Source organism: Labrus mixtus, chromosome 18, assembly GCF_963584025.1.
Source record: "Labrus mixtus chromosome 18, fLabMix1.1, whole genome shotgun sequence".
Taxonomy (NCBI): domain Eukaryota; kingdom Metazoa; phylum Chordata; class Actinopteri; order Labriformes; family Labridae; genus Labrus; species Labrus mixtus.
The window spans coordinates 23,278,688-23,339,635 of record NC_083629.1 but is presented as its reverse complement, the minus strand read 5'-3'; the positions used below and the strand labels follow the sequence as shown (position 1 = coordinate 23,339,635).

Below are 60,948 nucleotides of genomic sequence, written 5' to 3'. Positions count from 1 at the left end.
CAGCAGAATAAGCTGTTTGGCATTGGCAAGTTTTTCATGGGTGCAACCCACATACTCAGCTCTGCTGCTTATCCTACAAATGCAAGTTCCTTACAAATGTGGCACCATTCAAAAGGGTAAGAAGTTACTAATCCATTCATACACCGCCGATGAAGCAGTGGGAGCAACTTGGGGTTAAGTGTCTTGCCCAAGGACACATCTAATGTAATGTAATTCATGCCTGAAAGGACTAATTATGAACCAGATTTGTTAGTTTCAATTTCAAAATCAAAGGAATTATTGGTTTGAGGTCATCAGACCCAGTGAGGGTATAAACATCATATTGGGAGAAACTGGTGTGGGAACTGTCCCCGTTATTACCCCTCTAAGGGCTGAAACCTCGAAACGCTCCATCAGATGTGGATATTAACACTCACACTGAGTCATGGTGTGTATTATGCAAAAAGAGATGCAACTGATCAACGTGCCTAAGTTGAATTTCACACACATATTTCTGTGCATACCAACACATCACTGAGGAGCGCTTCCCAGTGCAGCAGCACTTCTACTGACACAATTTGCTCTTCTATAAATTTTCTGTTTTTTGAACCTTTGAATTGTTGGTTTATGGCGGCTGTGGCTCAGTTGGTAGAGTCTGTCATCTGGCAACCAGAAAGTCGGGAGTTCGATCCCCAGCTCCTGCAGCCACATGTCCGATGTGTCCTTGGGCGAGACACTCAACCCTGAATTGCTCCAGCTGCTTCTTCAGCAGTGTGTGAATGTGTATAAATGGGACACTGATGGACACTTTACTCAGCAGCCTCTACCATCAGTGTGTGAATGTGTAGGGGTGACCTGCGGTGTAAAAGAGCTTTGAGTAGTCAGAAGACTAAACAAGCTCATGTCCATTTACAGTTTACAATTCAAGGCACAGTCGCTTTCTGCATCCTCAAAACAGAAACACACGATACAAGATACCAACATACCATGGGCGCTACCAGGGGCTCAAGCTCATTTTCTATTTAAACAACAAGTGACACTGGGAGTGAAAATGATGACTGCGTTAGGAAGAAAATAGGAAAGACACCTGCGGTAGTTGGCAAGACGCTTTGCACTGGGCGTAAGCTAGGTCACTTAAAGTTAAAGGACATAAATTGAATCTCCCATCTAACCCTGACCCTAACCCATACTGATGATGACATGAGACCCCTTTATGATCACGTTAGCCCTGACACTTCATCATCCACTGGGTTGGTTTGCAATGCTTTTCTGTGATGTTGTTATTGTTCTAATGCTTTACTGTGTGTCCCCTCCTGCAAAGACAAAGTGCCTTCAGTAAAACAATAACCCTGAAAATGACTCTGCCTTCTTTTGCCATATTCTCTAAATACAAACATGCAGTAATAAATGGGACTTTAGTGACATTTGTAAAGGACACAACAAACCACAGCAGCACAATCGGACTCCCTGCTACTGACGTCCACATTGTTCTCGTTGTGTCTTCTGCTCTTCTCATGTTACAAATTTTAATGTTAATACATCTAGTGTCAGAAAATGCAGCCGTGCAGAATGAAACTCCCCTCCATCCAGACATTGACTTTGGATTGGAGATGTTTTTTTGAACTTTAGCCAAAACTAAATGCTGTGTCACTTTGTCCGCTCATAAAAACCAGAGAGATTAAAAGAGCTGATCTCATTTGTCTGGATTTGTCCTGACTTGAATGCAGAAGCAGAAAAGGAGCGTTTATATAAAAATCCTAAATGGTTATTTAGAAGGAGAAAGAAAGCTGGAGCAGAACATTTGAGCATTAAATTAGTTTAAGTGATGTGTGAGTCATTGCACAATGGGATAAAAAAGCTGTAATTATTCCTTCATATTTGAATAATCGCTCATTTTGTTTCATGTGATTGAACTGCTGCATCTCTGGAAATTGAGTGCATGCTGCAGTGAGCACAGATTGTCAGACACACCCGTCCAGATCACAGGAAGTTTGATTTTCTGCTCTTGTGTTTTCTTTATTGTTCCATTTTTTTGTTATTTATCCCACCGTGTAGAGAAGAAACAAATCTTCAAAGCACGGCCTGGATGATACACGCTACCTGATACCTGCACAGGCTGTCATACCATATTGCTGCCTTGCATTTCTTCACTATTGATCAGCCCAAACATGACTAATGCACTGCCAGCTCTGCTTCAGGTCCAAACATCACTTAGCACTGACGATGAAACTCAGAGCACCCACAGGCGGGGCGAGTGCGGCAATGATTTGCTCCGATTTGCAGGACACTGTCCAGAAGGCAAGAGAAACATCCAAATAGATTTCTAATAAAACATGATACTGACTTAGGTGATGTGTACAACATTTTGAGATATGTCCCCCTGCAGCCCACCCCCCCCTGAATACACACTACATCATTACTAGCCCCTCTCCTATGGGAGGAACAGTTTTTGGCCCACAGCCACGTCTTAATCGCAGCTTTAAGGAGCACTTAACCTGCGTCTGCTCCTTCATGAACTTCCTTGATACACACGGTGAATCTCTGCGGTATCCCTGCCCTCACTTCAAGTCACATGGTCACTCCGCTTAAAGACACAAACAAGCCTCCATGTGATTCTGATGTGTCAGGAGTTTCTGTTAGAGGAAAACTCCATCATGAAACGCGGCAACACTTTAAAGAGGTCATATTCTGCCCTTTTTGGGGTTCATATATTTAATCTATGTACCTACTTTTGTACGTTCACAATAGCTAAAGTTATAAAAAAGTGTCTGTTTTCATGTACTGCTCCTCCTTACTCCCTCTACGCTCTGAGTCCATCAGCTACACTCTGTTGAGCCCACACTGCAGAGCCCCACGTGGGCCAAGTCTGCTCTGATTGGTCTGCCGATCCGCTCTGTCGTTATTGGTCAGTTGCTCAGCACGCTTCTCGGAAATGTCCCGCCTCTTTTACCATATTTGGAATGCAGCCACTGGCTCCGTCCGAGGGGAGCATAAACATTAGCACCTTAGCGCTACTGCGCTACCGCAGGCTACGGCATATCGTGGGCGTGCTACAGAAGTTAACGGGCGTGCAACATGAGCTGCAGGGCAACGAGCCAATGGGCTTAGATCAGTGATCTCACACTGACAATGACGTCGGACTGACACATTTTTATCGAGGGTTGTTGTATAAAATGTCATAAGATGGTAAAAATCAAATAATCAAAGCTGGTGCGCTGATAGCCTAGCGGTTATGACGCATGCCCCATGTACAGAGGCTGTGGGTTTGAATCTGACCCCGGCCCTTTGCTGCACGTTATCCCCCCCAACACTTCCTGTCTCTCTTCAGCTTTCCTATCTAATAAAGGCAAAACTCTGCAAAAAACTATAACTTAAAAAAATAAAATAACCAAAGACTAAAGTGACTGGATAAAATGTTAAACAAGCTGATATGACACAATACGTCATGATGACAAGATATGATTTATGACATGATAAGATACGATGACATGATACTACAGTATATGACATGAAGCGGTATGACATGCTACGATACATTTAGAAACGTTTTGAAATAATTTTAAGTTAAACCAAAGTTCTCTTCAGTTCCATACGCGTAGCAGATTACACTTTTATGACAAAAAGCTTAATTTTTGATCTTGATGAATGTTATTTATCTGATTAAAGTCTTTATATGTGATTTTTTGATCCAGCAGGTGTCGCCCTTGAGCACCAGCATGAAACCAAAACAACTCGCGCTGCATTGTTGTGTTAGCATGCTAATGCTAGCGATCTTTATTATGCTCGTATCTTCACACTGCATGTAAATTTACCTGAAATGAGCGTGATCTAGAAACACAGTTAAGCAGTGAGTACAGTATGTTATTCTTCTTTTCTCTAGTCCCTCAATTAAACAACTTTTATACGTGAGGGGAGGAGTCAGCCGGCCGTCCTGGCGATGTAAACAAACTGAAGATAGGACTCTGAAAACTCTGAAAACATCACAGTGGGACTCGGGTGTTACACCCATTGTAGACAGTCATGACTCACAGAGTTATTTTCAGAGGATATACTTGATTTCTACATTTAAGTGTGAAAAATCGCATATAAAGACTTTAAAGAGCAAATATTCTAGTCTATAAAAAGCTGCAAAATAATGTTATTAATAAGCTCTTTGCAATTGTAGTGACTTTGAATAGCTTGTCAAAAAATGTAAATATGGAAAGCAAATAGAAAATTATCACATTTTGGACTTGGAAGCAGAGATTGTTTGCTCATGAATTACTTATTAGGGATTGAGTTTGAAACTGCTTGAAGTATTTAATTGCCTTGTGATGCTTTTCTTGTCAAACGTCCTTACTTTGCCTGTGTGAATCACTTTGAATCACCTGTATGTTTCAGGTGTGGCATATTAATAAAACTACATAGGCTTGCTCTGACTGTTTTTTAAACATGAGTTATTTGTTATTTCTGTTGTTTGTTCAGTATCGATTCGTACTCTTCTACTGTTAAGAGCGTAACTGAGTGCCTAGCCACTTAGCCACATGCTTATCTTGCCATATCCTGTCTGGACTGAGATTTCCCAGATGCCAGGATGAGGCATGAATTATCACTGCAAAATCTCAAAGTCTTGTCAAAGCCTCACCGACCAACTCTGCCAGGCAACATGTACTGTTTTTTTGTTTGATTCCTCCAGTTTGATCACTCTCCTGATTTCCCATCTTAAATCCTCACCGTCGTTTCCACAACAAGGGCTTTTAAACTAAATGTAAACAGTGTCAAATCGAGTTGTGGCCCGACGCCAATAAAACGTTTCCCCACAGTACTGTCAGTGGTGGAGCCAGAAGCTGACATCGTGATTGTCCTTGTCCCATTAGGTCAATCAATGAGACTGAACAGAGTAGAGAGGAAGACAAGGAAGAAAGGGGGGAGGATTAGAAGGAAAACTGAGGGTTGTGTCTGTGTTGAGAGGGAGGGGGTGGGGGGGTGGGGGGGGCAGCTCCTCCCATAATTAAGTTAGCGTGCTGCACTGGAGGTCCATGTTTACGGGGCAGGCTAGGGAGTTTCCTTCACTCAGTGGACAGATCTGAGCGCGGAGAAGGCAGCAGCGAGCACTCTCACTCTCCTGTCTCTTGATTTTCTGCAACTCATCCCTCTGCTGCGACTGGCGCTCCTAGACACACAGACTAGCAGAGGACGAGACGGGGGAAGCAGCAGAAGCAGCAGCAGCAGCAGCACCTGCTTAACCCTCCTCCACCAACTCCCTCCCTCCCTGCCAGGCCCAGGACCTCATCTCTGCTGCCGTTGCCTCCACCACCGCTGCCATCATGTGCGACTGTTTCCATCTGGCCTTCCCCAACTGGCACGCCGCCTCCTCAGAGACGGGTGGGCAACACTCTCTCTCCGCTCTATTTTCCCTCTCTCTATGACTTTGTCTGTGCTGTTTTCTTCCTGAGTTATTCACTGATTCAGCAGCAGGGTTCAGTAGTGCAGTGTGAGAGGAGAGACTGGGTTTGTGCGTGTGTGTTTTTTCTGATGCAGGGAGAACACAGTGAGTGAGTTTAAGGCGGCTGGTGCTGATGCTGAGTTGTGTTTCTGACCTGCAGTGGGGTGCTGGGTGTGTCTGCAGAGTGCAGGGGAGTGTTTGAAGATGTCATCATTGAGGATGTCAGGCAGCTCCGCACTTTCTCCCGCTTCCCTCCCGCTGTGCGTTTGAAGAAGAGGCCAAAAGAAAACAAGACTCGGTTAATGCGGCACTTCCTAAATGAAAACAGCGATAGAGGATAAATTCCTGAGGGCAAAGATGAAAAGAGCTTCTTCTGAGAGCAAAAACTATTCTCCAAATTTAAAAATACCCTCACAGGCAAAACCCCCAGAGACGAGCGCTTTAAGGCTGCTTCCTTTATATAAAAGAGGGAAGAGTTACTACCTGTAACCTTGCATCACTTTCACTGTAGGAGCCAAAAAAAAAAAAGTAAAACTTCAGAAAGTTTAGGATGTGCAGGTTCTCAAACTTTTGCAGAGAATATTTTTATATTTTTATATTACTGCTCACAGTCTTTCCTTTGATACATCACAGTCAGAACTCTTCAGGACTATAAATGTATCGTTAAAGAGGACACATTGCTGACATGATTTAAAACGTTTACATGCCATGTATGGAGGCGTTAAACATCGTTGTGTAATTTGTGTTAAATCAGTCAAGTTGAGGGACAGTAGACGGGAGATTCGGCTTTCCAAAGATGAAAAGAAAAGGTTATAGAAATACAAATTCATCTGTCGAGGGACGTCCAAACAAAAATACATTCAAAACAAACATCATCGATGAAATATAGTCATGATAAAGAGATTTTAAAGACACCAACACTGAAGTTTAAAACATCTTATAGATAGTTAAAGTGCGTCATCTTGTGTGAGCTTTGTTAAGTGGCTCTGCGTCTGCAGGTTTAAAAGTGTTTCTGAAGCCTTCAGGAGCAACAAGCCGACAGCCAGGGTGTTAACATTCAGGATACATACTTAAAATATGTCATTTATTCTGCTCTACAGGATGATTGAAGTTAAGTTACTTTACAGCTGCGAGTGGCAGGTTGTGTCGATTCAGATTCAGATTCTTTATCGTCCCTTGAGGGGAAATTTGTTTTGCAGCAGGAGCACAAAAAAAGACAACAAACACAAGGACAACATCAACAGTAAAATCAAAATAAACACAAAGATGAAATCAGGACACAACACAACAAAATATAAAACAAAATAAACCATCACACTAAAATCAGTCTCATATCAAAATGGATATTTTTACTTATACACCAGTCGCTGGTCGCCAGAAGAGCAGCGGCTGGTGTTTGTGATTTGAATTGTCAAAAGTATGTCCTTTAAATCTTTCCAAAGGTTGTTGTTTGTAGTATGTTTTTGTCTGGAACATTACGCAGTAGTTTATAGACACTGCCGGTTAAAAGCATCGATTTTAAAATGTACCTCAACGTTTTTTTACGAGGTAGGTGGTCGTGCCAGGGATGAATCAGACAAACCATCAAATAAGGCAAAGAAATCAAAGCATCACCAACATGGCATGGTTATAAATTCATGCTTTTATGCTCCTGTTTTAACACTTTGAGGTTTGTCTATGTAGGTTCTCAGTCATCCTGGTCGTGGTTACTTAGAAATATCTTCAACCAAGTCCAGTTGCTTTTGGATCAAGCTTCGAGCACTTTGAGATTTGCATCAAATATAAATTACTTTATGGATACGATTGATTATTTATTATTATTATTATTATTATTAGATGATAAAATTGCTAAAAAGGTAGAAGAGAATAAAATTGAGCCTTAGTTGAGTTTTCATTGTGCCTCTGATATCGTCCTTGTTCTGTTGAGTTTCATCATATGTGACAGACGTTGACTAAAACTGGTGAAGCGTTGATTTAAAAGTTATTGTTTTGTCTGATGTCGATCACAGGCTTCAGGTTGATGTTTGCTTTAAGGACGTAAATGTCTGCTGTCTGGTAAAATGTTGAATCCAAAACAACACTGGCTGTGTTTCTATGTTTTTCTACGTCAAAGCCCCCCCACCCCCCCGCCCACACTTTACCCATAATTCTTCTCATTTACTCTGCAGCTACTTTAAATTAAATCTGCCTGAAGAGGTGGAGAGTTTTGTGTCGCTCTGAAAGGCTTCAGGGAGCGCTCAAGGTCAGAGAGAGAGAAAGAGCTATTAGGAGAGGGAGAGGAAGAGAAAGAGGGAGAGTGAGATTAGTTTACAGTGAGAAAGGGAGCCAGACAGGAGGGCCAGAGTCTCAGCCTCTGTCTGAAAAATCCTGCTCTGCAATCATTATAACACCACTTGGGTGATTGTCTATATGGCTGCAGCAAAGAGATGATCTTAGCATTTGTTTTTAACCTGTTTGAATCATCAGAGATGTTGACACTGATTTTTTTGAAAGGCATACAACTTTGACGTGAATATTGAACAATAAGTCTCAATGATACTTGTTAGAAATATTAATGAATGCTCTCATATTTTTGGTTAATTTCCAATTTTTTATTATTAAATCTATTTCAACTTAGATTGTCAGACTCGTCAGGAGAGAGAGGACACTCTTAACAAACTTTGAAAAAAGTTAAATTCCAGATCAAATGCAAGAAAAGGCAGGTTATGTGTATTTGTTTACATTGCTGTGGTCGAGATAAATGTTATTTTAGGGTGAACAGCAGTGAGAGTAATCAATTGAACAGATCAAATGTCATTCAAGACAAAAATCAACCTGATGTTTCTGTTACACAACTAAATGATCTGGTTCAAATCACTCGATGCTCAGGGCTTATGAGGAAAACAAAAACACCAGGAATTGTTGGAAACACAGTTCAACCCCATGTGCAGGTAGCTGACCTGCAGTAAGACTGAGTCTCCGTCTTTCTGTTGGAATTGCACGGCGTGGGAAAACATGCGAGTAGGAAAAAAGATTCCAGAGCTGTGATGAAACTCGCTGTAAGTTTGTAGCAGATCAATAGATTGAAAGCATGCGCTTTTACGGTCTCATGTTCATATAATCCATGCAGAAAATCTAATTTAGTTTTTTTTCCCCCCCTTTCACTCAAATCTTATTATAATTTGGATTGAAACAAGCTGCCCTACAGTGAAAGCAGCTTGTGTCTGCCTGTTGCACTGAAAACTGAGCAGGATCCAAATCCAGGAGCACAAATAACGAGCTGCATTACTTTATATTAGTTTCTGAAGAGGGGAGCCTCAGGGAGCCTTCCAGGTGCTCCTCAACAGGAAACACAAACTGGAGCAGAAGGCGGTTATGTAAGAGACGAGCTGAGGACAGGAAACCGATTTCAAGATTTTACATAACATTTAAACCTGCATGTTTGTTTTTGTTGTTTCTTGTGATTTTAATCAAAGCTGATTAAAGTAAGTGGACTGTAAAAGACACACAAAGGGTTAAATGCCTCCCTTACTGCTCTGCAGAGCACACAGTGTCTCTGCATGCTGATGCTGTTTGTGTGCATTTAAATGTGACATTATGCCATCATTTAGGGAATAAATGTGTCATTTTTAAATGCAAATGAGCTTCATTGCAAATGCGTCTAATTCAAAAATAATGCTGCTAACATGCACGGCAGAGGCGTGTCCAGAGGGCTCAAGGGGTGGCATGGCCCCGCCTAGAAATCTGAATGGCCACCCGAAAAAAATCCTAAACTGCGACTGGCTATATCTGCCCTGTCAGAAGCAGGACTTTTGTTAAAACCAACTAGGTCTTTTTTTGGAAACGCTGCTCTATTTCATAAGACAGGAGCACAAGAAAGTAATGCACTCTGTATGACTTGCAATGAAATAACCAGCAAAACATTGCAAGTCAGACTGTGCAGGAGTGTGCATGCAAGTAATTTCAATTCAGACTTTAACTTAAATCTTCTTTTTGTGTCATTAAAACATTAAGATAATGTTGCCATTATCAATCAATCAATCATTATTTGTATAGCGCCAACTCACAACAAGTGTTATTTCGAGACGCTTTACAAAAGAGTATATGGGATAATATGCAGGAAGGATTTCCTGTTGTCCACACTTCCTTGCCGCTGAGGTGGAGGTCGGAGCAGGCCGTGCATGCATATCTTATTTTATAGATTAGGTTTGATTGGTGAAGATAGAAAGGGTAGATAATTGATATTTATGTGTGTGTGTTTGTGCGCACATCCCACTTCAGGCCACCCCTGCATAAGTCAGAGCCACAGTTGGGCCACCTCAGTCAAAAAAATCCAGACACGCCCCTGATGCACGCGCAGTTGGAGTGAAAAAGTTACCGCCTGCTCAGAGTTGGTGGTCACTGCGCCACAGTATTTTTAGAGGATGTCAAACACAAACCTTCATGTGATCATGAGTACAACTCTCTCTTTGTGTGATCAAAAACTGTGAATAAATTATGTAAACATTCATTTGAGTTTTTACTACTATGAACATAATCAGTGGTTTAATCAGTCCGACCCTGTCAGCAGCTCATCACTTCTTCAACATGTGTGGAGACGGTCAGGAGCTGTTACGCATGACGGGGATGCGTGTGCTGTTTGTTTCCTTTAAGGTTGTCCTTGTTTGTTCTATTCAGGGAGGAAGCTTTGTTTTAAACAGTGAAATTCATATCACGTTCAAAGAAAGAAATCAAGAGCAGGGGAAGGTTATGGGGGTGTTTGAGCCTGAATATCATATCATGTGCTTTAGACCTTAAGATGGAGCAGATAGCGGATTAAAATGAATCACAATTGTTGGTGCTTTTAGCGACCACAACCTGTTACATGAGAGGTTCACTGTCACAGCATTGTGTGAGGACAGACGAGTTTAAGCGTCTACATGGGTGTTGTTTGAAAGCCGACAGCCACAACACTAGTTCATAAGCCTCTTTCCTCATCACATCAGCACAAGCACTGAGGGAGGAGCCACACCCAGATCCAGAGCCGCAGTTGATCCCAAATATGATTCATACAGGATCTGCACCACAAAAGACTTCAGCATCTACCGCTCTGTTTTTTTTATGTGCAAATGATACCAATCAAAGTCAAAGCAGAACTCTGAGGAAGCATTTTATACATATTTTGATATATTTCCTCTAATGATAAGTCATAAAAGTGAACAGTACTGAAGGAGCATTCATGTGTATTTTATTTTTCTATTATGTTTTGCTGCTAATAGCGGTTTGACATCATTTCCAGGAACTTGCAGTTAGTGTGTTTTTTTTCCTTATTTACCTGTGCATTTGTGGTGAGAGGCTAGACAAGGAGGGTGAGTGGGTTTGAACATTTTCTGTTGACAGTCATCGTTATCCTTATTGTCATCATCGTAAGAAGATATTACTTTTTTTTGTTTAGAATTACTTTGCACTCTTTTTGTCAACAAACATATCTGGACTTTGAAATGTATTTTTGATACGAACGAGTCACAGGTACAGGCCCACTTAGTCAAAGGCTGCTTTCTCCAATCTAAGACGCCACAATAAGTACTATAATGTGATTTTATTTTGATCATTTCCGTCAGGAGTGAGTGTTGATATGCGCCCACTTGACAAATATTTAAGAAAGGAGAGTCAAAACGTGATCTGTCGGTAGTGAGGGCAGAACAACTGGACATCCGTCTGGTGAATAATACAACAAATACATCATCAAGTCATTCCAGGCAGCATCTGAATGCTTCATAAAGCTCACTGCAAACACTGACGCCATGGTCGAACTACACGGGACACCAGCAGCAGTGTACTTGAGACGTGGCACATGACAGTTTTCAGCCTTGAGGGACTCAGTCTGTTTAATGAATTTATCTGACACTGTCCGGCTTCACTTCTTGAAGACACACTGGACCATCAGTGTAACACAAGTCGCTCAACTTAACTCCACAGCAAGAGCAGAGTGAAACATGAACATATAAATCTACTTTTTAAAATGACGCTTTACTAGTTTACGTCTCGTAAAGGACCATTGATGCAGAAGAAAAGAGAAGAAGAAAATATCCACTAAAGTTGATGGATAACTTCTGAAAGGTGTCAATCAGAGTTTAAATTGAATGCTAATGTCTATTTTAAGACCTCCATACTTTTTCTCTCTAAACGCTTTCCTGTTTGTTGTTCTTCTCCATCTAATCCGTTTCTTGTAACTGAAATATACATCAACTGTTCTCCTGATTTTGTGCGGGTAAAAGTCGTATGATGACGAAATTAAGCCTGATGGACGTCGTTAGTCGTGCAGTGAACACTGAGGTAGGATGGGTTTCTGCCATGTTTGATATTTTGGTAGAGTTTGATTGAGATGTGCATATGAATTGAAAGCACTCCCGACTACAACCTCCACCTGTGGGAGTTTCTATCGACAATTGTGAATGCTCCGTCCTGATTTAACTCGTGCAGTGTGAGCTCTCATGTCATGCAACAATCGGGTCGTACAGTGTGAGCACATACAGTAAATCGGGAGCTTTGGTCGTGAGATTCAGTCCTACAGTGTGAGCTGACATTCGACCACAAATGTATTCAATTGTACAGTGCGGGCCGCTCTTTAGTAGGGCAAGAAGTAAAGTCAAAGGATCAAAGAAAACAGTTGGGTTAAATGTCTGGTGATCATGAAGTCTGTTAGAATTTACATTTCCATGTCAATGGGTCAAGTTGCAGTTAAACCAAATAATTCAAATTAGTCAACAAATGTCACAACCATCACTGTTTATGGATAGGTTAAGTAATGGAAACTCTAGACATTAAAGTTGTTTTTTGTAAGTTAAGGTGTTCCTCCACTTCAGTACTTTATTCAGCTAAATTTACAGGGAGGTGGATTCTTTAATAAGATATTAATGTGAAGGTAGCTTCCAGGGCGTACAAAGAGTTAAGTCTCCAGAACACACTTCATTCAGTTTGGGAGTGACACCCAAAGGTACCTAAAAGTGTCCCGCCCCCTTTGTCCATCTGAGACTGAACTAATCACTTTAGCCACTTTGGCAGTCTCACTCCCGCCTGGAATGCTAAAAGGGCAGTTTGGGTAACTTGTTGTTAACAACTTGGTTTATTTCCCCGGAGTTGAACCAACAAACAGCAGCAGGTAGGTGAACTATTGATTCTGCATTAATTGAAGGTAATGACGGTGATAAGGACTCAAACCATAGTCGATGTAACGGTGCAGCTGCAGAGGATGTTGGGTATTACATTTCACAACATGACTAGACTGTGGTGTGTTCAGAGCTGACACGGTGAATCTGTTGTGTTTGTTAAGATTTCTGATCAGGGTGTTAGAGAACTTTAGGGTCTATGATGACGGTGCACGTTGTGTTTTAGACAAGTTTCCATTTCAGAAAAGGATCCGAGCTGTGGTGTCATTCGATAGCGTCTTTAAATTATCATGAATCATCAACCTTGAAGCAACAACACACCCTGATACAGTAGAAGGTTTTTTCACTCCATCAGTCTCTTAATGCACTCACACAGGCAGTCAGAGCACCTCACATGATATACATTAAGGAAAGAGTGGGGGGGGTGATGGTGTGAGTGGTGAATCGAGATACTATGGTGTAGCAGTATACTGTATGTCTGTGCATTAGTGGGCATATGGCATGTTTGCTACATAACTACAAATTTCAACTTTAGTTTATAATATTAAGCCTCTACTTGCTGAAGCTTTTTTGATACAGAGCAGGAGACAAGTGCTACATCATTTTCATGCACAATAATCTCTTAAACTACTTGTAGAAGAAACTACTGATTATATCAAGTATTGCGTTTTTTTGTGGTTGATATATTTGCAAAGTAAATCACCTCTGCAGAATCTTGTAAATCCCTCTCTAACACTGGCTTCTCTTTATTGAGCGTACACTAACCCAAGGCTTTTTATCACTTTGTATGAGTATTAATTAATTGGTTTTATTACAATTCAGACCCTCATCAACCACCTCTACCTCATCTAGTTTTGCAACTTCTTGAGTTGCTAATTTTTCTGGAAACCTAATCCACGTTGGGTGACATTTTCCTTTAATTTCTTGATTTGAGCTAAGGAGTTTAGTGCGTCAGTGAGGCTTAGAGAGGTCGCAGTCCCAGTTCTACAGCTTATTAGAATAAAAATTAATAAGCTGTGTGAGCACAAATAACTTGATCTGCACTGTGAAATGATTGGATTCCTCTTGTAGGGTTCAATAACAACATTTTAATACTTGTTTCTAGTGTTACAACATCTGCTGATCAGAAGCCTATTGATCATGTGAATTTATTTGCGAATTGATTTCATTGAAAAAGAGTGATAGCTAACTCACAAGCGACACTACTCGTTTGAATATGAAGCCAAGGGGCAGTAAACATTGCCATGGAAACAGCAAGCTCCACCAATCAGAGACGTCGTTGTGACACTCTATGATCGTAGGGAGTGTAGATCCTTTCCCCAAGATTGCTAATAAACAAAGTTTTTCTTAAAATGAGTTTGATATCATACGAACTTGTGGCTCCTACAGGAGCACAAACCATCGTTTCACACTCAGGTCGCTCGTGGTCAGCCTACCTTGGATAGTTATGGCATACATGTTAATAATCAAATCCACAATGGAGAAAATTAATGGGATTTTTACTTCTGGAACCAGCTCGATAGTCAAGCTTTGATTCATGCAAACTTATTAAAAATGACTTTTCTTAATGTATGCTGTAAATCTAAGCTACTAACACCTGGAGCACAGCCCTAAGCACAACTCCTGATACAATGAACCTCACATTCAAATGGCCTGAACAAATAGCTGACTTAAAATGGAATCAAACCAAGTAAACGTTAGTGAGTAATAATCTGACTAACCACGCTCACATGGAGTCAGACTTCCCCTCCTCAGCAGTCTGCAAAGGCCGACCTGAGAGGCCGACCTGAGAGGCTGCAGAGTCTAATCTGTGGATCAATACATTGGATCACTTAACGGACGAAGAAGGCAGCAGGTCCCTGGGGGAATTATTGCCAGGAAGAACTCTAAATAGTCTCATCATCGGCTCCAGTGTCTCTCTGAGCCTCAAAACAAGCGTCAGGAGTCAGACAGGGTGGAAGTCTCCGCTTACAGCTCAAAACACATAAATGCAGAAAAACAAGTGCTCGACTTCTAATTATCTGAACGTACAGGTGTGCATCGTCTTTGTAGCCTCACAGTATTTCACACTTGCATACATTGTGTTCATGGATCCCTTTAATTGGCCGTGGTGTTGAAAGATTTGCAATGCCTTTTTGAGATAAAGGACTTTGCTCAGATCAAGATTGGCGCTGCTAAAAAATTTCCATTGTGCAATTTTCCCTTCAGCTGTTAATCACCATGCAACCTGTTTTTGAGATTAGGTTATTTACATGTGCTGGTGCAGCTTGTTGGAATGAAGTTCTAATATTTCTGACATTATTTAACAATTAGCTGATGTTCTTACAGAAATGTATGGTTTGTTAATCTGTGTGTGTTTTCTACAGGAGGCGGTCGGAGGCTGAGAGGAGCAGAGCCTGTACCAGAGGACAACTCAGTGAGTATCTTATTTTGACTAAAATAGAAATGAAAGGATTTTTAAAATATATTTTTAAAGGTTTCTCTCTTGGGCTCACTCGACAGCAAAACAAAACTGAAAATTTAAGTAAGTCACAGAAACATTTGGGATGTCCTAATCGACTGTTTCAGCCCTGATCTGGAGTCCTAGAAAATTGGGTTCATCTGATGTCGAGTCTGAGCTGATTGACCTAAATTCTGATAAAAAAAATATGTCTGACACATTTAAATAACAGCCTTCTAAATTGAGCATAACTTACTTTCCCTGAGCTACTTACCCAAAGGCCCTTGCTCAACACTTTTTAAGGTGATTAGTCCTGCAAGATTAATCCTCTGGGGACAATCGATGTCTGTAGCAGTTTTTTTTTTTATGGGAATGTTTCAAATTATTTTGTAGATAATTTCCTCTGGAACGTGTTGGACTGTAAGACTGACTAACACTGCCTTCCCTGGAAACACACAACTAGTGTGACAATTGTTATATGCCAAATAGCCAGTGGCAGAGGAAGGTGTGTTCACACTTCATACCTTTGTGGCTCGTTCTTCAAGGAGAGCTACTTTAGATAAGAAAACGTTTTATTTTCAGGGTGCTATGAAGAAGAGATGATGTATAAGTAGATGACTGAGAGTGACTCAGATGTCTCTTTAAAATGAATCACAACAGCTGTTTTGGGAATAGACCAGGTGACTGTTTTGGTGCTCACTGACCCGATGTCCACGCAGATATGTGACGAGCCATCTCAGTTCACTGAGGGAGAGAGACCACGTCCTCAAGGATCGTCGCCCGTCGAGGAGTATCCTGAAATGGACAAATACACAGACAGTGACAAAGAGGTACAAAGCACAGACACATCACCAATCCAGATTACAAACAACTTGTTTTCATGATGTTTAATGACCTGAAAATACAGTGAACACATCAATTAGGCCAAGAAATCAGGTGTTTTCAGCAGTAATCTCTTTATTTTTCATAATCCCTCCCGGCGGAGGAAAGTAGATTTCTTTATAGCCAGACATTTTAGAAACAGGGTTATTACAGAGACCAGACTACAACCTCGTTACCTAAATAGGCAACTTGTAAACACACTGAGTCCATGAACAGTCTGTTCGTGTATAGATGTTCATGGACTCACTCAAATGAAGTTAGAAAAACAGGCTTGTGACCCAGAGAAGGAAGCCTGTGTTTGGCTCATTTAGCCTGACACGGATCTATCTGTGCGCTCAAATCAAAGTATGAGGTGGATTTTTAAAGTCTTTAGGTAAAGATGAGTGAAAATGAAGAAGACTGGACTGTTCCACATGAAGTCACAGATTAAGGTCAAATGTGACAAATATGTAGATAATTTAAAATTTGTATAAAAGCCAAAAGATATTTCACTATGTATTCTTAAACACATAAACTGGGATTTATTTTATGTTCAATTTCGACGTTCAGGTATGATTGCTTTTTGTTCTATGAGGAGGCTTGTTACAATATTTGGAAATGAAATTCAAAGGTAGAAGTCAGAAAAAGATGGAACTCAAACAAGTACATTTAAAGGATTAATAAATAAAGTAACCCACTACTACTAAGTGAAATGCTTTTTTATGGTCGTCCAGGCAACAGGCTGTGGTCTGAGATGGGCTGTGTTTTGCTTACAAATGCATATAGTAATAATGACCATGACTCGGCTGCTCTTTGTATTAATGCAGAGTATTTCATTTTCAGAGCAAATAGTTTCAAATCCTGTTGATGGGGTTTCTCTGCTGCCTTTTCTTTTTGTGTAAGGCCGATGTTCTGACTATAACTGCGTTCTCTTTTCAGTATTATTTTTTGTAAGAATTCTTTTTTTTTCTACTTTTAGTGTGAAGCGGAGCATGACCCACATCGCAAAGGTGGGAGCGGAAAGAAAAGTAAAAAGTCTGGGCTTGGGTCCATGTTTGAAAAGCGCTCGACATCAAAGACACACAAACTGAAGGTGAGACGTTTCCCAGCTTCTTCTCCTCTCTGTTGTGTGTAGATCTGTGAAACCCTTCATGCTGTGCTGCGGCGGAGAATGACACACCTCGAGGTGAAGTGATTCTTACCTGTTCTACTTTGACGTGTCGACAGGAAGCTCACAGCCCTGAGTCTGAGGTGATCGTGAAAACAGCCCAAGATGGATGCGCAGAGGGTCTCATTTACGGTGGAGGGGGGAGAGAAGGGCTCTTTATTAAGGAAGTGGTACCAGAGTCCCCGGCCTCAAGAAGTCTCAAACTGAAAGAAGGTAAACTACTTCAACTTCAACTTCAAAGTCCCCAAAGGGCGATTGGTTTCGCAGCAAGGCATAAATAGGACAGAAAAAGACAAGACATTTAAAAATGGATAAACAGTGATCTTTGACTGATGCTCTTAGCAGCTTCCATTTCAGAAAGAATAAAGTGCTGAATCAGCATGAAATATAAACAGGTCACTGATATTCATCGCTAGTAATAAAAGTCACATTTTAACTCACTGTACAGTAGTGTTGTAGTCAAAACTTTACAAACAGAGACCAAAGACATACCCGAGACCAGAGTGCTCCAAGACTGAGACAAAAACAAGACATTGAGGGATCGAGGCCAAATCAAGACCAAGACCAAGTCAGGGAGAGACCGAAACAAGACCAAGACCATAATAAATATCACAGAAAAATGACCAAGAGAAATGTCCATGAGAATAATTTAACTTCATCCCTTTAAAATTCAGTTTCATAGACTGAAAGCCTTCTCATATAAGTGCTTCTGAATGTTTTTTTCTCGTTCACACAGGTGATCAGGTTCTGAGTGCCACTGTATATTTTGACAACGTTCCATATGAGGACGCCATTCAGATTCTGGAGCACGCTCAAGCGTACAAAGTGAAGCTCTGCTTGAAACGCAAACCAGACGTCCCAGAGACCAAACCCATCATGGAATCTGATGTCATCCCCGTAAATATTTTTCAGTTATCTTATCAGAGTCTTTGTGATAAATGGTCTTAAGACTGAAATGTAATTTGAATAATTCTGTTTTCTCAACAGGAGGATGACACGTATACTCCAGAGATGAGGGAGCATGGAAAAACCAAAAGGCGTAGTGATGCCCGCATTTCATGGCCCAAGTTTCACACCCTAGGAAGGAAGTCCCACTTTACGAGGTCTCACAGTTCCTCAGAGGCCGACGAGCAGAGAAAGCTTGAGCTTAGTCCCCCCACAAGTGACACAGAGTCTCCGATAAAATCCCAGGATGCTGTCAAAGACAAAAAGAGGAATAAAATGAAGCTTTCTTTTCTGAAAAAGAGAGGCCGTGTAGGTTCATCTGAAGATCTAGACACAGACACGGTGACAACTGGGCAGATCAGTGGCAAAATGCTTTCACCTGAGTGCCCTGAAAGCTCCTCTGGAGAAACCCCTGAAGTCTATGTGACAGCTTCGGAAGACTTGCAAAATGAACAACAACTGACACACAAGATGGAGCTCATAACTATTGATAGCACTTTGAAAACAGAAGATCTAACTGTGGCTCTGGCAGATCAAGAAAGCCCCTTTGGTGCAAAGTCTCCTGAGGGTAAGAAAAAGAAGAAAGAAAGATCTGAATTAAAAATGAAAATTTTGGGGAAGGATAAATCACACAAGAAAGAAGCAAAAGCAAAAGCCTCACCAAAGAGGTTGAAAACACTGGGGGCAAGTATCGAAATAGCAGATCAACCTGAAAATGAAAAGTCAAATGTAAGTGTTGAGACACACAAAGAGCTAAAAGGAGATGAACAAGGACCTGGCGCCATTTCAGCCAAACCAGTGACAACACAAACGGACACCAGCTTGCCAAAGGTGGAACTTGAAATAGCTGATGTTGCATTGGTGAAAAAGTCTCCAAAGAAAGGAGAAGCAAAAACAAAGAAAGACAAGGACAATAAACAAAAACAAGAAACCAAGACATTCAAACTGCCAAAAATAGGCTTTGGTGACATTGCCATGGAGGGAGATATTAAAAAAACAAATGTAACTGTTGAGGACTGCACAACTAAAATAGAGCCTCTTACAAGTTATGGTACAGAAGTGAAAGAGGACCCTTACGAACGTCTGTCAAAAAGCAGTCTTTCCAAAACACAACTTCCCAAACGTGAAGACATTGAGATTCCTGGTATGGAGGACTTGTCTAGGAAGACCGCAGCCAGAGGAATAAAAGAACCCAAAGTGGTTTATACGGGACATTATGATGAAATTTCATCTGAAACTATGCCAATGTCAATTGATGTTGACAGTGTTAAAGAGGCAGTTTCGAAATTGCCTGGATTTAAGCTGCCTAAGGTTGACACATCTGGTGTGCCTATTCCTGAAGAAATAACTGTGATAGACGCCAATGCACAAAGAATATCAGTCAAAACACCTACAAAAGTTGTAGACAACAAATCAAAACATGAGACACACTTTACTAGGTTTGACACAACAGCCTCTACAAGCATCTCCAAGACCACAGTCAAACTACCAAAGGTCGCACCTGATGGGTTAGCCTCAGAGGTACTTCTAATTGAAACCAAGGTGGAAAAGAAAGACAAACCCCAGAAACTGAGCGACAAAGAGATTAAAACTGAGGTTTATAAACGAGAAGATATAATAATACCTGGAAAGGAAAGTGCAGATGAAGAAGCTGTAGCTCTGGGAAGCGATGATAAGAGATCAAAGAAGGCAAAGAAAACAACACCTGGCTTAGGGATTGCAATGCCAGATATAAAAATCCCTCACATTGGATTTGACTTTGGAAAACAAACTCTAAATCAGGAAAAAGATGACAACATCAAAGAAGAAAGGACTATATTCCTCCCAGAAGTACAAACGTCAAAAACTGAAACAAAGAAAGCAATGGGGCACATTGGAGGAGCCATATCGGATGTGAAGGTACCTGAAATCGATGGGATTGAATACATTGATTCAGTAAGTGGTTCACCAGTTGAAAAGAATGGTGGCATTGGACTTACAGGTTTTGGCGTTAATCTTGAGGCTTCAAAGCCAAATGCTGACATCTCCTTTCCAGAGATAAAACGTGAAGCGTATGCTGACGCTAAGGAGCACACATCAATGGACATAAACATTGATGCAGGGATAAAAACGATTGAACAGGAGGGACAGGGTAGCAAGTTCAAAATCCAAAATCTTGGCCTCTCCATGCCAAAGGTGAAAGGCCTTCCAATGAATACAGGACTATCAGAAAAAGGTGTAGATGTTACACTAACAGGAGCTAAAGCAGAGGCTGAACACCAAGAAATTCCTCGGGTTGAAGTAACTCTTGGGGGCATAGATGTTTCGATTCAAGAGGAAAAGCTGGATGTTGAAAAATCTGAGCTTGAAATCAAAACTCAGCAGACGGATCTTAAACTGAATGGACAAGGAAGAAAGATCATGATGCCAGAGTTAGGAATTAAAATGCCAAAATTGAAGGGGCCTCAATTCGACTTAAGCCTATCAAAGAAAGGTGTCGATGTCAAACTACCAGAGACCAATGCTGAGGTCAAACTCGTAGATGCTCCAGAGATTGATGTTACGCTTGGTAACGTAGAGATTTCTATTCCAGAGCCTGACTTGGAAATCAAACCTCTACAAACTGAAGGTGAACTTGACAGACACGGAGGCAAGATAAAAATGCCAAAGATTGGAATCACAATGCCAAAATTAGAAGGGCCTGACATTGATTTCAGACTCCCTGATGCTGAACTAAAATCACCCTCTGCTAAAGTGGACATTAAAGTTTCAAAAAGCAAATCTGTTGAAAAGAATATGGAAGGATCAACATCCAAATTTAAAATGCCATCTCTCAAACTACCCAAATTTGGAGGTGCTACTCAAAATGCAGGTGTTGAAATATCTAAAAAGAACAAAGGTATTCCAATTCCTGAAACACAACTGAAACCACTTGAGGAAGGTGCAGTTGACATTACAGCACCAAGCGTTGACATTGAGGGCCCATCTCTTGATGTGAAGAAGACACAAGCTGAACTTGATGGAAAAGGACACAAATTCAAAATGCCCAAATTTGGAGCCTCAGTGCCAAAACTTAAAGGTCCCGAAATTGATTTAAGCTTTTCACAAAGAGAGGTTGGTTTACCTGAAGCTAAAGCAGAAGTCAAACTCCCTGAAGTTGAATGTACAGATCCTGATATTAAAGTTGAGATCAAAGCTCCAGAGATTGAAGTTCAACAACAGGATTTTGAAGGATCACCATCAAGATTTAAGATGCCAACATTCAAACTACCAAAATTTGGGTTTGATATGACACATGTATCTGTGGAAGAACGTGATATGGACAAAGATATGAAAATTGAAGGACCTGACCTTAATATTCAAGCAAAAGGGTTGGCAGTTAATATTGCAGCACCCGACATTGACACAGAAGGACCTTCAATAGATATGCAATCAACTGGAGCTAAACTAGATGGAAAGGGAACCAAGTTTAAAATGCCTCATCTTGGTTTATCCATGCCAAAAGCAAAAGGGCCGAAACTTGATTTCAACCTGTCAAGGAAAGACACTGATGTCTCATTACCAGTGGCGGAGGTGGATGTTAAACTTCCAGAGGTTGATTTCGAAGCAGCAGATGTGCCATTTCCAGAGAGAATGGAAATTCCAGATGCTAAAGTTGAAGTCAAACTTCCAGAAACCACTCAAATAAATGTGGACATGAAACCACCAGAGTTTGAAACAGATGGATCTTCTCTGGAGTTTAAAATACCAACGTTTGGAATCCATTTGCCAAAAGTAAAAGGACCAGAAGTTGACTTAAGCTTATCAAAGAAAGATGTAGATATGGCATTACCACAGACAAAAGTCGAGGTCAAACTTCAAGATGCGCCCAAATTTGATGTCAGTCTTGGAAAAGCAGAAGTGACAATGCCAGAGGCTATGGTGAAAGTGAAACAACCTGAAGTGGAACTCAAACCTTTGGAGACTGATATTGAACTTGAAAGGAAAGGTGGTAAGTTCAAAATGCCTAAGTTTGGTATCACAATGCCAAAAGTTAAAGGGCCTGAAATTGATTTAAACTTCTCAAAAAAAGACCTGACCCTATCAGGAGCCAATGCAGAAGTAAAACGCCCTGATGTTGACCTGAAAAAGTCTTCTGCTGAAGTAGAAATTGAGGCTCAATATCGGACAACACGTGACATTGCAGCACAAAATATTGATATTGTGGTTCCTTCACTTGATGTGAAAATAACTGAAACAGAAGGTGTGGGAAAAGAAGGCAAGTTTAAAGTACCAAAGTTTGGAATATCATTGCCAAAAGTACAAGGTCCTAAAATTGATGTAAGCTCTCCGAAGAAAGGTGTGGATGTCAAATTACCAGATGCTACGGTCCAATTTCCAGAAACTCCTGAAATTGATGTCAAACTTGGAAAAGTGGATGTTTCTATTCCAGAAGCTAAGATTGAGGTTAAAAAACCTCAGCTGGAATCAAAGACCTTGCAGTTTGAAGGTGAACTTGCTGGGCAAGAAAGCAAGTTCAAGATGCCAAAGTTTGGAATATCAATGCCTAAAGTGAAAGGACCTGAATTTGACTTCAGCTTATCAAAGAAAGATGAAGACACCACACAACCAAAAGCCAAAGCAGAGGTTATTCTCCCTGATGTTAAACTTCAAGAACATTCTGCTAAAGTGGAAATTAAAACTCCTGGGATTGAGGCTCAATCAAGTAACATAAAAGCATCGCCTTCAAAATTTAAAATGCCCACATTCAAATTTCCCAAATTTGGAGTAACAACTCCAAATGTCAGCGCTGAGGTACCTGATATGGACAAAAATATCAAAATTGAAGGAGCTGACTTACAAATATCAGTGCCATCTACAGATATCGATGTACCAAAAGTTGAAGCAGAGGTCAAGTTGCCAGAGGTGGAAGTAAAAGATAGTTCAGAGTGGGCTGTAAAAGACGATCAGCCAGGTGTTGAGTTCGATATAAAACTGAAAAAGCCAAAGTTTTCACTACCCAGTTTTTCATTTTCAAAACAAAGTGTAAAGGCTCCAGAAGTTGATGTCAGTCTTCAGAGTGTGAATGTTGCAATTCCAGAGGGAAAGGTTGAAGTGAAAGGAGGGGAAGTGGATCTACAATTACCAGAGGGGGAAGCAAAAGTTGACGGTGAATGGAGCAAGTTTACAATGCCAAAGTTTGGATTCACAATGCCTGAGGTAACAGGGCCTGAAATAGATTTTAGTTTATCTAAGAAAGATGGAAATGTGACACTACCTGAAGCCAAAGCTGAAGTCCAAATCCCTGACGTGGAACTGAAAAAACCTTCTGCTGAATTGGAAATTAAAGCTCCTGAGATCAAGGTGGCGAAGAAGGATACAGAAGGATCACCATCTAAGTATAAGTTGCCCTCATTTAAACTACCAAAATTTGGAGTTGGAATGCCAAGTGCCGTAGCAGAAGTACCTGAAGCCAACAAAGACCTAAAAATTGATGGAGCAGACATTAAAATTCCTGAAGAAGTTCTCACCGTTGACATTGAGGGCTCATCAATAGATATGAAAATGACAGGAATAGAACATGAAGGAAAAGCAGGGAAGTTTAAAATGCCAAAGTTTGGCATAACAATGCCTAAAGTAACAGGGCCTGAAATTGATATAAATCTATCAAAGAAGGACATAGATGTGACACTCCCTGAAGCTAAAGCTGAAGTCAAAATACCCGAAGTTGAACTGCAAAAACCCTCTGCTGAAATAGAATTCAAAGCACCTGAGATCAAAATTCAACCAAAAGATAAAGACGGCTCACCATCAAAATTTAAGATGCCTACTTTTAAGCTACCAAAATTTGGAGTCAGTATCCCAAGCGCCACTGTAGAACTGCCTGAAACTAACAAGGACCACAAAATTGATGGCGCTGATATAAAGATTTCTGGAGACGTTCCCCAAGTTGATATTGCAGCCCCCAGTATTGACATTGAGGGCCCATCCATAGAGATGCAAACTTCAGGTACTGAACATGTAGGAAAAGGAAGCAAGTTTAAAATGCCAACTCTAGGTTTCAATGTGCCTCAGGTTAAACGACCTGATATTGATTTAAGCTTGTCAAAGAAAGATGTGAATGTGACACTTCCAGAGGTCAAAGCCGAAGTCAAACTCCCTGATGTTAAAATGAATGCGCCCTCTGCTGAATTGGACATTAAAGATCCTGAAATCAAAGTGGCAATGAAGAACACAGTAGGATCACCAACAAAATTTAAGATGCCAACATTCAAATTACCAAAATTTGGAGTTAGCATGCCAAGTGCCACTGTGGAAGTGCCTGACACTAACAAAGACGTAAAAATCGATGGAGGAGAAATAAGATTTCCTGAAGAGGTTCTCACAGTTGCAGCACCCAACATTGACATTGAAGGCCCTGCAATAGACGTAAAATCTATAGGAACAGAACAAGAAGTGAAAGGGAGCAAGTTTAAAATGCCAAAGTTTGGAATAACAATGCCTAACGTAACAGGGCCTGAAATTGATTTAAGTTTATCCACGAAAAATGTAGACTTGACACTACCAGAAGCCACGGCTGAAGTCAAACTCCCTGATGTTGAACTGCAAAAACCCTCTGCTGAAATAGAATTTAAATCACCTGAGATCAAAGTTCAAACAAAAGATAAAGAAGGCTCACCATCAAAATTTAAGATGCCAACATTTAAACTACCAAAATTTGGAATGGGTTCTCCAAGTGCCCATGTAGAACTGCCTGAAACTGACAAAGAACTCAAAATTGATGGGGCTGATATGAAAATACCTGAAGAGGTTCTCCAAGTCGTTATTGCAACACCCAGCATTGACATTGAGGGCCCATCCATAGAGATCAAATCTACAGGAACTGAACATGTAGGAAAAGGAAGCAAGTTCAAAATGCCAAGTCTAGGTTTCAATGTGCCTCAAGTTAAACGACCTGATATTGATTTAAGCTTGTCTAAGAAAGATGTGAATGTGACACTTCCAGAGGTCAAAGCCGAAGTCAAACTCCCTGATGTTGAAATGAAAGAGCCTTCAGCTGAATTTGACATTAAAGATCCTGAAATCAAAGTGGCAATGAAGAACAAAGAAGGCTCACCATCAAAGTATAAGATGCCCACATTCAAACTACCAAAATTTGGAGTCAGTATGCCAAGTGCCACTGTGGAAGTGCCTGAAACTAACAAAAATCTCAAAATTGATGGAGCTGACATGAGTATTACTGAAGAAGATCTCAACATCAACATTGCTGCACCGAGCATTGACATTGAGGGTCCATCCATAGAGATGAAAACTACAGGAACTGAACATCCAGAAAAAGGAAGCAAGTTTAAAATGCCGAAGCTAGGAGTATCAATGCCTAAAGTAAAAGGGCCGGATATTGATATAAATCTATCAAAGAAAGACGTAGATGTGACACTCCCTGAAGCTAAAGCTGAAGTGAAACTTCCTGAAGTGGAACTGCAAAAACCCTCCGCTGAAGTAGAATTTAAATCACCTGAGAAGAAACTTCAAACAAAAGACAAAGAAGGCTCACCATCAAAATTTAAGATGCCCACATTCAAACTACCAAAATTTGGAGTCAGTATGCCAAGTGTCACTGTGGAAGTGCCTGAAACTAACAAAGATCTCAAAATTGATGGAGCTGACATGGATATTCCTGAAGATCTCAAAATCAACATTGCTGCACCGAGCATTGACATTGAGGGTCGATCCATAGAGATGAAAACTACAGGAACTGAACATCCAGAAAAAGGAAGCAAGTTTAAAATGCCGAAGCTAGGAGTATCAATGCCTAAAGTAAAAGGGCCGGATATTGATATAAATCTATCAAAGAAAGATGTAGATGTGACGCTCCCTGAAGCTAAAGCTGAAGTCAAACTCCCTGATGTTGAACTGCAAAAACCCTCCGCTGAAGTAGAATTTAAATCACCTGAGATCAAACTTCAAACAAAAGACAAAGAAGGCTCACCATCAAAATTTAAGATGCCCACATTCAAACTACCAAAATTTGGAGTCAGTATGCCAAGTGCCACTGTGGAAGTGCCTGAAACTAACAAAGATCTCAAAATTGATGGAGCTGACATGAATATTCCGGATGAAGATCTCAAAATCAACATTGCTGCACCGAGCATTGACATTGAGGGTCCATCCATAGAGATGAAAACTACAGGAACTGAACATCCAGAAAAAGGAAGCAAGTTTAAAATGCCGAAGCTAGGAGTATCAATGCCTAAAGTAAAAGGGCCGGATATTGATATAAATCTATCAAAGAAAGACGTAGATGTGACACTCCCTGAAGCTAAAGCTGAAGTCAAACTCCCTGACGTGGAAGTGAAAAAACCTTCTGCTGAATTGGAAATCAAAGCTCCTGAGATCAAGGTGGTGAAGAAGGATACAGAAATATCACCATCTAAGTATAAGTTGCCCTCATTTAAACTACCAAAATTTGGAGTTGGAATGCCAAGTGCCGTTGCAGAAGTACCTGAAACCAACAAAGACCTAAAAATTGATGGACCAGACATTACAATTCCTGAAGAAGTTCTCACCGTTGACATTGAGGGCTCATCAATAGATATGAAAATGACAGGAATAGAACATGAAGGAAAAGCAGGGAAGTTTAAAATGCCAAAGTTTGGCATAACAATGCCTAAAGTAACAGGGCCTGAAATTGATATAAATTTATCAAAGAAGGACATAGATGTGACACTCCCTGAAGCTAAAGCTGAAGTCAAACTCCCTGACGTGGAAGTGAAAAAACCTTCTGCTGAATTGGAAATCAAAGCTCCTGAGATCAAGGTGGTGAAGAAGGATACAGAAGGATCACCATCTAAGTATAAGTTGCCCTCATTTAAACTACCAAAATTTGGAGTTGGAATGCCAAGTGCCGTTGCAGAAGTACCTGAAGCCAACAAAGACCTAAAAATTGATGGACCAGACATTACAATTCCTGAAGAAGTTCTCACCGTTGACATTGAGGGCTCATCAATAGATATGAAAATGATAGGAATAGAACATGAAGGAAAAGCAGGCAAGTTTAAAATGCCAAAGTTTGGCATAACAATGCCTAAAGTAACAGGGCCTGAAATTGATATAAATCTATCAAAGAAGGACATAGATGTGACACTCCCTGAAGCTAAAGCGGAAGTCAAACTACCCGAAGTTGTACTACAAAAACCCTCTGCTGAAGTAGAATTCAAAGCACCTGAGATCAAAGTTCAAACAAAGAATAAAGAAGGCTCACCATCAAAATTTAAGATGCCTACTTTTAAGCTACCAAAGTTTGGAGGCGGTATTCCAAGTGCCAGTGTAGAACTGCCTGAAACTAAAAAAGACCTAAAAATCGATGGAGCTGATATAAAGATTTCTGGAGACGTTCCCCAAGTTGATATTTCAGCCCCCCATATTGACATTGAAGGTCCATCAAAAGATATTAAAACCAAAGGAATTGAACATGAAGGAAAAGGGAGCAAGTTCAAAATGCCAAGTCTAGGTTTTTCAGGGTCTCATGTTCAACACCCTGATATTGATTTAAGCTTGTCAAAGAAAGATGTAGATGTGACTCTACCAGAGGCCAGAGCTAAAGTTCAACTCTCTGGTGTCGAACTTAAAGAATCTTCCGCCAAAGTGGAAGTGATAACTCCACAAGTTGATGTTCAGACAAGTAATACTGAAGGATCACCAACGAAATTTAAAATGCCAACATTTAAATTACCCAAATTTGGAGCAAGTGCTGCACAGGTCAGTGTTGAAGTCCCTAACATTGACAAAAACATTAAAATTGATAAGGAAAAGCTGGAAGTATCGAAAGAGGGAGTTACTGTGAATGTCACAGGACCCAGTACAGACATCGAAGGCCTATCTGTGGATCTGAAAGGTAAAGGAAGTGAAATTGAAGGAACAGGAAGCAAGTTTAAACTGCCTAATTTTGGCATCTCCATGCCCAAAGTTAAAGGGCCTGAAATTGATGTGAGTTTATCAAACAGAGATGTGAATGTTACACTACCAGAGGCCAAAGCTGAAGTCAAACTGCCTGAAGTTGAATTCAAGGAACCTAAAGATGCTACCGCAGTGTCAGATGCACCTACAGTTGAGGTTGAGGCCAAGACAAGGCGACCAAGTTGGACATTTCCTAAGTTTTCATTTTCAAGGACAGGTGCTAAAGCTCCTGATGGTGATATCGATTTTGAAACAGCCGAAGTTGATGTTTCATTAGAAGTTGCCAAAGAAGATCCCTGTCCCCCAGATGTTGAAGTCCAGGTACCTTCAGGGGCTATCACAATGGAAGAGCTCCCTGCGGTAGAAACTGATGCAAACTTGAAAAAAAGTAGATTTTCGCTACCTAGACTATCTTTCTCAAAGTCAAGCATTAAAGAACCTGGGGTCAGTGCTGAACTTCCACAGGTGGATGTTTCTCTTTCAGCGGGAGAAGTGATAATCACACAACCTCAACTAGAAAGTATAACTGAGCTTGAAACTAAATATGATGGACAAGGAAGCAAGATTAAACTGCCAACTTTTGGTATCTCCATGCCCAAAGTTAAAGGACCTGAAATTGATCTAAGTTTATCAAACATAGATGCGAATGTTACACTACCAGAGGCCAAAGCTGAAGTCAAACTGCCTGAAGTTGAAGTCAAGGAACATAAAGATGCTACCGCAGTACCAGATGCACCTACAGTTGAGGTTGAGGCCAAGTCAAGGCAACCAAGTTGGACATTTCCTAAGTTTTCATTTTCAAGGACAGGTGCTAAAGCTCCTGATGGTGATATCGATTTTGAAACAGCCGAAGTTGATGTTTCATTAGAAGTTGCCAAAGAAGATCCCTGTCCACCAGATGTTGAAGTCCAGGTACCTTCAGGGGCTATCACAATGGAAGAGCTCCCTGCGGTAGAAACTGATGTAAACTTGAAAAAAAGTAGATTTTCGCTACCCAGACTATCTTTCTCAAAGTCAAGCATTAAAGAACCTGAGGTCAGTGCTGAACTTCCACAGGTGGATGTTTCTCTTTCAGCGGGAGAAGTGATAGTCACACAACCTCAACTAGAAAATATAACCAAGCTTGAAACTGAATATGATGGACAAGGAAGCAAGATTAAACTGCCAAAGTTTGGCATTGCACTACCAAAAGCAAAAGGACCTCAAGAAGAGTTAAATGCGCCACAGAAAGATGTAGGGATTAAACTACCAGAAGTTAAAGTTCAGGTCAAACTTCCTGAAATTGAAGTTAAGTCTGCATCTAGTGTTGACATGAAAGCATCTGAGACTGAAGCCAAGGCTAAAGACATTGGAGGATCACCATTAAAATTGAAAGGTCCAAGTGTAGAGTTCAAGACAGATGCTGAGACACCAACAACAGGAACTGAAAGTCCAGGCTCTCCTAGTAAATTCAAACTACCGTCATTTAAAATGCCAAGGCTGAGCTTCTCAAAGCCCAAACCTGAAGACCAATCTTTACCCGTTGAAGCTGAATGTCTAGAAGAACAGCTGGAAATTAAAATCGAGCCGAAAGAAGAGAACAAATCCCCCAAAATGACTTTGACATCAATTGGTGAAATGTTCCAGAATTTTGATGTGGAATTTCAGGTTCCGAAAACAGACACCATGGAAGGAAATCTTGAAAACTCAAAGGAAGTCCACAAAGCAGATGGACTCAGTGGAAAGTTAGAGGAAAAAGAAAAGGAAACACATATCAAGCAAGATGCTACCAGAAGTCCTGAGAGGACAGGTTGGTTTAAATTTCCTAGGTTTGGACTGTCCTCCCCATCAGAACCTGCAAAGAGTCCTGAAAAAGACAAGAAGGAAAACAGCCCTGAAGGGGAAACAGTGGATGACACAATAAGCCCTACCTGTTCTGTCCAGTCATCAGACGCCTTTGCTGATATTAGCTCTGCAATGACAAGTGAGCATGTCGGCCTGTCCTTATCTTCTCCAACCAAAGTAACTGTCAAATACTCTGATCCCAACACTGCTACAGGACTTGGAGAGGTGCACCGTAATATCATCACTTCCACCACAAGGACTGAGCTGATCTCCGTAGAGCCCAACTTGCCTGAGAAAATTACCATTCTGTCATCTGGAGTTTCTTCATCATCTGAAGACACGCTCAGACTGGAATCTGGAAAAATACATGTCATTACATCAAACATAGAAGCAACCCCAGAAGCACAGCATGCCAAGCTTCTGACTACCGTCCAAGTGCAATCAGTCGGAGGCCTTCCTCTTAGATCAGAGGGTAACGAAGCTGCATCGTGGACTGTTGAAGATTCACAAGGTGGCAAGAAAACAGTCTTTGAGAGACATTTAGTAACAGAGACATCAAGTGAAAGAAGTGAAAGCAAAGAAACAATTGTTATAACTAAACAAATCACGCGCATGTTAGACTCCGCTGAGCACATCTCAGGCGAGACAGCTTCTTCCATTCAACGACTTAGAGAGACTGTGCACTCGGAGAAAATGAGGTTCTTTGACGAAGCTGAAAAATGAAATAGCTTGATGTAAATTGTGACTTAAGATATTATCCCCAAATGTCCAGGCTCATTGGCCAGATGGTTCTCAATTTCACCGTCCATCGTGGGACATGGGAAACAGGTTGGCGACTTGAAAAAGGTTGTTAGCAAGTTTAATCTACCAATTACAGCAGAGATTTTGTCAGTGATCAGGTGTTAATTTCAATCTCTGGTTGCATGTTGTTGACCTGTAAAGAGTTGAAGTAATGTAATTAAAACTGACAATGTGAAGTTGTTAATAAGCTGTGCATCTGAGCGTCCGTCCAGCAAAATTACGACTTTCCCAAATATTCTTGCTTATATATGGCACGAAAGTGAGCCATGCCTTTTGCTTCTGAACATGTATCATATCTTTGTCATTACAAAGTTTTTAATGAACAGCACTGATCATCTTACCATACTTATCAGATAATCACCAGTGCATTTGATTAAAAAAAACTAAAAAATGCCTGATTTGAACGAGACTGTTGCAAGCAAACAATCAAAGTTAATTACATTCCAAAATATGTTTACAATAATTAAAATGTAAAGCTGGCACTAGATATCACCTACAAGCCAACTGTGCAGTATTTGGCAGACAAAGAAATATGTATGTGTAATTAAGACGTTCTTGTTGCTGTTGCTTAAGTGTAAAGACTAAATAGTATTGCAGAGCTGAAATGAGATGCTTATAATCAAACACAGCCAGTGTACTGCTGCAATTATATTTGTATTAATATTTTGCTTAGAAGCTAATTTGCTACAGTAAGAAATATATATGTCAACAGTATGTTTCTCCTCCCATATCACTGTACAAAGTGGAGATATTAAACTGTCTGTAAATAGCTGTTAATGATCTCTGGAGTTTTATTTCATCACTACACTTGTTTGAATTCCAGGAACCAAAGTTTTACACACTAAATAAATATTCTGTACGCAATCATTTGGCTGAAGCCGATAGCTAACGAGAGTCTGTGGTCAAAGTCAGCTGGTTTCAGTCCTGATCAGGGTCAAAGTTTGTGATCTTTTAGAAAAGGTCAACAAACTCATGCTTTATGTGTTATTAGGTGTAATTTCAGTATCGTTTAAACTTGGGCCTTATAATTTAAGATTTTGACATATTGAAAATAATAGAGAACGGATCCCAACAGAGAAAGAACTCTTTGTTAAAGAGTATGAAATGTGTTTTTTGGTCAGTAACATATGTTACATTGCTCTTTTGATAGCCACCAGACTCCATAGACAAAAACAATCATTTTAAATTGGAGAATACAGATGAATGCTGGTCTATCGCTGCCTCAATTGCTTAATTTGTTTGTGTTATGATGTCACTTTAGGGTTGCCAGCCATCCTGTATTAGCCGGGACATCCCATATTACAAACCAAATTTGTTCGTCCTGAGTGGAACGCACCTTGTCACATATATTGACGATACTTCTCTGTAATCACTAGACAACACTTAACTGATCCTAGATCAGATCTGAAACAGCCATTAGCCCATCATGCACTGATCACGTCTGTCATCCAATCACAGCCCCTCTCACATGCGTCAGATATACCTACAACATCAAAAGCACCAAACCCTGAGATAAGTTTTGTTCATAGATGGTGTTGTTTGGTTAGCCTGTGGCATCCAAGTATGAATACATATATGCATAAACTGGCCTCCAAAGATAAGCAATGGGAAACAAAGATGACGTGGGTTAAGCCTTCTGCACTTTTTGCCGACGGGAGTCTTCAATAGGCCACGGTGCTGAGCATGACCTTACCTTCAGGGATGCACAAGAAGGCCACACTAGGAAAATATGCAAGCAATGTCAGCAAGGGGGTTAAAGGAGTCCCAAGGTAAGAGTGGAATATTTTATTTCCACTATAATAATTTCATCTTTCACATTTTGCCATGTTTTATTATTTTTTTGTAATAAAAATATCTTAAAGTATTCTCAGTTAGAGATATCTGGTATAATCAGTCACTTTAGGAGTCCTTTATTAGAGGTTTTAGAAAATTATATAACAAGTAAGTTTTGAGCTGATGTGTAGGTTGAGTAAAACTACATATCAAATAGGCTACACACTACATTCACACATCATCCTCACAATGCCCACAGAGCTCCATTTTGTCCCTAATTTGGTATTGAAAAATTTGGCAACCCTATAGTCAATTGAGTGTTTAATTTTTTTGGTTTTAATCAAAACTTTCCTGATTGAAGTAGCTGTAAACCAGAAACTTCAAAAAAACATCTAAGTCAGAAACGGATCCATCTCTGTGAATATCATGTCTGTAATGTTTTAGCCACTTCTGCTGGCCTTACACCAAATTACATTTCAAGTGATTTCAGAGTCAAAGGCACATTTCCAAAGTCAGAATAAATTCATGAGAGTTTTGCTCGAGTTGGGGCAGCTTCGTGATCTGTGAAGTTGAAAAGGATTTTTTTTTTTTTTACATTTGAATGAATACTCTAACTTCTGGCAGTAGCAATCTTCTGGAAATATAAAGTCACAGTTTCTTTCCAAAAAATGCAAACTACTAAAATTATAGAGCCAGGGCAGTGACAGCTCAAATGTTGCATTGAAAACAAACCCTGAACTGAAAAAAGAAACTTAAACATTGAAACACTTTTAAAAAGTTTTGGCACAGGAAAAAGTTTCACTGAAGAACAAAACACATGCATTCAATTACTTTATTTTTATTTTATTTTTTTGCATTCAGCCTTGTTTTTCAGTGACTATCTTTTAATATTTACAACATGTCACTCAATGACAGATTTTTTTAGGATGTCAGTGGTTTTCCATATTCTGCTCACTGTCACCTTTTTGTGTGTGTGTGTGTGTGTGGGGGGGGGGGGGGGGGGGGGGGGGGGTTTGGAGAGCATGATTTACATATAATCTGCATATTAAAGAGAACTGAGCATGAACCCACCTTCTGCTCTGATACCTCCAGCATGAATCCACTCTGATGGCTTCTACGAGTTCACCTGGAGCTCAGGGTTCCCACTCTTTTCAGCATGAACGCATCCGAAGATGTTCCCTGAAAAACACACCAGAATGCAAAGAAATGTTTTTTGTTCTTCTGTGAAACTTTCTTCAGTGTTTTACAATAAAATTGATTGAACGAATGTTTTATTTTTTTCAGGTCAGGGTTTCTTTTCAATACCATGTAGCTGTCACTGTCCTGGCTCCATATTAAAGTTAGCATTTGAGCTGCTTTCCAAACATTAAACACTTAAAAGCATTTTTTACAAAGAACAATCAGAGAAACTGATGAACTAATCTCTAAAGATAAGGTCATGATTGTATGAACACAACAGGACCTTAGTAAGAGTTTGAACACTAGAGGGAGACACAGCTAACAAGTATATTTCTATTTTTTCAAAAGTGCCAAGGGTTGAACAAATAATGAGGAAAAGCTAATCACAGGTAGGTAAATAAAATGCATGACGTCACTCTGTATTAGCAATCAAAGTTAAGCTAAGTTTCCTAACTAAAGGCTTTGGCGCTGTTTGATAGAAACCTCCACTAACTTTAAATTATTGTGATGCTATGGAGTAAAAAAGGCGTTTAAAAAGAGGCAACATCTTTCTATGCTCAAGGTTTAACATTGTGGTGGAAAATTAGGAAAGTTACCTGAGAGAATCAGCTAACTGCTAACAATATTAGCATATTTAAACTAATCAACGGCCGCTCGGTTCACCTGATCAGATGGTGCATTCAAGTGCTTGTCGTTTATCCCATCTTCAAGGATAACCGATGACTGATAACCGATAGAACTTCAGGTTTTCGGAAGGCTTGTGTTTCATTAAAGAAGTTAGAGCCAGGAGAAATGCTGACTCTCAACCAGTTACAAATTAATATATCCATCAACTTTATTATCTCGCCGGGAATAGGCAACGCTGTGGTTGGTCAGCTTTCCTTCCAGCTCAAGACACGATTGTGTGACATCTGGAGTTGTTCTACCGCTGAAATATAAAACACAAGCTACAACCTCAGACACCCCGAAACCTACTCCAGTCATGTAGTCTTACAACATCCCGTATGTATAGTTTTAGTTGTCTTATTTTCGTAATTCACACATTTTCGACAGTCCTTAAAGGCAACATCCGTCCGGTTTCTCCGCGCAGACTCTGAACACTTCCATGCGAGCGGCAACTTCACCGGGAGCTTCGCGTCGCCCACAACAGCCCGCATCATCATCATCATCATCATCATCATCATCATCAGCACCATCATCATCCTCATCATCAGCAGCAGCAGCATCAGTGTGATGAAGGAGCGGAGGACGGAGACCTTGCTGCTCTGAGACACTGGATCAGCCCGCTGACAGGTAGGCTACGGAGCTTTTTTTTATCCACCTTTTAACCCACTCTGACAACACTTGTCTTCTTTTCCAACACTGACTCAGAAGCTTATTTAAGTAATTTGTTTTTTAAGTTCTTACATAATTTATTAGTTTTATATTTTTTTATTAAATGTCAAAGGACTGTACAATTAATTAAACCTGCACTGGTGATGTTCAGTGTGTGGGATTGTGGGCAAAAAGCACTGATCATCAGCCTGTGAAGTGTTTCAGTAGAAGTGTAGGTGTAGCAGAGGCTGTTTTATATTTAAATCTATTTATAGTATCAGGTACCTGCAGCACTGGCTACCTGTTGTGTGCCATGCAAGTAAACCTATGTGCCCTAAATCATGATCAATTATAAACACAGTTAACTGTAATTTCATTTTTGTGCCATTAAAAGATCAACTAAGAGCATTTGTGTCAAAATCTAGAACAGGAACTGTGAATTAGGGCTACAAACAGAGGAGAAATCAGATGTAACTGCATGAAAAAAAAGAGAACATTTCAGGTGGCTGCATGTTAAGTAACGATATCTCTATATTTGGCAATGGGTTGATTTTTTTTTTCCTCACGTCCCTGGGCTGTTCAAACTTACTGGGTTATCTGAGCAACCTGAATTTGAGGAGGTGGTGTTGCTGCTGGCTCTGATTTAGCAGCAGAAATGAAATATAAAAAAAAAAAAAAAAAGAAGTGCAGCTGGGGCGATAGAGGAGAGAAGGAGAGAGAAGAGTGGTCATTCTTTCAGCATCTCCAAAAAACGAAAAACTGGAATTGAACAGATTTTTGAGTCGTCCTCAGGGAAACCAATTTTTTGGAAAGCACTGTGGACAGTCTCCACAGTGATGGATCTCATGATGGACAGCATGAGAGGAGGAATTTTAATATGTGAGGTCACATCTTTCTTTCTGAAAAAGCAAACAGTGAGGATGGAGAATGGAGACCGTGGCTGCAGGCAGAATTGTTTTCTGGAGAACTGGATGGGTTTCAAGTAAAGATCAGATTGTTTTTTTGTTTTTTTTAACACTAGTAGGTGCAAGAATCTGGCATCAATTCTCAAGTCTGCAATTCAACATCAGCAGAGAGAAGATGCAGTGCATCAAGGTGATTCTGTGGGTTTTTGGCTTGTAGAGGTGATTAAAGAGCTGTGATTGTTGTTTTTTTATTATTATCAATGATTCTGTAAGAAAATAATGAAAAACGTTCCTGAAACATGACAAGATGTCTTCATTGGGTTTTTTTTAGTATGAAAGAGAGATAGTTAAAAATCCCCAATATATTTAGATGATTATGAATTTGATGACAAAAACAAAACAAAAGGAAGCTGAGTCACGTTGTCCATTTGTACAAACTGTGGCAACGATCAAATGCTAAAACCAAACGTACTATTTTCTGCGACAAACAGGGTTTTCCTCCCGACTAAAATCTGCCTTCAGAGCCGATCAAGACGTGAAATATGAGCATTAGTTGAAGCGCCAATGCGTGCTTAAAGGTGCCCTATAGAGGTCTTCACAACTAAAGCCATTTTCATATATGCACTCTTTCAGGAGGACTGCTCGGGATATTCACCTCACAGCGGGGAGACTATCCCTGTCAGACTGGAGGGGGTGTATATAAACGTCACTCCCCCCTCCCATTGGCTCGAGGTGAATTCTCTGGAAAATATCCTGCGACGTTCTCAGATCAGCTCACTCGGATTTGCTGCGATTAAAAATAAAAGGGGTCTAGCAGGAGAAAGTCCGAGTGGAAATGTCGGCTCTTTGCGTTCTCACATACAAGCTCCTCCGGGAAATATCAGGAACTTTTTTCCGGGAGTTTTCTGCAAGTCTGAAAGCCCTATATGAGACAAGTGTTTTTACCATAGACATGGATGTAGTCTAAGTGCTGTCACCCATTAGTCTCTGAAGCCCAATGATGGCGATCGCCCTTTTGGAAAGACCATCTCCAGCTCCAGTTTCCTGCTGTCTTTTACCAGTCAGACGTATAATTAACTCTGAACATTGGCTATTAAAAATATAAAAAAAGGCTGTCAGTCGTCTCGTCTTACCTTTACCCTTTGTCTGTGTTTACAAGCATTAAAAACAACATTATAGAAACCAATCTTGTTGCTGATGATCTCACCTACTTGTATAGGTCTTATAGAGGCATCACTATTCATTTCAGTCAGTTTTATAATCAGCTAAAAAACTCCCCACAGGGTCTTTAAGTGGCACTTACTGCAACACAAGAAAAAAAACAACTGCGCTTGATTCTTCAAAAACCTGTGATTATTTCAGCTCAATGAATGGATGTGCAGTGTTTCTTATAAGTAATGTGAACCAGCAGTTGAAACCCCTCAGCCAGGGGTTTCATGTCTCTGTTGAGGCAGAAGTGAAGCAGCGTCCTGCAGAGCGAGGAGGCAGACACATTAACACATGGATAACCTCGTTCAGACCTAACGCCTCTAAATAAGACGTTATTATTATTCAGCCAGGGAAGCGGGTAAGAAAGCATGACAGAAGCGTCACGCCTGGCATCTGCATTTAAATTCTTGTGTCTGTTACGCTTCACGTCAGCGCTGAGTGAGTGCACTTCTCAGAAACCAGATCTGACTGGAAACGTGTGCGGGCCTCTCCACTTTCCACTTCTCTTTTTCTTTTAAATATATTAAAGCGGGACACGAGAGTGGCCGCACAGATTCCCTCCAGAGGAAACAAACAAGAGTCTGATGAGGAGGAATAATGGCCCGTATTGTCTCTGAAGGGGGCAGAAGCGAGCCCATGGTTTCTCAGAGAAGTCTCACAACAACACCGCACCGTCCTGACGGAGGTAATTGCCGCGTATCGGCACACATGAATACCCCCAAATCAGCTCTCGGCCTTGTGCGCTCAGGCAAAGTGCACTACTCCCGACAATCAGAGGCATACAATCTCAATCGCTCGTCCCCATGGCAACAGCAACTGCTGGTGTGATTGTATGGAAAGTGGTGTTTCTGATAACTTGTCACATGTAATGTCTGTTTTTCTTTTCTTTTTTTTACTGGTGGGCAGACGACTGGTGTTGTAGGACGAGTTATTTTAAGAGGCAAAGATTCTAAATTTGTATCAATATTCATGTTATAAGAGCGAGAGTCAATTTAAAATAAGTGATGGTGCACAACCAGGTGTGCTTCTATATGAAGATAATGAAGGAGGTAAAGGACGCCAGGTGTTACATCCTCGGCTCGGTCGGTCAGCACGTTTACACGATGTTAAAAAAGTCAATTTATTGGGTTGGTCCGACATCTAGATAAAGGGGTTGGGAGTTCATTTACTCTCGCATGTTTACATCTCAATCGGACCCGGACTGGCCTGGCTTTGGAGACACAGTTTATGTTGTGTCAGCTGAAGGGGTTAAACATGTTGAAGTACATTGATGGAAACAAAGCTGATTGCCGATTGTTTTGTATGTGACGTAGTTGGTCAAACAGAAGAAGGTCCAATAGTAACTCGCTGAAAGGGGGCGTGTCACCACCTAGCGTAGCAGAATCGGACATACTGCTGTCAATAAATCGATTTTCTCTGGTGCTGGTATACTTAGACAAGCTCAGTAGTCCATTTAAACGGCCTAATGGCGCTCTAACCACAGCAGCCTGTTGACTGTGCATGTAAACAGTCTGGTCAAAAGACGCTGAGCTCAAGTAGAGTAATGACGCACTCACACTAGGCCCATTGTCCCCAGGTTCAAGCTTTGCTCCATTTGCAAGAACCTGAGTGATACATGTGTCTGGCAGTCAGGGTTTGAAGTAGCAGAGCGGGATTTTCTGGCACAACTTAATCAACAAACGAGGTGCACGAAGAGTGAAAGTCTTGAAGACGCGTCGGTCTAATTTGTTTAGTGTTGCTGGAACATTTCGACCCCTGGCAGTCAGGGTTTAAAACAACTAAGAGGAAACTACGGGGGCTTTTTCTACCTTTTTTTAAAATCTCTTCATCTCTGCATGTAGGATCAGCACAAGTCTTATCCTATCGTATCCTCATATGCACTTCAGAAAGCTTCTAAATATTTTCAGGCGGCCCCAGAAATCCTCCTGATCTGGCTGTTCACACATGCACCTCACAGCGGGACACGATCCCCGTCTAAGTGTAGTTTCACAGAATCAACAAAAGAGCAGAGAGGAACAAACTGGAGAGCAGCAACAAACAGGAAACGTTATGCAGCAGTTCCGATCACAGGGAATAAACGTCACCTCCCACTCGCTCGAGGTGAATTCTCCTGATGATATCCTGCTGTGTTTTCACTTCAGCTCAGTCAGAGTCAAAATGCTGCTGTTTGCGTTTAGACATGCCCTGAAAACATCATGAGTTTTGAGCAAGCGTGAACAAGTCTAATGTTTAGAAGACGTCTTCCTTAACTCACCACTTCTCCCTTATTAGTTCTAGTTACATATCAAACAACAGTATTTTCTTAATCTGTTCAAAATGCTTAATTTTAACTTTGCTTTTATAACACTGCAGCACTCACTCTCCCAGGTTTGTTTGTGTTAGTATTACTTTACAGTTTCATAAAGTTGGAGGGCGGGTTGTATCGTCTTTGTCCATACTTTATTTGATCATTTGTTCAGCACAAACAATGAGGACTTCCAATAGGAAGGGACAACCCAGCATTTCCTGCTTTTATGTTGTTGGTGATGTCATCGCTGACATCATCAGGTCACACAGTGTGTGGGGTTTATCTTTCCTCCAAGGCTGCTTTTCTTTTGTGCATTTCTTGCACATCCCTGTTTTTAAAGTTCATCAGCCGGTGTTGAAGTCAGAATGTGTTCTGTTTTTTTTTTGTCTCAAAGATGATGTAGAAGTTTTGGTACAGGCTGCTGCTGCTACAGTCACTGTGTTCATTGACGTCCCCTATAAATGCAGCTTCTAAACTTCTAAACTTCTAAACCACTGTTAGAAGTTTGCCTACCAAACTAGCCAAAGCTATTCTACAGGAAGAAACTGCAGGTACAGGTGAGAAACAACAAATGTTAACATAACTTTTGCTTACTCTCTGGAAATCTAGAGAATCACTGTTTAGGTTTTCTATATGAATGCAGATACATATAAACAAAAGTCAATGTGTGATGTTTGATGTTTAGAGTAGTACATTTCTGATATGGAGACGTTAACAAGACTGATTTAGTATTCATGCACACTTTCTGGTATGTCATGTATTTACTGTCTTTGATAGATTTCTGTTACTGATTTTATTTTCCTCCTCTCTAGTTTGTGCAGCATTTTGTTCAACACTGGACTTAAAGAATCTTGAACATTTAAGAGACAGTGTTCAGCGTATTGATCGGTGATAATCAGCGTGTGTTTTCCTGCAGGATGACTGAGGTGATGAACTCTCTGGAGCCGGCTACGGAGGACTTCAGCGGGGGTGGCGCAGCCGCAGATCAGGACGCAGTATCCTTCCAGCTGTGTGTGTGTTTTTTCAAAATGTGTGTGTGTTTAGATGATTTCAAACCGGTCGAGTTTTATTTAAATAGAAGGCATGAAGCCGTGAGTCACGGGAGTGATGAGCAGCAGTAAAATGTGGGCTGACGCGGGGAAAGTGTTTGGTTGGACTCAGTCCTGCTGAGAGTAAATGGTATGTGTCATATCCAGCTGAGGGAGTTATCATCGGCGACTGTACATTTTATTTTCCAAACATGATGTATCATCATTAGGTGACATGTGAAGGGTGATATTTCATACAGTCAGAGAGATGTTGTGTGTGATGAATCCTGTTTGTCTGCTGCTTTCTGTTTCTCCGCGTTACAGTCTGATATTTACTGACAGGGACAGGCTCACCATGTACTTTTTGTGTCCAATTAGTTCTTCTTTTTTGGTCCACTAATACTGTTTCTTTGTTCCAGTTGACACAACCTGCTCACGAGATCATTTAGCATACAATTCAATGAGGAAACAGAAAGGACCGCATGACATTTGAAGTTAGAGATCAAAGAAATAACTAAGTGAAGTCATCTGATGGATCTTTCCTAATCCCATTTTTACCGCATTGTTGTTCTCTCACGTGTGTGATGAGCAGTGATGTCTTATCCCACCGGCTGTGAAAACCCCTTCAGTTAACCTTTACATGAGCTTCAAACAGATCTTCCCAGATACCCATGAGAGGTATCCAAAGCTGTCCAAGAGGCTTCCCTCCATCGTGGTGGAGCCGTCCGACGCGACCGAGGTGGAGAGCGGCGAGCTCCGCTGGCCGCCGGACGAGCCGAGCTCTCCGGACGCCAAAAGTGGGAGACAGTGTGCAGAGGGACAAACTGCAGGTGAGGACGGGTGTTGAGTCACTGAGAGTTTGTTTTGATTGGTCTGAAGCCACAGTTCAAAGATTGAAAAACATTAAACTTTCCAGGCAAAATAAAACGTTCTGTATGTTGATTGCTAACGCTAAGCTAAGTGTTAGCATGCTAACTGAGCACTTTAAGTAGCAGGGTCTTCTGGACAGGACAATGGGTCGAGGTGGGGAAGACATTGAGGGAAAGGAGCCGCAAATCGGACTTGAACCCTGGGCAGCCCGCTTGGAGGACTATTGCCTCCGTATATGGGGCACGGCCAAACCGCTAGGCATTCTGCGCCCCAAAGTAGCCGCCTCTGCCATCAGTGTGAGACATGTAGCATCAAAAGTCAGAAGACTAGAAAAGCCATCAATTTACAAAATCAATCTGTAGATTCTTTGTTTCTTTGGTTTGCTAAATGTACAAAATAATTAATACAATACTATTAGAGCAGTGGTTCTCAAAAGGTGGGTCAGGACCCAAAAGTGGGTCATGATGGAGACGTTTTCAGTGGAGTTTTTTTTGTAAAAAAAAAGTCTATGATTTGCTTTTTAATTTAGTCTTAACATTTATTTTTGGGGCTTTTTAAGCCTTTATTTTGTAGGACAGTGGATAGAGCAGGAAGTGAGGGGTGACCTTACCACCAGCAGATCAGCTCACCTACGAGTTGCTTTTTAAATATGTTTGTCTTGTTCCTTTCTTTGCTAAATCTGATTGGTTGACAAATATCTGATAGTTGGGTTGAGATTCCTCGTTAAGGAGTCAGTGGTGGATCCTGAGTCTGGACCAGTTGAGATCCTGCAGTGGTATTTATATCATGAAAAGGTTCAGATTCACTTTTTTATCGCCTTTGTTCCTTCACTTTTGTGGTAAACAACAAAAGAAATCAAACTCCACCATGTACAGAGGCTGTAGTCTTCCAAGCGGGCAGCCCAGGTTCAAATCCCACCTGTGGCTCCTTTCCCGCATGTTATTCCCCACTCTCTCTCTCCCTGATTTCCAGCTCTGTCCACTGTCCTCTCTCTACAATAAAGGCATAAAAAGCCCCAAAAAATAAATCTTTAAAAAAAAAAAATCAAACTCGCTCTCGTGTGTAAAATCTGAGTCGGCGAGTCACTCGGTGTGTTCATGTCTCTTCCAGGTGATGAACAGTTGAATGTGGACGTGGACGAGGAGGCCACGGGGGCGGAGATGCAGGACTGAACAAAACCGTCCTCACGTGTAATCCACTGTTACTGTGAGTGTATACAGACCTGGATGAATGAGAGAGAGTCGGACAGAGTGAGCAGATTGCATTAAAGGATAGAGAAGATGGCGGAGACGGAGGAGTGAAAGGTAGACTAAACAGATTCCCAAACACCAGATCACGGGGGCTTGGAGCCAGAGTTGTGTTGGCACCTTCTTTAATAAATAAATGTTAAAGAAAGTGTTTTTGATTTCATGTTCTCTCCGACACACGTGAGAGAATGAAGATCGAACGGGACCAAGCTGCCATTACGACTCTTATTGCCTTTCGGCTGTTCTCTTTTCACGAGAAGCCGACGTAACACCTGGCAGCCGACATGTTTTTACTGTCATAATTTGAAGTACACACACACATTAGACACACGCTACGACGACTGTTGTCACATTTCCAGCTTTGTGATTTTTGTTATTTTTTGAATTTGCTAAATTGGATTTTCTCTCTGGCTCCAAGCCTTTCTGTCCAGATGTCCCATGATGTGATTTTTTTTTTTGTAATCCGGACAGATGTTTCTAAATGCTGTCTTTAAAGTATTTAGCTCGTGTGTGCCATATTACTTCTACTACTTCTAACGGTAGCTGCTGTATTTAGTGCACAGGTTTGACATAAAGTCTGGATGTAAATAACGTCACCGTGTGTTGAGTGGTGACTGCTGTCGTCTGGTGATCTTGGTTCACTTTGTAAAACTAGCTACGATGTTTTTTGAAGTATTTGACTAAAGAAGCCTTCATCACTTTATTGATGTTACTATAACTCGTTCTTTAATATCATATTATTAAGTGTCTTTATACATTAGGTGTTCAAGGGAATGTAACGGTGTTCTGTTTTATTTAGGATATTGAAGCAATATGTTCACAGGATTTTAAAGGCGCTCCATTTTGTTACAGAAGTTGATAATAATCGGTATATTTTAGATGTGAGTCGCTTGTCACAGACATGATATTTTTTAAAATACTGGAAGCCTAAATTATTGCACAAGTAATAAACCTTTTCAAAATTGTTGTAATGTTCTTTGATTTGTTTTTTTTTCTTGTGTTCTGTGACGGTCAATGTGAGGATGAGTTCTGATTGGATGATTCTTTTTGTCCTCAAGAGTTTAAAAGTCAAACATCCACGATATATACTGTATGTATCGGTTCAGATAATCTATCAGCCAACTTAAGGAATATTTTCTCATTTTTAATTATTCTAAATATGAAACTTTAACTGATAAATAATGGCGTTCATTTACTTATGAACAAGCCTCCTCATTCCCATCAATCGGTGGTGGTTGTGTTGTTGTACTCTTTGTCTTAAGACCGCTTCTTGAAGGTCTCTTCTCGGTATCGAAAGCATTTTTTTCTCGGCCTTGTCTCGGTCTCAGACTGGGCGGACTCTGGATTATAAATCAAGACCGGTCAAGACCACAACTGATCGGCTACTTTTCTAATACATTACTGTATTTAGAAGGAAAAGCTGCTTTCTAAAACAACAGATAATTCAAATAATAAATACATCATTTGATTGTTATCCCCTGATTAGGGCCGCAGCCTTCACGCGTGCCGCAAGAATTTAAACACACAGAATTGTATGAGTCACCTGAAGCGTTGTCATAGCAACAAAGACATATTCAAATAATATGAAGCAGCAGCAGCAGCTAGCATTATCACCAAGTCAAAGAGACCTGCAGAAAGTTTGCAAAGAGACGGACTAAAGGCTAAAGCAAAGAAGGAAATGTCATTTGTGGACAGAAATAATTTAAAAGCTTCACAAGCTCTAAACGTTAGTTCACTTTCCCCATATTCCCTGGAATGGACATAATGAGGTTCAGTTTTAAGCCAATACACTTCTGGACAAATTTTGAATTTCTCTCTTTCTGCTAGCGGTCCTCACAACAGAAAATAAATCTGGTGTTCATTCATAGAGTAAACAAAGGTTTTGGAGATGTGCTGTTGTTGTCATGTTTGCTGTCTTTCCATTGCCTCACAGTAGCGTGTATTAAAAGTCTTTTTGACTCATTTGCACATCTTTAACGGGTACAAAAGCAGCATAATCTTTTAGTGAATCAGACCGCCTGTGTGCATGAGCGCCCAATAACTCTGCAGATGTTCAAGTAAACGTGATCAAGATGTCGCCGTGTCCAGCTTCCAGAGGAAGTTTCTGAAGGGGAAGTTGATGACAGCTTCCTCTTTCGCTCTCACACCGTGTTGTTCCTCTCCTTACTGAGGCATGAAAACAGAAAGTGTTTCATTGTTAATCAGCTCCGAGCGTTTGTTCATCTGGAAAATAAAAAAAACTGAAGCACAAAGCGGAAGGTGATCTGAACGCCTCAAATCTCAGCGGCTGTAATCAGTGTGTGAACGCTTAAAAAAAACAAACATCTGACGGTGCGTTGTGTTTCCTCTCTAGAGATAAGAACAGTTTACATTTTTGTGTCTTTTCATACAAAGATTTTGATCTCAATGAAGCCGTTTGTTAAACTCGGAGCAGAGTTAGAGCTCAAAGGGAGTAACACGTACTCAGTTTGATTTTAAAAGAGCTGCTTCAAACTCATAATCCAATCAAAAGATACCAATCTATCCTGGAACTTTCTTTGTCAAGTGTTCAAAATGTGTTTTTCCTGCAGTAAGACAAAGAGGATCTGCTGGAAACAGTCTGCTGTTGTTCAACATTTTCACACATTAACACTTCTATGAGTGATGAATCTTCCTCTGAGTCGTCTGTGAACAGGTGAGCAAACTTCAACGGATTGATTGTTTGCTTTTTAAAAAGGACTTCTCTCCGTTATTAAGAGCCAAAGTAACACCTTCATGATTCTCCTTTTGTCCAACTAACAGTCAAAACATCCAAATATGAAAATAAAATGAAGTTATGTGAATAAAAGGAGCAGCAGCAGAAATCAAGAAAAATCTCTTAAACACTAGAAAACAAATGCCAATAAATGTCTCTGTTCCTTTATAATTTAATAGTTGGAGAAGTTTCATTGATATCTCTTAGATCTTATTTTAGGTAACTACTCTGATGCTTTCAAATAACTTTTGTGAAGTAGAAAGTTCAGAAAATCTGAAAGAGAGGAAAGAGAAGACATGCACATTTTCACTTTAAAGGTCCAACATGTGAGATATCTATTGAAATGATAAAGGTATCTTACTATCTGATCATTAAGGAAACATGTTGAAGTGCTGGCTTCTCTGACAACAATGCAGCAGCCAGTATGTCCTCCTTCTAACTTTAGATTCTGCTCCTGAATGCTCTGGATTTGTTTGGACCAGAGAAGGTAGGCGCTTTTAAGCCCCTCCCCCACACAGCTGTTTTGGACACCCCTCGGTTTGCCAGATATGAGAGCAGTTATCAGGTCAACAGGTGTTGCAGCGATGGAAGCGGATCAAGAGAAGTGGTTCAGATAGAAGTGATTGTACCCGACCTAAAAAGCCTCTGCATGTTTCTAATAAGCTCCACGAGCAGAAACGTGCTCAAACTAGGATCAATATTGGAGATGCTTTTTGAAAAATGGAGAGAGGTTAGAACGCAGACAGGTAAGTTAAGTTAATTAATCAAACAACAGCAATTTTATAAGCTCTTTAAAGTTATTCTAAACAGGAATAACGCTGGATAGTTTCTTGTCCGAGCTTCATAATAAAGGGGATTTGTTGCTTCTCTGTTTTTATATCATTACTGAGTGAATATTTTGGTGTTTTCAAAGTTAGCATGAAGACATCACTCTGAATATCCTGATGACAACTTATCATTTCTTCTGACTCTTCTTGTCCTAAATCATACATAACTCACATTTGGATGGATGCGTCACATTAGAAATAGTTGTAGGTCGACATCAAAGTTAAGAGGATTTGTCTTAACTCCATCTACGACCTCTGCAAAGAAATTAAAGATATCTGAGCGTACACTGAAACTAAAAAGAGCAAAAATTGAAGAAAGAAGATTCCAGGTAATCTCAGAGAAATGAGAAACATGAAAGGTTTTCAGTGCGTGTCTCTCTTCTATAAACACACACACACACACACACGTGTGCGCTCCCACGTCCTCTCTGATGGCTTGTTGAGGCTGATAAACTGTGAAAGGTCAGTGCGGTGTCTTGATCCAGACAGCGAGATGGATTGCAGGATTCTCCATCTTATTCCTTTCATGCCTCGCTCGCTCTCTGTGCCTGACCTTTCTGACGACAAGCCTGTGAGGAGCACTTCATCGGAGCACGCCGGGTCACTCCTGGGAAAATGAAGGGCTGCGGGGAGCGAGGCTGCGAGTGGGGGGGGGGGGGTGCAGTGTCAATTATCTCTCAAATGTCACAAGCTGTTTTTCAAAGGAAGGAGGACTAACTCATCTCTCCTCTTAAGGAAGCTCACACACACTGTCTCTCATATTTCACAGATAATTCTCACGGAGGTGCGAGCTTTTTAACGTTTGCTGCTGCAGCGCTGCGATCAGGAAAACACTGATGCTGCACCTGCACACCAACAGGTATTACTCATTTAGCTCGCAGTCTTACGTTTATATGCATTTAATCTATCTTCTTCAGAAAGTCAGAAATCAAGGAGAGAGTGGGAGAGGGGAATGAAATCCAACTTTTGGAAGACTTTTGCCTTCACACACTCACCACTAAGCTCCCAGCGCCCCTACTTCTGTTTTTAATACTTCCTTTCCTTTGATACTTTATGAATTCCTTCCTTCTCTTCTTTCCTTTTCCCTTCTTCATATGCTTCCTTCCTTCCTCCTTTCACTCATTCCTTCATTTCATCCTTTCTTCTTCGCTTCCTACAACCTTCTGTCTCATTTTTATCACTGTTTCCTTTCTCTATCCTCTAGTTTCCTGCTCCCTACCTCCTTCTTTCTCCCTTCTTTTCATCCTTTTTTCAAAAATATCTGACAGCAATTTAATCCCCAAACTGACGAATTCAATAGTCAATCAAAACTTCCCCTGTTATATTTCTTTGTTTTAATTTAAAAGCTCCTAATCTCAACATTTTTTCTGAACAACTATCTCAGTCTCAGTAAATAATGCTTTCTTTGTCTCTGCCGCGTCCCCTCCAGCTGCTCCTCTGTTTCATTATGTCGAATTCATTCATGTTCCGATCCGAACAAAGACGGAGCGGACGGTGCCAGCGGCCACTTGTAAATCTGTGTATTTAAAAGTACCTTTTTAACACGGCCATTAGAGGTGCTGAGTGTTGTGAGGGAGTTGTGTTTTGATGATGTCAAAGTGTGCTGTGCCAGGACTTTCATCTCCCACTCCTGCTGGCTTCAAACGGCTCTTTTCAAACGAGTCCGTGATAGGCCGAGGCTCAAAGGCCCCGCCCCTCCGCCTGCAGCCCGAACACCGTCCTCTCAGCGCTCGCCACGACTGGACAAACAAGGGTTTGATTATTATATCAGACATATCACAGGCAAGACGAGATGAACTCAAAGTTAGCCTTCATGTAGAAAACAAAAAGGAAATAAGTTCAACATCATGATGCTTGATAAATAAAACTAACATGTTTTATCTTCAGAGCTCTTCAGCATATTTCTTACTCCTAAATCTTTTCTCGGTTTTTGTTGAAAGTTTCTCATTTAATGAGATCCCGTTCACGCTGTTTCCTGTTGACATATGTAAAAAGTGTTCATGTTAGTTTAAGAAAGAGTCCAGAGCTTTTTCCTTAAAAGTCAAATATAAAGCTGCTCAATTATGACTTCTGGGCCTCCATACCCCCTGGGTCTGCTGGGTCTGCTCTCCTCTGACTGGATTTTCATGTTTTGGTTGACTCTGGATGTTTCTAGGTGGGAGGCTGATGTTTTCCTCCAGCCAATGACAGCGCACAGGTGAGTTTCAGAGCTGAAACAATTCAACGGTTGGATGTGATTCAAATTGGGGCGGTATCGTCAAAGAAGAGAAAATATATAATCATAGTGAGGAGAAACACCAAGCGGATAAAGCTTGTTCCAAATGGAAGGTGATGCAGAGTTGCCCGCTTTCTGTTGGACAGGCAGGTGCCAAACAGCGGCGGTTAGCTCGTGCTAGCGTGCTAAATGTTCAGCTTCTCCATTACAACAAATGTGATATTCTCAGTTAGCTTGCAGTGTTAAAGCAGTAAACGTGCACGCTAACCCTGCGGTGGGCGTTCGCTTCCGGTGGCGATGAGCCCGGGACGAGGGACCCAAATTGAATGTTGTGTTTACAAGCTGCAACAAACATTTCTACTAACTCCACCGTTACCAACGATAGAATAATGAAAACGTCCCTGTCCTTCCTTCCTTAGGGCAAATTAGGGGCTCAGTCGGTAGAGGCGGTCGTCTCCTAACCGGAAGGTCTTGGGTTTTCGATCCCCAGCTCCTCAAGCTCAAGTCCATTTCATGCAGATATTTGTTAAAAGACACAAATCTTATCTTAGGCTGGCTACACATATAAAGAGTTTGAAGGTCCTATTTTGGGGGGACGCGGAGTTGACGAGGTTGTCAAAATGCTTTGGACTAAGAAAACTAAAATGATGATAAAAGAGTAACTGGAGAGTTTATTCAAAGGTCAAACTGTCCTCATGATCCACGTTTAAAGATGTCCAATAGTTGTTTAAATTACAGCCAATGATCGCTAATTCACCAGAAGACAGAAGAGAAACCACACAACTTTTGTGCAAAGATGATTCAAGAGGTTTGAAAACTAAAAGGGGCGATCAAACACGGCAGGAGTAAGAGAGTGATTTTCCTTTAATGGTAGTATAATGTTTATTTAATGTAGGAACGTGTGCCATAAACTCACACAAAGTAAAGTGTGATTGGCTGTTTAACTTGATGCGTCTGTAAGTCAGTAATCTCGTCTCACGCCGGCTGCTGAGAGCCTTGAAGTGTTTCCTTGAATCAAGTAAATGTTTCGTAACAGGTCAAATGTTTGTCTCATTAAGTCGGACGGATGCCGTACGACAGTGTAGATTTCTTGAAAGGCTGAACTGATGAAAACTCAGCGTGAACCTGATGAAACACTTGAATGTGTACGAACCAAATGAAAGAGCAGGGAGATGCAGTGTGTTTGATTGTATGAAGAGCACTTACTGTGTGGACGGCAGCCAGCCAGGAGCTCCGTCTCCTCTGAGGCCTCTCAGCCTGCAAGCTGGACGCCCACACGGAGAAAATACACCTACATGTTAGACCCATCATGGCTGCCAACACAGCGCTGTGACAGGAAGAGTTGAACAGAGAACCAACATTAACATTCATCCTCCAACTTGCTGCTCGTTTAACTGTTCAAGAGTATCACATGAAGCTGCGCAACAGATCAGCTAACATGCAGAATTATCTAAATGATGTTACAAAGGAGCAAAATGATGAAGTGAGCTTACTATCTGATCATTAAGGAAACATGTTGAAGTGTTGACTTCTCTGACAACAATGCAGCAGCCAGTATGTCCTCCTTCTAACTTTAGATTCTGCTCCTGAATGCTCTGGATTTGTTTGGACCAGAGAAGGTAGGCGCTTTTAAGGCCGTTTTGGACGCCCCTCGGTTTGCCAGATATGAGAGCAGTTATCAGGTCAACAGGTGTTGCAGCGATGGAAGCGGTCAAGAGAAGTGGTTCAGATAGAAGTGATTGTACCCGACCTAAAAAGCCTCTGCATGTTTCTAATAAGCTCCACGAGCAGAAACGTGCTCAAACTAGGATCAATATTGGAGATGCTTTTTGAAAAATGGAGAGAGGTTAGAACGCAGAAAGGTCCCACTTATTTCTGACTCGATCTACTGTCCTGTCTCTACAATGAAGGCATAAAAAAGGCCCAAAATAAAGCTTTAAAAAACAACCTGTAGCTTAATGTAGAGGGTTAAATCAGTGAATGTGTTTTTTTTGTCCACAGGGAGCCCGGAAATCGACGTAAACCAATCACAGGAGCTTTAGAATTAAACATGAAAATCTAGAAGTTATATGGCAATTGACCTCTACCTATGAAGGTTTGTAGAGTAGTCTAGCAGTAGGTCGTCATTTTTGTATATCTCTGGAAATGTCTGTGTAGGTTCTCAGTCATTCAGGTCATGGTTAATTTGAAGCTTCATCCAAAGGCAACTGGCAGGTTGAAGATCTTGAAGATTTCTAGCTCCGTCCACCAGAAAGTTTAGAACTGAAGAAGCCTTTCAGAGGAGAGGTGAAACGTCTTCTTCAAGATCTTCAACCAGTCCAGTTGCTTTTGGATGAAGCTTTGAAAGGATATCTGGAGATGTGCAGAAATTGACCACAAGAAAAACAGCATTGTTATTAGCTGAGATAACTCAATAAAGAAGAGGAGATATCAGGGTGGAAAAAAAGGTATTAACTCATCATTATGGGAGAAACTGAGATGGACAGTTAAGTAAGAGTTTAACCAAGAATTTACAAAATAATCAAAGTGAATTTCATCAGCAAAAACATGACCCTGTTAACGATGTAAACCAGGAACAGACTTTGTTAATTAGAGATGAGGAAGGATGTTTCCTCTGCTGAGTTCATCCCTTTTTCTAAAGTGGGACACCTCAGAGCAATTTATTCTGCTTCTAACAGGAAGAGAAACGGAGGCTGTGGTCAGGTGGGTCTCACCGCTCGAGAGTTCAGGTATAATGTAGCATGAAACAGGGACACTGTTGCCACGGTAACCGGACTGTTAATATCACACCTTTGGTCCCGATTCAAAGCATTTTAGACGACAAAAATGTAACTTTGATGTACAGTTTTGAACAGACTCACTCCACAGACACCATTTCACATATTCAGCACTCATCAGCAGATATAACTCATCCTTGAGGGAAGAATTTAGACATTTTAGATGCTTTAATACAGAATAAAGAGTGAAGAAATTTGCTATGTTGGAAACACATAGAGAAATAGCAATAAAATTAGTAATTTACACAAAAAATAGCAAAAATATAGCAATAAATACAATAGCATTAAGTTTTACACAGAGATTCTTGGACACTTGGATTCATGAAAAAATAGTTGTCCAAGTTTTGTCAATTGTTGTTTGATTATTCCCTTAGTTATTCTCCTGTTTGAATATTGAAGCATTATAAGTATTATGTAACATTTAAATGACTGTTTGCTGCATTTCAACCAGCGGAGAGATTTTATTTAAAAATAGGTTATTCAACAGTTTCCAGATCGAGTGTCCAGAAAAAAGTAAAATAATTGTATGTTTTTTAAGATCACCAGAATATTATATGCAGAAATTCAAACACTATCTGCTTCTCTTTTTCCTCTATCGTTCCTTTTTGAATATAAACTAAGTGGTGATAGATCCAAAGTGCACAGCAGATAAGCAAATTATTCATAATTACACAACCAGTTTGTCATTCAGCTCCGGTACACAGTTCAGTGAAGAGCGTCTCTTCATTTGTTTGGGAATAATGCTCCCTCAAACATACTGCTCGGCGCAGGGTTACTCTAGTAACCTTTTCTATGAATAGTAAATGTCACCGTAATCAATTTTAGATGGGGCGGCTCTGCAGGTGGAGCCCGGAGCTGCTTGGGAGGAGGAAGAGAGGTGGATGTGAGCGGCTGCTGCACGCGTTCGCCTACTGTGGATGGTTTTATAAAAGCTTCATGAGGCAACAAGCCTGAGATTTAAAGAGACGGAATATCTGATTTACAGATATGAAAGGACTGAGTATTTACAGTTTGAAAAGAACATTGCAAATGTGCCCTAAGAGTCCCTTAAGATAGATGTTAGAGATGAATCTACAGTTGCTTAATGGGCAACACATCTCATAATAATAGATATTTTTCTCTTCATTTGTCCATAAGCTGGTGAAATGTGGAGCAAAAACCTAGAGGAAAATCTCGGTGGCCGAAAAATAACGCTATTCCAGAAGTGCAAAAAAAAACTGCAGTTCCCAGAGTGGCCACATGAGGCTGGCTACTAAAGCGAGTCAATCCCCATTTGGCCTGAAGTTGAAGTTAACTTTACAGCGGACAATGTTTACAGCCTGGTACAAAAAAAAATGGTTTGGATTTCAACCATTTGCATTATATCAGGGTTCAAAGCTGTGGCAGCTCGTGCATTGTACTCCGGGGATGAATCTCAGTTTGTTAGCTTGATGCTAACACATAGGGGAAAATGCTATTAATTAGAAAACAGAATTAACATCGTAATTATTTTAATTGAGGAAACAGTCTATTTTACTTAACATTCTTCACAAACATCATATTCTCTCGTACTTTCAGGCAGATGTTTCCTCAACTCTGTGGAGACACAGGTACGTAAGAGACATTTTATCAGGGTATGCCATGTGTTTATTAAATCAAAGGCCCTGGTAGTGAATCAACCCTGGGAGCTCTTCTGATCATATCTCAGCATCTCTGGAATTAGAGAGATTACCTCCTAGACTCAGTGTTTAATAAACGAGGCAGAATAAGCCAGCAGACTTCCTGTGTCTTTATAATTTATTTTATTTTTTTGACTCATTCGATCCCATGAATTGAAGGATATAAATATTTCTTTATAGAGTGAGAGAGTTCTGCTGCTTCTTGAGCTTCATTATCTGTTAACTGTAAAACCTTTCTAGGAATATCTCAAAGATGTATTGCTACTATAACATATAATCATCTCATACAATATGATGCCTTGATGTAAACTGAGTTGCCAAACAGTCTTGAACTCAGTTTAAGGCAGCATGCATGCATCATTAATATTAATCCAGAGATATAGTTTTAAAACACTGACAGGAACCATCCATCCATCCATACATTATCTATCCCACTTTCCCGTTCGGAGGCGCGGGAGGCTGGAGCTGATCCCAGATGTCATTGGACGAGAGGTGGGGTACACCCTGAACTGTTCGCCAGCCAATCACAGCGCTGACATATAGACATACAACCAGCCAGACTCACATTCACACCTACAGGCAATTTAGAGTCACCAATTAACTTAACTATTTATCTGTTAATTGCATACTTTTCCTTTAAACTTTGTTGTTAGTTTTGCAGCAAATGATAACATACATGCACGTTTTTAGAGATGGACTTGTACATTTAGTTGAGTGGTATATATATATTATAAAGATGTTCAGAGTGGTATTCCTAGTGCTTACTACTTCCACCACAAGGGAATGAACCCAGCAATAGTTCAAAGTAACTGACCTAAAACTGAGTCGCTGAGAACATTGGCATATAAGCACATTTCACCATTTACACATCCACCAATCCCAGCAAGAGGGATGGATGTATTACTGTGGATAGATGGAGTAGCAAAAGGTTATTTTTTTATGTAGGAGTTTTTGGGTTTGGGGTCGTCAGTGGTTCTGATGTTCACTTTGCAGAAAATAAATTGAAACTCAAATCTGCCGTGTGATTTTTTCCCCCCCTGCTGGCTCAGTATGCAATCTCAGTTAGCAGGAGTAAAAAATTCAGATCACAAATTGTTTTCTCCCCTTATTTCTAAATTTTTTCTTCATTTTATGAAACAGCATTACCTCACCCGGCAATCCAACCTGAGAGCAAACAAAAGAACGCAGACAGCGGGGAGAGCATGATCACCAAGCAGGCTGTCATCTTCTCTTTTAGGAGTCACAGCAACCTCACCACAACAAAATTAACTGCTGCAGACGGAGCTGCTCTCCCTGTGCAGGCTGAGGGTGTCCCAGTTCTTAGACAGATTTTATATGAGGTCCACACTCAGTCAGATTAGGTACGTTTCAGATCCAAAGGGGGGAAGGGGGATAAGTACTTCTACTGTCTGTTTAAAAAAATATCAGTCCCATTTCTGGATAACTGAGCTAAGAATACAGCGTGAAAAAGGTTCTCTTGTTCTATTGTTTTGGTCTCTGAGTCTCTGGTTTTGACCTCTGTTTGACTGAAAAAGCATGCAAAACAAATGATAGTGATTGTGACCAACTGTGGGGGAAAGTAACTGGAACAAAAGAGAAAAAGAGAGTGAACCTCTGGGCCGAGTGAAAGTGTTTGGTCTGCGTCTGTGATGTAACGGCCAAATCGTCAGTCAGAACGTTTACGCACTGTTTAGTCAAGCTGCAGTTATAGCTCTTTAAAGCAACATTATGTAGGAATTCAGTTTGGTGCACTTAAGCGTACACGATGGTCTCTGAGTGAGATAACGTGCATTTGTAGACAAGCAGAGGAGCGGTGCTGTGAGCAGCCAAAGAAGACTCATGTCGACTAACAAGGTACAGAAATATTACCGGATTATGTGCAAATATGACTCTGCTAGCGTCTACAGCACGTTGAAGAGACGACTTTTGCCTTAATTAGGGTTGGATTACTTTCTGCACCCGGTAAAGCTGCCAAACATACATAGTGCTGCAGTATATAAGCAGGTGACCGGAGCGCTCTGTTGACATGAGAGAGACGCTACTCAGCCTGTTGAAGGTCATTGCACTATTAGATTAGAAAAATAGACTTTGAAACGACTATTTTTAAGATGAAAAAGTTACAAATAGTTGCTTTAAATGAACTACTGTCATTGTACCAACATACAAGCACCGGGGGAGAATCTCTTTATTGATGGGTTAGAATAGGCAGAGGTCAACATGCCCTCTTTTCAGCTAGTTATTATAGAACCTTCTTCCAGGTGACATAGTAGAATAGAATAGAATAGAACAGATGTTTACTGCCATTTGCACAGGTACAGGGCAGTGCAGGTACAATTTAATGTTTGTGCATTTCTCCGAGAGTCAGCTCTACAAAAACACGCAGTAAAAAAATAGAAGTACGATATGAAAGATAAGACAGAGAAAAATAAATACAATTTAAAAGAGAAGTTTACATATCCACTCTTAAAATCTATAAAAGTAGACGGAGTGTAGTTTCCCTTTAAAAGCGTGGAGAGAGAAGAGACTGTACTTGTGCGACATCCTTCCTCTGATGTTTTTCTTCAGTCAGTAAAGGGAAGATAGAGCCAAAGGGGTGAGGAGACATTTACAAAGATATTCTCTCGGTGCGATGTCTCACTTTGCGCTAAAGTAAATATTCGCCTGATTGAATTGCTCTGGATCTTTGCTTGTTGAACCTGCTCACATCCTCAGAGATCCAGCGGGTCACACAGATCCTCTCTGGACCTCTCAGGCTGAACAGAGACTCTTGCATCTTTGGTTCGTCCGCACGGCACAGAGCTGATGATGCAGCATGCATTATTTAAAGTCTATCCAGCTCCCAGTGTCATAGCATTTTAATCTGCAATCAGCCCCCCCCTCTTCAGGGCTTAAGTTACCTTCCCTCCTGTGACACTGACAGGCAGGGTTGAAATGAGGACAGAGATGTTTAAAAACAACAACTCTGTAGTTTATCTTTATTTTTATCCCACAAATGTACCAACAAATAATGATACCAATACATTTCCCCTTAAATAAGTTTTGTCTACATAGCCAGAAATGAATATAGCTCCATTGTTTGTCTGGAAATCAAAATGTTACTTTGGGGATAGAAGTGGCAAAAGAGTATTCCTCTTTTTGTGCGTCACACTTTAGATGTTTACAGTTAAACCGAACAGATCAGAAACAAAGCCTTCGGCGGATTCTTCCCCCAACATCCTGGCAACAAGGTGACCTAAAGATTCAGGAGGGGGGCTTGTTAGTGAGATCTGGCGTTCCTCAGGGAGTTTGATGATGTACAGTATCTCAGCGTGACCTGCTGCTTTGGAAGCTTCCTCATTTATCACTTGGTCTCTATGGGAAAGTATTTTCTCCTTCCTCTGTAAAGGGTTCCTTTGTTTTTCTTGTTAAGAATGGTGTAAATTGGTGCAAATAATGAGTCTGAAGGAGAAGAATTTCTGAAGGACTGACAACAAAACCTGACATTTACATCTGACGCTGATATTTTCCCTGCTTTCAACTCCTGACATATACACAAAAACATCTCAACATGTTTTCTCCTCTTAACATCATGATAAGGAAAATTCAACCAAGCAGCAACATGCATCAGAGTGCAGACTACATCACTCATACCTGTTATTTACAGGGAGCTTTTAGCAGTGAAGTACATCTCCAGCGAGAGAGGAGTAGATCAGATCTGCACGTAATATACCTGAAATTATAGGCTGCAGATGGAAGGAAAATATGTCTCCCCTTCTCTTTCCTTCAGATGTCTTGCATGGATTTCTATCAACAGAGAAGGACTTGAAGCATATGTGGATGACAGATATTAATCCAGAGCAATCTACTTCCCCTCAACATTCGCAGAGTGAGCCGAGCACATGCAAAGCTCAAAAGCAGAAATCTGCCCATAGTACTTAAGTGTATCCTTAACGGTCTCTTTAAGGGTAAGTCCTGAACACAGACTCCTTTTCTTCTACATGCAAACTGCATTCTTTAGCTGAAATGGAAAGATTTAAATAATTGTACGAACATGAATGAGGCCTGGTTGATGAACCCTTATGACCATGATGATCCGTGGACATTTATCTAGCACCATCATGATGTGGAAATAGTGAAACGTTTCGTATGAAATGCCCATAAGTAGTCTAGCATCTGCTATCGTCTAACCACGTTGTATGCCTCTGGGAACAATCACCAACTCCGTGGTCATCCAGTTGAAGCCAGTGGTTTGTTTTAAACGACCTCCAGGTAAGACTTCCTTTACCAGCCCTGCATCGTTTACAGTCCAGTTAGCAACTTGAAAAGAACAAGGGGTCCAGATCAAAACAAAAGTGAAATTTGTTCCTTTTTTTTTTATCCATAACATCTCCTGGAGTATCGTCCATTCATCTGTTTATGGTGAGTCTCAGTTTAACTGTAAATAGTGAGTTACACAGTGGCTTCACTCTGGCTCACTCATAAATCTGACATAATTATCTCTTTAAAGGCTTTATGTGGGATTTTTTGATCCAGCAGATGTTGCCCTTGAGCACCAGCATGAAACCAAAACAACTTGCGCTGCATTGTTGTGTTAGCATGCTAATGCTAGCGATCTTTATTATGCTCGTATCTTCACACTACATGTAAATTTACCTGAAATGAGCGTGATCTAGAAACACAGTTAATCAGTGAGTACAGTATGTTATTCTTCTTTTCTCTAGTCCCTCGATTAAACAACTTTTATACACGAGGGGAGGAGTCAGCCGGCCGTCCGAGCGATGTAAACAAAGTGAAGATAGGACTCTGAAAACTCTGAAAACATCACAGACAGTGGGACTCGGGTGTTACACCCATTGTAGACAGTCATGACTCACAGAGTTATTTTCAGAGGATATACTTGATTTATATTATATTTAAGTGTGTGTTAAATCTCATATTAAGCCTTAAATCCAGAAAAATCTTCCACTAGAAAAAAGCAGGAGTATGTGAGTCTGGGACGCAAAGCAGGGCAGCGCCACCGGGCGGGGAAATGCAACCTGGACAAAGCAGCACCACCAGGACAGAGCCCCCTTTCATTTTCTCATATATTGTATTGGCCAGATTGCGGAGTAAAGTCTCTTCTTCCATGGGGGATTTTTCAAGTTTTAACGTGAATGTTAAATTATTTTACACTTAATTTAAAAGAGTGAAGGACTGATCGTGACCTGCTCTTATCATAGTAATATTACAAACTGGATTCAGGTCATTAATCAGGCTTTTCTTCACAAACAGTAGATTTTCTCCTGCTTCATCTTAACATCAGTGATATGTAAATCAGACTCATTATCATGGATTCTTAAGCGCATGTAAACATAGAGTGGTACAGAATGAATAGATTGTGTGTAACCCGTAATAACCCCCCCTGTGGAGGCTTACATTTCCCTCCCCCAGGGGTGTCTGTGCGCTGGCAGAGCTGTCCAGGTGTGTTATCGAGCTCACAGTATCACGTGAAGCGGCGCACACAGCAGGTGCAGCGTGACTTTCCCCTGCACTCATTCAGAGGGCTCTGGGTCACAAGATATTTTTCCCAGTACATTTCAAATTCTCTTTTTCCTGTGAGACGCCCTGAACATTTTACATTCTTTAATCCTTTTTTCTGTGTTTTACTTTCTCAACTTCAGTCACATTTTCACACCTTGAAGCTGCTCAGTATGATTTCAGCTCCCCACTGTGGGCTCAACTGAGGAAACTTTCAGTAAAGCTCTCTGCTCTAAGTCATCTCCACCGCAGCTTAAGTGAAACAAAAAACATTATTCTACCTTTCAGCTTTCTCCCTTTGATCCAGCAACTCTTCCCTTTTTGCCAGTGGCTTACACTGTAGTCAATTTTCCTTTTTACTATACCATACCATATGATACATCACTACAATATGATACAGAAAAATACATTTTAGATATATTATCCAGATAATATGATGCTTTAAGATTCAATCCTGGAAATGTCTTTTTAAAGGTTTATTTTAGGGCTTTTTATGCCTTAATATTAGAGACAGGACATTGGATAGAGTCAGAAATCAGGGGGGGGGGGGGGGGGGGGGGGGGGGGGATAGAGTGCTGAATCACATGCTGGAAGGAAGTCACAGGTCAGATTCAAACCCGGGCTGCCTGCTTGGGGGATTATAGCCTAACGTGGGGGCGTGCACACTAACCACTAGGATATCGGCGTCTCCCTGATACTAAAAATATCTTTTAAAGAGTATCCGAATTGCAACTCTGGAAATGTCTTGACCTATTGAGCTCCTTTTGTAATTCATCTTTAGCTATGATTTGATACAATGCAATATGATATAATACATATCTACAAAACTATGTGATACAAAACTATGTGATACAAAACTATGTGATACAATACTATGTGATACAAAACTATGTGATACAAAACTATGTGATACAATACTATGTGATACAAAACTATGTGATACAAAACTATGTGATACAAAACTATGTGATACAATACTATGTGATACAAAACTATGTGATACAATACTATGTGATACAAAACTATGTGATACAATACTATGTGATACAAAACTATGTGATACAAAACTATGTGATACAATACTATGTGATACAAAACTATGTGATACAATACTATGTGATACAATACTATGTGATACAAAACTATGTGATACAATACTATGTGATACAAAACTATGTGATACAATACTATGTGATACAAAACTATGTGATACAATACTATGTGATACAAAACTATGTGATACAAAACTATGTGATACAATACTATGTGATACAATACTATGTGATACAATACTATGTGATACAAAACTATGTGATACAATACTATGTGATACAATACTATGTGATACAAAACTATGTGATACAATACTGTGATACAATACTATGTGATACAATACTATGTGATACAATACTATGTGATACAATACTGTGATACAATACTATGTGATACAATACTGTGTGATACAATACTATGTGATACAATACTATGTGATACAATACTATGTGATACAATACTGTGTGATACAATACTGTGATACAATACTATGTGATACAATACTATGTGATACAATACTATGTGATACAATACTATGTGATACAATACTATGTGATACAATACTATGTGATACAATACTGTGTGATACAATACTATGTGATACAATACTGTGATACAATACTATGTGATACAATACTATGTGATACAATACTGTGATACAAAACTATGTGATATAATACTGTGATACAATACTATGTGATACAATACTATGTGATACAATACTGTGATACAAAACTATGTGATACAAAACTATGTGATACAATACTATGTGATACAATACTATGTGATACAAAACTATGTGATACAATACTATGTGATACAATACTATGTGATGCAATACTATGTGATACAATACTATGTGATACAATACTATGTGATACAAAACTATGTGATACAATACTATGTGATACAATACTATGTGATACAAAACTATGTGATACAATACTATGTGATACAATACTATGTGATACAATACTATGTGATACAATACTGTGATACAATACTATGTGATACAATACTGTGTGATACAATACTATGTGATACAATACTATGCGATACAAAACTATGTGATACAATACTATGTGATACAATACTATGTGATACAATACTGTGATACAATACTATGTGATACAATACTATGTGATACAATACTATGTGATACAATACTATGTGATACAATACTGTGATACAATACTATGTGATACAAAACTATGTGATGCAATACTATGTGATACAATACTGTGTGATACAATACTATGTGATGCAATACTGTGATACAATACTATGTGATACAATACTATGTGATACAATACTATGTGATACAATACTGTGATACAAAACTATGTGATACAATACTGTGATACAAAACTATGTGATACAATACTATGTGATGCAATACTGTGATACAATACTATGTGATACAATACTATGTGATACAATACTGTGATACAAAACTATGTGATACAATACTGTGATACAATACTATGTGATACAATACTATGTGATACAATACTATGTGATACAATACTGTGATACAAAACTATGTGATACAATACTGTGATACAAAACTATGTGATACAATACTGTGTGATACAATACTATGTGATGCAATACTGTGATACAATACTATGTGATACAATACTATGTGATACAATACTATGTGATACAATACTATGTGATACAATACTGTGATACAAAACTATGTGATACAATACTGTGTGATACAATACTATGTGATGCAATACTGTGATACAATACTATGTGATACAATACTATGTGATACAATACTATGTGATACAATACTATGTGATACAATACTATGTGATGCAACATGACACGATACGAAACGATACTAGACGATGCAATCTGAGAAATATGATGGGATATGATA

The 60,948-nt window shown here is 40.3% G+C and overlaps 2 protein-coding genes across 2 annotated transcripts; both read left to right on the top strand.

The window, feature by feature from the left end:
- Positions 1-5,054: 5,054 nt before the first annotated feature.
- LOC132993251 (neuroblast differentiation-associated protein AHNAK) lies at positions 5,055-30,509 on the top strand. Its single transcript, XM_061062975.1, has 7 exons — positions 5,055-5,343; positions 14,898-14,947; positions 15,691-15,801; positions 16,812-16,925; positions 17,060-17,213; positions 17,737-17,897; positions 17,988-30,509. Exons 1-7 carry the CDS (start codon positions 5,286-5,288, stop codon positions 30,405-30,407), a joined length of 13,068 nt encoding a protein of 4,355 aa, XP_060918958.1. The 5' UTR covers positions 5,055-5,285; the 3' UTR covers positions 30,408-30,509.
- Positions 30,510-34,570: 4,061 nt separating this feature from the next.
- On the top strand, positions 34,571-43,261 carry LOC132993209 (protein LBH-like). Its single transcript, XM_061062908.1, has 4 exons — positions 34,571-34,730; positions 40,069-40,147; positions 40,836-41,010; positions 42,161-43,261. The coding sequence occupies exons 2-4, from the start codon at positions 40,070-40,072 to the stop codon at positions 42,220-42,222; spliced, it is 315 nt and encodes a 104-aa protein (XP_060918891.1). The 5' UTR covers positions 34,571-34,730; position 40,069; the 3' UTR covers positions 42,223-43,261.
- The last annotated feature ends 17,687 nt before the right edge of the window (positions 43,262-60,948 follow it).

What these genes read in the sequence shown, in the direction of transcription:
- LOC132993209 (XM_061062908.1), top strand. Translation starts at nt 40,070, where the DNA reads ATGACTGAGGTGATGAACTCTCTGGAGCCGGCTACGGAGGACTTCAGC. An exon ending in CAGCCGCAGATCAGGACGCA is followed by an intron (nt 40,148 to 40,835) that starts GTATCCTTCCAG and finishes AGCTTCAAACAG; the next exon opens with ATCTTCCCAGATACCCATGA. An exon ending in TGCAGAGGGACAAACTGCAG is followed by an intron (nt 41,011 to 42,160) that starts GTGAGGACGGGT and finishes TGTCTCTTCCAG; the next exon opens with GTGATGAACAGTTGAATGTG.
- LOC132993251 (XM_061062975.1), top strand. Translation starts at nt 5,286, where the DNA reads ATGTGCGACTGTTTCCATCTGGCCTTCCCCAACTGGCACGCCGCCTCC. An exon ending in ACACAGACAGTGACAAAGAG is followed by an intron (nt 15,802 to 16,811) that starts GTACAAAGCACA and finishes TTCTACTTTTAG; the next exon opens with TGTGAAGCGGAGCATGACCC. An exon ending in TGGAATCTGATGTCATCCCC is followed by an intron (nt 17,898 to 17,987) that starts GTAAATATTTTT and finishes TTTTCTCAACAG; the next exon opens with GAGGATGACACGTATACTCC.